The sequence below is a fragment of the Propithecus coquereli genome, unplaced genomic scaffold (assembly GCF_000956105.1).
Source record: "Propithecus coquereli isolate 6110/MARCELLA unplaced genomic scaffold, Pcoq_1.0 Scaffold197, whole genome shotgun sequence".
In the NCBI taxonomy this organism is placed as follows: Eukaryota; Metazoa; Chordata; class Mammalia; order Primates; family Indriidae; genus Propithecus; species Propithecus coquereli.
Window position 1 is genome coordinate 3293746 of NW_012144633.1, and position 69869 is coordinate 3363614.

General features: G+C 41.9%; 1 protein-coding gene and 1 pseudogene across 2 annotated transcripts; one reads left to right on the top strand and one right to left on the bottom strand.

The window, feature by feature from the left end:
• Positions 1 to 7843: 7843 nt before the first annotated feature.
• Positions 7844 to 29732, bottom strand: ACP6 (acid phosphatase 6, lysophosphatidic). Its single transcript, XM_012643470.1, has 10 exons — positions 29051 to 29732; positions 19466 to 19594; positions 19216 to 19346; positions 18778 to 18857; positions 15286 to 15373; positions 14325 to 14457; positions 12546 to 12646; positions 10306 to 10401; positions 8670 to 8835; positions 7844 to 8044 (listed from the first exon to the last, which is right to left on the bottom strand). The coding sequence occupies exons 1-10, from the start codon at positions 29267 to 29269 to the stop codon at positions 7901 to 7903; spliced, it is 1287 nt and encodes a 428-aa protein (XP_012498924.1). The 5' UTR covers positions 29270 to 29732; the 3' UTR covers positions 7844 to 7900.
• A 24446-nt stretch (positions 29733 to 54178) lies between these two features.
• On the top strand, positions 54179 to 56498 carry LOC105809632 (annotated as a pseudogene). The gene is made up of 2 exons (XR_001137452.1): positions 54179 to 54651; positions 55262 to 56498. The product of XR_001137452.1 is annotated as an ornithine decarboxylase-like (transcript).
• The last annotated feature ends 13371 nt before the right edge of the window (positions 56499 to 69869 follow it).

Sequence of the window (69869 nt, forward strand, 5' to 3'; positions counted from 1 at the left end):
TTTTTTGTTGCGTCCTTTCCTGGTTTTGGTATCAGGGTTATGTTGGCTTCATAAAATGTGTTGGGGAGGAATCCATCCTTCTCGATGCTGTGGAATAATTTCAATGCCTCACTTCTAAAACTGAAACACTAACATATTCAGCATTTTGACACTTTGACCTAGGGAGCAATCACACCTGAACCTCTCCCTTCTTGATTCTTTCCATCCTTCTCTCCAGGCCAGGTAAGCTGTGTCTACCTTTATGCAGCCAGCTTCAGTTACTAACAGCTCCAGAGACTGCTCTCTCATCTCCCAGAAGCCCTACTGGTTTGACCCCATCAAGTTCTACTTACCCAAGTGTTATACAACCCTCCCCTTAATTACACACTCAATCAGTTCCTCCTGAGCTCAGCAATTTGTGGTCTCTGGGCATCCCCCGGCTGCTTTTCCGGAGGTAGCTCCCAGGCTGGGCCTTGGCAAGCCTCCGAAGCACTGACTGGGTTTCTAAAGCCACAGTGCCTAGAGTTGAAAGCCTTGCTGCTATTTCACACTTTATTTCCTTCCAAATTAATTCTCTGATGAATACTGTCCTTTGCAGTGATTCAGTGCAGGCCATTTCCTTACATCTTTCCCTTACCTTTGAGACTTTTAATCTCTCTCGAATCCAGATTTTCCTCCGTGAAAAGCCTGCCTCAGAGAAAAATGCCCTGCTTTCCTACCAATATAAACAGCTCTACCAACACTGGCCCAGCCTCATGGCACGCCCCCCCTTGCTGGTTTACCTAGGCTGTACCTTTGATTTTCAAAGCACACACCTGCCTTCTCTAAAAATCTCTGCCCAACAAGGAATGACTCAAATTTCTGGACGTACAGTGAGCTGCTGAATTCTAGTTTCTTTAAGCCCCAAATACAAAAGGATACAGATTCAAAATTTGCATTTAAGCAGCTAGCATGGTCTAGACCCTTTCATATAGTTATTTTGCTTAATATCTACACACCTACACCACCCCCAGCAGATAGTGTAGTCATCCTCAAAATACAGATAAAGAGAGACTCTGCAATGTTCAAGGAGTTGCTCAAGGTCACAGGGCTCAGGAAAGTGGTAAAACTAGAATTCGAATCCCTGGTCCTCAAGTCCAAGGTAGGTGCTTCTTTCAGCTTCCCTCGTGTAGCTTACACACCCCTAGAACAGCTTAATCTTCAGTCACCAAGATCTTTCCACCCCATGGCGAGCCATCTAGGTCTGGGTACCCACTGCCCATAGCTGCCTGAGGAACACTTGGCAGGAGCCACAAAGAGGCTTATCTGCCAATAACATGAGCAATGTTTTACATCTCTATAACTTTTCATATTAAGAAGTGCTTTACATACCTAAGCTATGTGATTCCTAGGATTATTCTGTGAGGGAGACACTATATCAGAGTCCATATTACAAATGAAGATATACAGGTTTATTAATAGGAAGTTAATGGACTTCCCCAAAGTCACACAGCACATAGGACTTGAACTCAGAGCTCGTGACTCCAAGATCAGTGTTCTCTCAAGTTCTCAGATATTGGTTTGGACTTTTGCTTCAGAAGTGGTGATTGTGGGCCAACCCCCCCCCCCCCGCCTCATTTTTCCAGGAAAGGGTACAGTTCAAAAGCCAGATGGAGAGAAAGGATTCCTGAGATCCGGAGAAGACCAACTTTTATTGGGAAAGTGGTTTTCAGCTCTCTCTAGCCAGCCTTAGACAGGGACCAGGTTCTGAGAGGCGGGCAGGAAGGACTGGGCGGGTTGGGACTGCAAGGTCCCCTTGGCCACTAGAGGGCAGGCTCTGAACAGAGCACACGGCCGACTCCCCAAAGAATTTATCAGCCAGCCAAAGGGACTCATGCGTCATGCTTTACCTAGCAGCCCCAGGACACACATTGTAGCCCCAAAACTGACCTGAGATGTTGTAAACATAGTTGCCCTTAACCCCACCAACCACCTTTGCAGATAGATGGGGAGTGTTCTAGAGCAGCGGTCGCCAACCTTTTTGGCACCAGAGATGGGTTTCATGGAAGACAGGATACGGCAAGGATGGGTGGGGGCGGAGCTCAGGCAGTGATACGAGCGATGGGGAGCGGCTGTAAGTACAGGCGAAGCTTCGCTTGCTTACCCATTGCTCACCTCCTGTTGTGCAGCCTCCTGATTCCTAAATTTCACGGAAGACAAGTTTTCCACAGACCGGCGTGGGAGGGGGGTGGACTCTGAGGCCTGGTCCCTAATAGGCCACGGACCGGTACCAGTCCATTGCCTGGGGGTTGGGGACCACAGTTCTAGAGGATTCCAGAAAGGGCGCCAGGTGCCACGTATAAAAACCTGAGATTCCTACAATGAAGGCAAACAGGTCAGCATGCGAAGTCCCAGTGCTCTGAGGACTAGTGGTGGGGTGGGATGAGAACCCTCTCCTCCACCCTCTCCAGGTGGCCCTTCAGGTTTTCTGTCCCCTCGCTGTCCTTTTTAACTATCCCCGTGAAATTGTTAAAGGGAAATCAGCACACAGCAATGACTGGTCTTGTCTAATGACAGTCCTTTCATTCTCAAGCCTGTCAGAGACAAGAGCTCTGTAAGATAAGCCATGAGGCTCTTGGGAAGAGCTATCAGATGATTTATTAATGAAGTCAACCTACCCAGCAAAGACTGGCTATGTGGGTGAAGAGGAGTGACCACTGTCCTCTACCCTGAGGCCCTCCATGGTCACAGCCAAGGGCAGGTTAGGAGTTTATAAAGTGTTTTTCACATCCATCTTTCCCCTTGCATCCTCAGGACAAATTGTCAGGTAGGCAAACATTAATAGCCTTGTTTTATAGGTGGGAAAACGTAAGCTCAGAGAAGAGACTTGCCCACAGTCACACAACTGGTGGGTGAGTGAGGGAACCAGGGTTCTGACTCCAAATCCCCTGCGCACACAGGAACACTGCCCTAGGAAGGGCAGGCAGAGAGGAAGGCAGTTGGAAAAGAACATTCCCTAATGCTCCCTTTAGTGGAAGAAATCTATCACTATTAAGAACCTAGTAGAAAGAGGGAAGAAATAGAGAAAGGGGGGAAAAGAACATTTGAAGGCCCTTAAATTTCCTCAATTAATTCTCATAACAACTCTAATTAGTACATATGATTATCCCCATTTTACATGAGAGGAAAATCAGGCTCAGAAACGCCTGTCCAAGGGTCACAAAGAAACAAGCCGTCAGAATTTCAACCAAGGGAAAGACCTGGCGCTTCCCTTCGCTCTATGCTTCCCCCTAGTGGTGAGTGAGGGGAGTGTGCTAGAAGACCCCTTGGCGCCGGTTGAAAGGAGTAGAGAGTTAAGTCGAAGAGTTCTGAACTCATTCATTTATTCAGTAAATTTTCGCTGAGGTCCTCTTTATACCCGTCCCTGTACTTGCCTCTAGAAATACAATAACAGAGATAAGCAGGGATTAGACAGGTAAGGGGAGTGTGTGTCAGGGGTCAGGGGACGGAATCATGTACGCCAGGGTCAAGAGGCCAGAGAAATGGAATTTCCTTTTCTCAAAACAGAGTTCAGTTTGGCCAAGGAGGGCTGTGAGGCTGGAGAGGTGAGCAGGGGCCACGTCTCAGAGTGGGATGGAAACAGGAAAGGGTATAACCTACCAGGAAGCCACTACTGATCCCCGGGGTGGGGGATGTGTCGTGCAAACGTTCAAATGACTGTTTGGGCACTAGCATGCATTAGGCACCATGCTAAGTGCTGGGGACACATCAGTGAACAAGATGAAGTCTGACTTCATGGAGCTTACATCGTAGTCAGGGAGATAGTTACACAGATATGTAGTACCAAGCACTGATAAATACCATGGGGACAAAGTCGGGACAAGAGTTTGCTAGGGCTGCCCTAACACAACAGCACCACAGGCTGGGCATCGTAGACAACAGACATTTACTTCCTCACAGTGCTGGAAGCTGAAGTCCAAGATCAAGGTGTCATCAGGACTGGTTTCTTCTGAGCCCTCTCTCCTTGCCTTGTAGATGGCCATCTTCTCTCTGTGTCTTCACATGGTCTCCCTCTGTGCCTATGTCCTAACTTCCTCTTCCTATAAGGATACCACTCGTAATGAATTGGGGCCCACCCGCATGACCTCATTTACTTTAATTGCCTCTTTAATGGCCCTAACTCCAAATACAGTCACGACTGAGGTACAGCGTGTCCTCACTTAATCACAGCAATAGGTTCTTGGAAACCGCAGCTTTAAAGAAAATGGCATATAACGAAACCAAAATTTTTTTCTCATCAACGTTATAATAAAATGATGCTAGTGAAACGATGCTATTTGAAGACTTGCTGTATGTTGTTTTGCTTAAAGTCATGGTTTCCAAAAACCTATGTACAACATTAAGTTGAGGACTTGCTATGGAAGGGTTAGGACTTCTACATATGAAATTTGTGGGGGACACAATTCAGCCCATAACACAAGGGGACAGAGTGTAACTAAGGCTGGAGGTAGAGGGAGGGGGTGGGTCAGAAACGTTTTACATAGGATGATACAAGGAGGGCCTCTCTGACACGACAGTGAGCTGAGATGTGGATGAAGAGAGGGAGCGAACCATGCAAATGTCTAGAAGAACATCCCAGGAAAAGAGAGCAGCCTGTGCAAAGACCCTGAGGTGAGGACATGGCTCAGGGCTACTTGGCATACTCCATCTTCAGGACTAGTAAGAAGGGGGTGGGAGGATGGGGAAAGGGCAGATATTGGTCAAAGAGTACAAAGTCCCGGTTAGACAGGAAGAATATATTTTAATGATCTAGTGCAAAGCATAGTGACCAGATTTAATAATAATGTGCTGTTGTCTTAGTCTGTTTTGTGCTGCTATAACAGAATACCCACACTCTGGGTGATTTATAAAGAACAGAAACTTATTATTTCACAGTTCTGGAAGCTGAAAAGTCAGATCAAGGCACCAGCAGGTTAGGGCCCAGTCTCTCTGCTTCCAAGATAGTACCAGGGAGAAGAAACATTGTATCATCACATGGCAGAAAAGCAGGAGGAAGAACCCATTCCTGAAAGCACTTTTTATAGTAGTATTAATCCATTCATGAAGCTAGACCTCTCATTAAGACCCATACCCCAAAATCATTCATTGCCTTGGAGATGAAGTGTCAACATGAAATTTGGAGAGGACAAAAGTTTTTAAACCACAGCAACTATATTACTCAGAATGGCTGAAAAAATAAAATTTTAATGTTATCAACACAAAAAAATGGCAAGTGAGGTGATAGATATATTATTAGCCTGATTCAATCATTCCCTAATATGTACATATATCAAAACATCACTTTGTGCCCCATAAATGTATACATTTGTCAATTAAAAAGAAAATGAAAAGTTTCCATTAAGGAAAAAAGAATAGTAAGAAGGCAAACGTGGCTGGAGTGCAGCGAGATGTCACAGGGCTTTGAGGGACATTACGATGACTATCCCTTACATTGAGATGGGAAACCAGTGGAGAATTTTGAGCAGAATAGTGACATAATCTGACTTTGTTTTAAAAGCAACACTGTGTTGAGAATAGATTGGGAGAGAAGGGAAGGGCAGAAACAGGGAAACTAGTTAGAAGGCCTTTGTAATAATCCAAGTAAGAGATGATGCTGGACTAAGAAAGTAGCTATGGAAATTTTGAGAAGTGGTCAATTATGGATATAGTCTGAAGAGAAATACAACAGGACTTACTGGTGTATTATACGTAGGGCATGAGAAAAAGAGGAGTCAAGTCATTCCAAAGTACTTGGCTCAAGCAATTTGGGTGAATGGTGGTGCCACTCACCTAGATGGGAAGCCTGCAGAAGGAGCAGGTTTGAAAAGGCATAGGAATTGAGAGTTTATTGTGGACAATAAGAGTTTATTGAGAGTTTATTGTGGAAGTTTCATACCTATTACATATCTTAAATATGCAAATATAGATGCTGAGTAGATAGGTGCAAATGAGACTGGAATTCAGGGGGAAAGGTCTAGGTAAAGGTATAAATTTGGGAGACATTGTGTAAATATTTAAAATTATAGTACTGCTTAAGATCACCTAGGGAGTGGGTGTAAGAGAAAAGATCCAAGGACAAAGCCCTGGGACATGCCTACACTTATAGATTAGAAAAAGGTAGATCCAGTAAAAACAAAGAAGTTGAGAAACTGGAGGAGGACCACGAGAATATTTGTCATAGAAACAAAATGAAGGAAATATTCCAAGAATGCTGATGAGAAGCTGAATAAGAAGAATAAAAATTAGCTATTGGTTTTCCCACACAGAGGTCATTGATGATTTTGAAAAGGGCTGTTTCCATGGAGTGGTAGGGGTGAATACTCAATCACAGTTGGATCAAGAGAGAATTGGAAGGGAAGAATCGGAGATGGCACCTCTTTTGAGTTTTGCTGTAAAGGGAAGAAAAATAGCATAGTAGATCAAAGATGTGGAGAAAAAAATTAAGACAGGAGATTTTACAGCATATTTGCATGCTAATGGGAATAACTGATAGGAAGAGAAAATTGACAATGCAGAAAAAAGATAACTGTAGGAGTCAATGCAAAGCTAGAAGGTTGGCCTTGGATATGAGTAGGGATGGTGCATCCTTAGTAACAGGAAGGAAGGAAGGAAGGCCAAACGGGCACCAATGCAACTGGGTTAGCAGATTTGGTAGAGGGGGGAATATGAAAGTTTTCTTCTGATTTCTTTTACTTTCTCAGTGAAATAAGAAATACAGTAATCAGCAGAGTGAGAATAGGGAGGGGATATTGAAGATTCAGGATGGAGAGATGTGACTATATTCAATAAATAAACAGGAAATATGATAATACTTAACTGATTAGACGTAGGCAAATGTGAGATGAAGGAAAGAAGGGCAGATTTCTGGCTTAGCAACTGGGTGGATAGTGGAGGTGTCATTCATTCAGATAAGGAAGCCTATGGGAAGAGCAGGTCTGGGAGGAGAGAGGGGTTTGACTTTGTCATGAAAAGTTTTATGCCTATGAGACATCCAGGTAGACATTAGTGTCTGAAGCTTGGAGAAGGTTTGAAATAGATTCTGGGGAAAATGGCAACACTTACAAGGAAATAGGGGATCACTGGGCACCCTGGGGGCCCAGTTAAAGGTGGAGCTCTTCTGCGGAGTGGTTCCAACTCCACGACTGTGAAGCCCTGGAGACCCCGTTTGCTCCCGGAGCTTCAGCCATCAGAGGCTCAGTGTCCTTCCGGCTTCCTCCTGCTTGGCCTCCACAGCAGGGTTCCATCCCACCACCCAGCAAGGTCCCTGACCTCGAAGCCTTTTACCTACCCATAACCACCTTTCCTCCTTTCCTACCTGTTAACTCCTACTTGCCTTTCTCCACTCAGATCAGAACAAAACTTTCTCAGACGCCTTCCTCAACTGCTCCTGCAGCCCCTGCCAGGTAGAGCTAGAGGTTTCTTCTCTGTCTCCAAATAGCCCCCCGTGTACCTTATCACAGTGCTAAACATACCGCATTGTAATTACCGAGTTACTTATCTGCCTCTCCCACTGGACTGAAATAACTCGAGGGCAGAAATGTTCACCCTTGAATTGACCACTGCTTAGTAGGTGGCTCAATAAATGTCTATGAAATTAAGATAGAACTTTAGTCCAAAACCAACAAAATCCGACAGGGTCATGATGGCCCCAGCCCGTGTCACATGCAGGTGCTTCTGACCTTAGAACCAAGCCCCAAAATAGAGAACTAGCCCTTTGGTCTCACCATTATACCCCTTTTCCTTTCAGGAAGAGACCTTAATATACGTACAGGAAGGACATACCCTTACCTTATGTTAAAGTACATTAACCCTTGTCCTCCCTGCTCCCCAATCACACGAAGCTGGAGGCATTGTATAAAGGCATTTTATTTAAAAATCAACACATCCTGCTTGTATAAATCAGTCACTCTTCATTTCCAAGTTCCACTGCTTGTGCTTGGGAGCAGAGCGTGTGGTATTTTTCTGGGCTTAAGGTGTAAACTGACATGGCATTCAGGAACTTATCCAGCGGACAGAGCCCATCAGGGCAACCTCGTGGCACCTGCTCCTGCAGAAGAGACACAACTCAGCAGGTCCACTGAGGACATCATCTTTCTATTCTTTTCAGATGAACCCAGAGGCCTGAGAGGCTCTGACCCAAGTGGTATGTGTGTGCAAACATTAACAGCCAGGAAGGCCCCACTACCTGGTCATCTTCCATAATAAAAGCACTATGCCCTGCTTATAAAAGGGTTTAAGAAATGTTTGTTGAATTAACTGGGTAGACACAGTCAAGTTACAAGCTGGGAGAGCTAACAGCCTCTGTCCTGGACATCAGCCCTGATGAGCAGTCAAGGCACCAAGGGTGCTGACAGCACACATCACCTCCCAAAGACACCGTCATTAATTTTCAAAACCGGCCTCACAGTCAGGATGTTACATCCGGGCAGAGACACTCAGGAGAAGAGAAGGAGGATGGCCCTGTTCCTAGAAGGAATTTACAATGGAACTGGGATAAAACCCAAGTTCTGCCCTATACCTAGACAGCTGTGAGTCACCCTACAGGATTCAGAGAGCTGACTAGACCACCAGAGACTCCACTGGGCCTGAGGATGGAGACCTGATGCCAAACCAGGTGGGTGGGGTTGGAGGGAGGGTGCCTAGCCACCCCAGTCCCACCTCTGAGGTCTTACCTCCCCATGGTAATAGAGCTGCACAAACCACTCCTTAGATTCCTGGTGCTGGTAGAGCTCCATGGTCAGATCAACAGCAAACGGTGGCCATTTGTGGTCAAATATCCCCAGGGTGAGTAAGAGAGGCATGAGGGTCACATCATGAGCCGCATAGAGGTACAGCTTCCTGCAAGGAGGAAACAGTTCTCTACAATTCTTTGCTTCGGGACTCTGGAGGCCAGGACACTGCCTGCCTTCTTTGAGTGAGGAGGAACATCTGCCTCAGAAACCAGGTGATATCTAGAAATCAGTTGAGCCTGGTATAAAACTCCTTTGCAGTAGTTGGTATGGAGAACCCCTATTCCTACTCCTCATGTCTTCATGAGGAGGGTCCCCACTGGAGCAGCTCTCCTGGCCTCTTCCTTCCCACCCCCTCACTCCTCCCCTGGTGAGTTTCAATGTGTGGCTTAGGCCTCACCTCTCTTCTCTCTTCAGGTCCCACCAGCCTTTGGCAAATGCTTCTCCTACTTTCAGCCATGTGACAAGTTTAGTAGGGCAAGCTCTGTTCCTTGTTGGGGAAGCTTGCAGTTTGGGGGAATTAAGTTCATTCAAAAGACTATTAATAAGCCTGTTTGGCCCTGAAAACATTCTCCAAATGGCTTTAATCAGTAATAAAGGTGTCATTTTCATCTACATCTGCCTGACACCAGTATCTATCTCTTAGAAAGGATCAAATATTTAATGTGTTGACTCTAAACCTAGATGACAAGCATTGGATCCTGCAGTATTCTACAGACACAAGGCATAGCAAGAACTGTGAAGGGACTGTGGAGGAGAGGGAAGGACGTTCATATGATTTGCCATTATAAATCTTGGCCCCAAATTCCTGAATGTTCCTGTTTCAACTCACTGTCCACTATGCCTCCTCCAATACTCATTGTCAGTTTCTAGCTATGCGCAATCTCTCTCTCTCTCTCCCAAGAAGGCAGCCTTACAACAGTGCTTCTCTAACATTAGGGTGTATACAAATCACCTGGGGATGTTCTTAAAATGCAGATGCTGATTCAGTAGATCAGGCTGGGTCCTGAGAATCTAACAAGTTCTTGGGCGATGGTGAAGCTGTTCGTCTTCAGACCACATTTTGCTTAGCAAGTGCCTAGTCCTAGGACATATAACATTCCAAATCTGTGGTTCCAACCTGCGGTTCCAGGCCACAAAACTGGCAATGGAGGCTTATGAGCCACTTCCAACATTCTATGATGCCTAAAGGATATCACACCTCTGTACACTCCATGAAAGTGTTCAAACTAGACAATCTAGTAAGCAATTATCTTTGTTTTGGACTATTATAACATGAAATCAGTGTGATATCATGTTGGCTACACTGTTTGAAACACATTCAATTAGTTAAAAAATAGAAAAATTAATTTAGGATTCTTTTTTGCTAAAATAAAATTTTCAAAACATAGGAGGAGGGGAGCAGTAGGAAGAAGGGTAAAAAAGGTTGTGAACCTCTTTGGAATTCATGGCCTCTTAAAAATCTGCTTTCAGTCACTGATATACTGCATCTTGTCCCCCTAAGATTTGGGTTCCCTCCCTGTAGCCAGAAGTCCCCATGGCCTTCAGCTGCACATAGCAGAGTTGCTGTGCCAGGCACCTGGTCTTGCCGGGTGGAGTGGCAGGGTCCACAGCTTTCAGCAGGTTGCTTTCCAGGATGTGGAGGAATGGGCCTACTGCCATCTGAAGACTTTCCCTGTGAAGAGTGAACAACATTTAAGCACCCAGAGGGCACTCAGCACTCAGGGGACATAGCTGGTGATGCCCCCTAGGACCTCAGGAGCTCAATCAGACAGAGCGGAGAGAAAGACAAGTAATGCACAAGGGATAGTGATGGGCAGGAGGGAGAGAAATGGCCCTCGGTGAAGTCTGAGGGTTCTCTGTGAACAAAGACTTCCAACAGCAACAGCACCAGGATGTACAACTGAGATGGGAGGGGCTGGAGGAGTAGGAGAGGGGCAACCCACAAAAGTTATGAAGAACTAGGCCTTGAGAAATAAAAGAACAAAGCTGTGAAAGACAGGGGGTAATGATTTCCAGAAGTTCCAGAAGACCCTTAGAAAAATCATCAGAAGAAACAAGAACATCCTAAATTATGTGTCCTATGTGCCAGCCTTCCTTCTTTTGGAGTTTAGACCATAAACTTATTTCTTATTTATGTCTTATATATTTCACTTAACACGAAGTTCAGCGGTAGCGCCCCCAGGGTTGGCTCTGTGGCTCCATCACTTTCATTCTCAGGCACATCACCTCATGGTTACAAGGTGACTACTGCAACTCAAAGCGCATCCACTCACAGTAGTGAACAAAGCAGGAAGATAAGGGCTGGTGAGTGCAAAAAGGCTTTGTTTTTGTGACTCTCATTTTTATCAAAGAGAAAAAAAATACCTCTCCTAGAATTCCCAGAACCCAATCACTGACGAAAGGGAATAAGGTTGCCATGATTGGCTTAGACCGATCTTTATTCATGGTGATTGGGTAAATTGCAACCTTTATAAATCAAGGAATGTTGCAGCAATGGATGAAGAGTAGGCAACCAACATTGTATGCAACATATACTTTCTAGAAGACTGTGTACAGGCAGAGCCAAGTTGGATGGCCTTGTGAGGCTGTAACCATTTGTCCTTGAAGAAACAGCAGTTTTATAAAACCAGGGCTAATTCAAATAGATAGGACAGTGGATAAGGTCTTGTTTAAAATGATTTAAACCAGGAGAAAGGAAACTATAGCATGGGTCAAATCCAACCTGACTGCTTTTGTAAGTAGAGTTTTATTGGAACACAGCCTTGCATATTTGTTTGCATGTTGCCTATGGTTGCTTCATGTTACCAGGGCAGAGATGAGTAGCTGCAACAGAAATTGTATGGCCCACACACCCTAAAAGATTTACTAAATATGTGTGTTAATGGAAGGGAGGGCAGTGACCATTGAGGTCTGGTAAGGCCACTTTATGAACAAAAAAAGGAACCTGGCAAGTCCAAGGGAGTGGCAGTAAGCTGCATGGCTTGGCTAGAGCCTTCCGGATGCCCTAGGCCAGTGCACAAGTAGACATAAAAGGAATGAAGTCAGAGGCTCTTATTTTTATGCAATCAACTGTGAAAACTCGTAAAAAATGTTAGATGTCTTCCCCTGCCACTTGTCTTTCCCAGGACTATTCCTCCACTTCCCATCTATCTCCTCTACCACAGCACCTAGTGCAAGAGCAAGTTGAATGCTCTTAATCAGAAAAAGGTGTCTTCTGAAATTTGGTAAGAGAGAAACTTTCCACTCTGGTTCTCAGGAAACAGGCCTGATAGAAACAGAACCCTAAGTACTGGTAATATAGAGAAAACACAGGATTGGTAGTCAGAGGACCTGGGTCCAAGTCCTGGCTCTGCCACTTGCCAGCTGAGCCCAGACCAAGTAGCCAGCATCTCCCAACTCCAGTTTCTTTATCTATAAAGCCAGGCATAATGCCACCTAACTAACAGTGTGAACGTGAAAATGATTTATAAATTGTAAAGTATCGAATGAAGTGAGAAATGATTATTCTTTCTTCAGCTCCCCCTACCAAATCCTTTAAACATTAAAGCAAAAGGAAAAAGTGAATGACTGACAGAAAGTCAGAAGGGTGGCGTTTTCTCATTATGTATGACAGGGAATAGATCCACTAAGTCACCAGTCCCTGCTCCAGAATGTAAGGACCTAGGCCTGCTAGTAGGCTGAATGGGGTCGTTTTAGCCTCCTCGAGCACAGAGACACCAGCTGGCAGGTGTGAGTGGGCCTGATGAACTCCCCTTGCCCACACACTTGGAGGTCTGACCAAGCGTGACTTGATGCCAGCAGCCAGAGGCTCCTCACCTGTCTTCCCTTTGCAGGACGTACAAGGCTGTGTCCACAGCTCTCTGTTCAATCATCCATGCAAATCTCTTCAGCATGGGGCAGCTTGGGAGTCTATGCACCTGTAAGGGCCATATGTACAGTTTTAGAAAGAAATGCTTCTCCCTTACTGATCCTGGCAGCTGATCAGCTTCCATGGAGCCCGCAGGGGACTGTCTTCTCCTGGGGAACACCTTAACAGCCCAAGAAGCTATGTCCCCAAGGCTCTTCTGAAGCTATTACTAGAGATATGAAGGCCAAGAAAAATTATTTTTTTCTCCCCTTCTGATGGCTCCCCATTTGCTCTAAAATGAAAAACATTTGAATTTTTTAAACTTAAAATACACAAGCAAAAAATAAAAAACAATAAAATATAAACTTAAGCTACAAAGATGAATAAAATACAAGGCAAGGAATTCATAAATTTCCATGTAGCCTTCCTTTTCCCCAAAATGACTTCGAAAAAGTATGCCATACAAATCTTTATATGAACTCTTGCCTTATAACCTTAAACCTATGTTACACATAAGCACAAGCTACATTTCTGCCTTCAGGGCACACTGTCATTTTCACAAGAGAAGGAAGGAAAATCCTATACTGCCTTTGGGTATCCAATTTCTGAATCTAGAGAAACATTTCCCATTGTGTAGTATGCTTTATGCAGTTATTACATAAAAAAAGATTCTATGGCTAAATAAGTTTGAGGAAAACTAAAGATTAACAAGCTTTTGGCTGGGCACAGTGGTTCACACCTATAACCCCAGCACTTTGGGAGGCCCAGGTGGGAGGATTACTTGAGACCAGGAGTTCGAGATCAGCCTGGGCAACATAGCAAGACCCCATCTCAACAAAAAAATTAAAAAATTAGCTGGATGTTGTTGAACGTGCCTATGGTCCCAGCTACTTGGGAGGCTAAAGTAGGAGGATAACTTGAGCCTAGGAATTCGAGGTTACAGTGAGCTATGATCATTCCACTGCACTCCACTCCAGCCTGGGTGACAGAGTAAGACCCAGTCTCTAAAAAAAAATAAAAAAGGAGATTAACCAGCTTTCTTTTTTTTTTTCTTTTCCTTGAGACAGAGTCTTGCTCTGTCCCCCTGGCTAGAATGCAGTGGTATCATCATAAGCTCACTGCAACCTCAAACTCCTGTGCTCAGGAGATCCTCCTGCCTCAGCCTTCTGAGTAGCTGGGACTATAGGTACCCACCACCATGCATGGCTAATTTTTTTCTATTTTTAGTAGAGATAGTGTCTTGCTGTTGCTCAGTCCTGGTCTCGAAATCCTGAGCTCAAGCGATCCTCCCGCCTCAGCCTCCCAGAGTGCTAGGACTATAGGTGTGAGCGACCACACCTGGCCTAACCAGCTTTCTTTACCATAGGTTTCCAGATTTTTAAGATATGCTGATGTACATATAAACTCTCCAAAAAGTGATACAATAAATACGGATTCCAAAATTTTTAGACCCTACCTATCTCTTCCTACCCATCACGCACCCCACCCCTGCCTACCCAAACGTACACACTCACATATTGGGTATTCTGGGGAATCTGCTTCAGAAACTCTGATCTGGAGTTAAATGTGAGTGACTCCCTGCCCCTCAGTCCCCACAGCCATTCCATCTGGAGGTCCTAGCATAGTCGCCTCCAAACCAGGAGGGTCCCACCACTTCTCTCCACCCAGTTCTACCCCAGGAGCCGGTTCATCCAGGTGTCTGTCCCAGGCTCCCCAACCCCTGGGCCTAGGAAAGACAGTCACCCCACCTGCTCAGCAGCCATGTTGTCCAGGAGCATGAGGAAATCCACTTCGTCAGCATCGTCAATACCCATCCCCTCCTTCACCTTTTTCAAATCCTCTGAGATTCCTGGCTGCAAATGGGCAGTCTGCCTCCGGCCTCTGATAAAAAATAAAAAGTAATACCTTATATTGTATGGTGATTAACAGTTTATAAAGTGTGCTTCATTCAACATTTGGGATCTCATTTAATCTCCACAATGACCCACTGGAATTAGCTGGTATTATTCCAATTTTACAGATGAGTAAACTAAGGCTCCATGAGGTGAAATGACTTGTAAGTTAGCAAGTACCAGGGTTGGAATAAAAGGCTGGATTTTCCAAATTCCACTATAGTATTTCTATTATATTAAAAATGATGAAAGCATGGCCCAGGTCTGTCTGAAAACAGCATTGTCTTTCTTTTATGGAACACATATTACATAGTCTTAGTGCAGCCCAGAAATACCTGAGAACTGAAAACTGCCATCAGCCCAAACCAATCTATCCTACACGACAGCATGTTGGTAAGAGAAGGAAACTGTGTTTTCCTGTGTTTGTACACCTGGATTTGCAGATCGATGACAGGCTCAATCATCTTTTATTTAACCTGTTGGTTTCCTCATCCTCCCCACTTGAGAGCCCAGGGTTGTCAGGAAGATAATGCTTTGTAAACAGCAAAGGCCACTTGTGGCTATATGTGCCATCTGTCTGGCCCTGCGTGTGGCTTTCCCAGGCTTCCTGTACCTGCACTATGAGCCTGCCACTGTGAGCAAGAGCTTCTTCATTTCCTGGACAGCTGGTGTCAGACCTGAGTGTAGTTTGATCCCTTCTATCCCTTATCCACCAGTGGGGTGAGTCTGGGCAGGCCCTCAGTACAGGCAGAGTCCTGCCAGCAAAGGTGATAAAAGGCTGTTCCCCACAGGTGAGCAAGAATCTAAGGACAGTTACCTGGTCCTCTGCCTCAGGCTCCAGCAGTTTTGGTAGTTGGGGTACAAGACTTCAGAGCTTGCCTCGTCAGTGTGGATGATGATGGGGCCTGAAAGGAAGGTAGGAAGCACAGGCAGGAAGAGGCCTCAGTTTCTTCTTCCCAACATCTCCACCACTTCTTCCTCCCTTTGTCTACAGAGATGGAGCTGCTCCAAGAGGCAGATTATCCAAGTTACTCCTTAAGGACAGTGAATGCCTTCAACATGCCCTGGCCCTGCCAACAGGAGCTCTCCTATGGTCTGAGTAATGGAAAGAGCAAGTAGCAGCCTTGTTCCGTCTAGCACAAGCCCTCCTATTGGGCCACAAATAGACTAGAGCAGGTACAGACCAGACTGGTACTTCCCTGACCCCTTCTATAAAAATCTCTGCCTCAAAGCACCAGTAGCACTTGGGCATTCTAATAAAGAATGACTTTATCAGAACAAGGTTACTTTCTTGCTTCCCAAAGTCCAATCCTACAGGCCAGTATGGTGATTTGCCACATGACAAACTGAGAACGAATTGCTGGCAACCAAAGACTAGAGTACAAACAATGTTTCTTATATACCTCACAGCAGCTCACTGCTGCTCAGAGCTCCTAAGGACCCTTATTCCCTCCTGTCAATGCCCAAAGAATGCCACGCTTTGCTCTGTGCCAAGTGCCTATGGCAAGGTTCTCTTTCCACACTACTCAGGCCTAATGGCAAAAGCAGCAGCTCTCATCAGCAGCAATTGGAATTCACTGAGGTCAATTCACAGAGTGATTAGGTGAATCTAACTCCCAAAGAGCTATTTATAGGTGAATCTAAGTCCCAAAGAGCTATTTATTCCACCCAAAATTATAGAGTCAGAACCCCAGGACTTTAAAAGTAGCCTATAGTAATTTTACTAGAATATCAGAATTCAGACACACTTCATTGGTCTGGACAGAAGAAGGAAATCAGACTAAATGTCAGAAGAGTTTAGTCCTCAATCAAAATTTTAGACCCTAAAATATAACCAGCAGGGTCACCTTGGGAATTCACTGCCATTCTCTAGGACTCATTTGAAAATCAAAGGGATGGGACTATACCAGTAATTTTCAATTGTTTCTAAAGCAGTGGAACCTCCCCCCTCACCATTATGTAGAGTAATGAAAGAAAAGGGGCTGATGGCTGCAAGGTGAGGGTCCAAAGCATAGAACACTTGCATGTCCCATCCTCCCCCTTTCCTGTAGTTTCAGAGACCCCTATGAAGAATCCTAGGGTTTTGCAGGACATGTTGTGAAAAGAACAGACCAAATGGTCACAGGCCCTCTCCAGATACACTGTCCTCAGAGAAACAGTCAAGCATAAAAGTGAAGAGTATGGACCCTGAAACCAGACTGCCAGAGTCTGAATCCCAGTTCCAACATTTACCAGCTCTGTGTCCCCGGGCAAATCATTTAGCCTCTCTGTGTCTTAGTTCTCTTACCTGTAAAAGGGAATAATGGTACCTACCTCATAGGGTTATTACAAGAATTAAACAAATTAATACATGCAAAGTTCTTAGAACAATCAATGTTTGGTGGATTCAGTTGGCCCTCCATATCCTTGGATTACACATCCACGAATGCAACCAATTGTGGATCAGAAATATTCAAGAAAAAAACAATAAAAAATTACAATACAACAATAAAAATACAAATTTTAAAAATACAGTATAACAGCTATTTGCATAGCATTTGCATTGTATTAGGTATTATTGTATAAGTAATCTAGAGATGATTTAAAGTATACAGGAGGATGTGTGCAAGTTATGTGCAAATACTACACCATTTTATATGGGGGACTTGAGTATCCGAAGATTTTGGCATCCATGTGGGGAGGAGTCCTAGAACCAACCTCCCGAGGATACCAGGGATAACTGTACTAAGTCCTTTAAGTATTAGAATAACAATAATTGTTATCTGAACCTCTAATGTAACACTAACAACACTATAAACCTCTAATATTTCCATCTGGAGTCTGATATTGATGTCTAGATATTAGACCTACAGTTTATGATAAATAGGTACACTTGGGTAGAAACTCAGATGTGTGTTGAATGAATGACTGACCAAATGGGGAAGATCAACAATCTCCAGCTTCCCCCACAGCCTGATTCTCTGTAGCTTTACCCAGAAGCCTCTAGGGTTCTCTAGGGTTCTCTACTCCTAAAACAGTATCCCGAAGTTGCACCACGTCCATTAATGGTGGCATCTTCTGGGATTCTTTGGTCTATTCAAGTCCCTTAATAATGGGAAAGGCATGGAAGTAGCTGTGACAGAAGTCAAATTGGAGTCCCAATACCTCTGGGTCCAGTGCAAGGAGCTGCGACCCAGACAGCCACACCTGAGACTGGAGATGATACCATTTCCTTCCCTGCTGGAAACCCAGGGCATCCTCAGTCTAGGATCCGCCTGCGGATAAGGCTGCCTTCAGGAAACTTCTTTCCTTCTCAGTCATTCTTTTGGTGTTTCTAAGAAGAGGACATTGCCTTTTAGAAGCGGAGCAAGTGAGAGCTTTCAGAAGATCAGGCATTGTGGATTACTCCTGAATTCAAGGGCTCCCAAGAAGTAAGGGGAGCCTGTCTTGTTTGTTGTATGTTACCTAGACATATACTGTTTGTGTGCAGCAGCCAACTTCAGCCAGAATTAGCAGCAGTACCCAGCCCATCTGGGGGTGAGACCAGCCTCCTCTTTCCTGAAGGTTCTATCATCTTACATATTTCTTAAAGGTTTGACAGAAATTTTGTTTCTATTTGAGATACCGCCAAAGAAGCTAAACAAAATAACAAAAACCTTTGCCTTACGGCACCATTTTAGTGAGGGCATGGTGATCTGTAATTCAGACCAATGATTAAATGTAAATTTGAATCAATTTATGGCCAAAGGCCCTCAATATATGGGATCTGCAAGGGAGAACAATTATTGCAGTCCTTGGGGGTGAAAAGGTTGGGAACCACTGACTGCAATCATTCACTGGCTGGATATGCCAAAACCCAAACTCAATAGACTTTCTCAATGCTGAAATGCTGGACAGAATACTGTTAATACCATCTGGGTCATGCTGCAGATTGTTGCCAAGATCAAAACAGTAGCAGCAGGCTCAGGTCCCACCTAAGTGTCCCTCCTGCCCTCCTTCCTTGCTAGCAGTGTCTCACCTAAGCCAAAAGCCCCCTGTATTGTTCACCAGATCTGGTTAGGACTGCCGTGTGCAGCTTGGGTAGAGGCTCGACAGGAGAAGGCAGGAACAGAGGCATATCACAGCAGCCGCTGATGTCAAGGGAAGGCTGGTAAGGACAGAACTTAAGGCCAGACAGGAAAGGACCCACCAGAATCAGTGCACCATGGAAGTCACAGGTACAGGAGAAAAGAGACCAAGTGAATAGGCACCAAAAGAGGGAGAGGAGCTTTGGAAGTGAGAAGAGCAAGTGCCTGGGACAGGGGCTGACTTCTAGACTGCAAACACAAACCTTCTTTCTGACGCTGGAAAAGCCCTGCCAGCAAACAACGGGTAGACTCCAGATTCCGATATATGTTAGTGGAACGAACACTGAAAAAAATGAAAAGGTAGAGACACTTACGAAAGAAACATTTAGTTATATACACTCTACCTTATTCCACAGAGCAGCTGGGAGTCTTTCAAAACTGCATAAGGGGAGCTATGGGGCTAGGAAGAATACTTTACCTCCCTGTGGGATGGAGGCCCCTGAGAGACTCGAAGGCCAATGAATATGACCTCCATTGACCACTTGTTCACGGGATCCTGTGACATAAGGGTAACTGCATCATGACAAGTTGTCCCCAAAACTACCTTGGGTGAGAGTAGGAACCATGTAGGAGGTTAGGACAGGTTTCCTCATGCTCAAGACCTTAAACTGTATACAACATCCCTTTTTCAAATGACTCACAAGACCTCCTGTGGGTTGAATGTTGGTGAGAGAAAGGGGATGTTCTCGACATAGTTCTTCCTCAGTCTCTCTCCCAGTGCAAACATCTGCTGCATGCCCACCTTGGTCAGCTGCCCAGCAAACATGCCCCCCTAAAGTGGGGAAGAAAGAGAGAGAAGACTGAAAACACCTAACAGCCTGCTGAATGCAGCTCCAAGAAAATCATGGAAGCTTTGCAATGAGCTCCCCAGAGCAAGGAGGCATTGCTCACCTTCAGGGTGATCCCATGGTATTGAGAGTCGAAAGGAGAATGTGGTTTCGGGCCACCAGCTAGATTGGTGACTGTGTAATCAAACTGAGTTTGGGGTGGGACCTCTAATAGCTGGGGATTCCACTCTACCTGTTGTGACCATAAAAAACAACACATGGTTAAAAATGGTTCTTGAAGCTTGCAGCATTAACATCCAGTAGCACTCAGAACACATCTCTCTGACACGAGACCCATAACCTTCCCATAGGAAGGAAGGAAAGGAACTTTAACTTCAGTTCCAATTAAGGGAAGAAAAGATGATGAGTTATTATTGCAGGTGTCCTTAGCCCAAGTCCTGTTATTGCTACACAAGCAATCACTGTTAAGGGGCTGCTCTGGCACTAAGCCCTCCATGAAGTAAAGGGGAGAAGTGGCCAGAATGGCTGGCACACAAATTCATTCATTCATTGGTAAATGCATGAAATATGATCTCAGTGACCATATTTGTAAGATCGATCTGTAGGTTTCCATGCCCTATTCCTCCCTTAAGGATTCTACTTAATGTTCCTTGTAACTACTACATATTTCCCCTCCTTTCACACAATTTTGAAAACAACCAGCTGCCATCTAAGAAGACTGCTTCTTCACGATCTTCCTTTATTCCTTGCAATCTGGCTCCTTCCCCAATTGTACTGTAATGGTTTTCAAAACATCAAAGTGGCCACAGGTTTTAGAGCTCCAACTGCCCAATCTCTCCCGATGTTACCTCAGTTCTTCTAGGCTCCAAAATTCAACTGCCTGGCTCCCTGCTGCCCCACCATCCCCACACCAAGCCCTGTTGATCACTGGCTAGAAAAAAAGTTATCCCAATGGCCCTTCCATTATCTTACTGTCAGAGTATAAACCTTATCACTGCGGGCAAAAACCTGCAATAGACTCCACCCTTCCACCCCCACAATCCATATATACATAACCCCCTAATTAATATTTTTGGAAAAATTATTTTTCATTACATTAAAAATGTATTTTATTTTATTTTTAATTAAAAATAGTAATTTTAAATACCTATGAGGTACAATGTGATGTTTTGATATATGTTTACATCGTGGAATGATTAACTAATGTAAACTAATTAACAAATCCATCACCTTGCATACTTATTTTTATGTGGCAAAAACATTTAAAATCTAGTTTTTAGTAATATAGGCATACATCATTTTATCACACTTTGCAGATATTGCATTTTTTATAAATCGAAGGTTTGTGGCAAGTGCCATTTTCCCAAAAGCATGTGCTCGCTTCTTGTCCCTGTGTCACATTTTGATAATTCTCACAATATTTCAAATTTTTTCATTATTATTACATCTCTTATGGTGATCTGTGATCAATGATCTTTGATGTTACTATTGTAATTGTTTTGGGGCACCATGAACTGTGCCCAAATAAGACAGTAAACTTAATCAATAAATATTCTACGTGTTCTGACTGCTCCTCCAATCAGCCATTGCCTCCTTGCTCTCCCTCTCCTCAGGTCTCCCTATTCCATGAGACACACAATATAGAAATTAGGCCAATTAATAATTCTACAATGGCCTCTAAGCATTCAAGTAAAAGGAAGAGTTACACATTTCTCGCTTTAATTCAAAGGCTACAAATGATAAAGCTTAGTTGAGGAAGGTGTGTTGAAAGCCGAGACAGTCTGAACACTAAGCTTTTTGTGCCAGAGTTAGCCAAGTTGTGAACGCGACTGAAAAGTTTTCGAAGGAAATTAAAAATGCTACTCTGCTCTGGACTGAGGCTCTTACTGACTGGTAGTTCCTTGAAAAAAGGCAGCTCTTAGTCACAAGCCTCCCTGGCTAAAATAAAGAGATCCATCCATCTGAGCTCTGGAAGAGAAAGAATGGGGCCTACGGGCTGACGCAAGGTTCAAGCCGCGCTGTTAGGCTGTTGAACCAGGTCGAGAGTTCTGCAGGTGGCATAGACCCGAGCCTGCAGCGGCCTCTCTGAACCAGCTTCAGGCGTGCACAGGAATGACAACCAAGGAAATGGAAAAATAAGGGAGCGGCAGTGGAAATGACTGAGCCAGAAAGCAACCGTCCTGGACCTGGGATCGGATGCCTGACTCCTGGGGTCCCTCAGGACTTGGACGCTACAGCATCTCTGTGATCCCTTCCAGATGATAAGTCCTAAGTTTTTTGAAAGTAGAAACATGGATTTTATTTCTTTGTATTCCCTATCATATTGGGACAGTTTCTCCAGGGCTGGAAAGTAGGTGTTTGTTGTTAAACTGGTAAGTACTCCGTGTTTTTTGTAAGATTGGTGAAAGCAATGAGAGCTGAGGCATCTGTCAGACTCACTATCTGCAAACCACCTTCTCAACGTTTTACCATTCTAGCTCCCAGAAACTCTTATTCAAGCTAGACTTTTGGAAGTAAGGTGTGCATTAAAGTAATTTACCAAAAGTCAAAAAAATAAAAGTGCTACTCCAGAGAAAACACCAAATGATAAGAAAGTGAAACAGCCTTATTGCCTAACATAGTGAAAGTTTTAGTGGTCTGAATAGAAGATCAAACCAGCCACAACACTTCCTTAAACCAAGCCTTATGCAGAGCAAGGCCCTCTCTTCCACTCTATAAAGTCTGAGAGAGGTGAGAAAGCTGCAGAAGAAAAGTTGGAAGCCAGCAGAGGTTGGTTCATGAAATTTAAGGAACAAACTCATCTCTGTAACATAAAAGTACAAGATGAAGCAGCAAGTACTGATGTAGAAGCTGCAGCAAATTATCCAAAGAGTTAGCTAAGACCATTGATGAAGGTAGTTACCCTAAACAACAGATTTTCAATTTAGATGCAACAGCTTATATTGGAAGAAGATGTGATCTGGGACTTTCAAAGCTAGAGAGGAGGAATCAATGCTTGATTTCAAAGCTTCAAAGGACAGGTTGACTCTCTTGTCAGGGGCTAATACAGCTGGTGACTTTAAGTTGATGCAAATGCTCATTTAACATTCTAAAATCCTAGGGCCATTAAGAATGTACTCTACCTGTGCCCTATAAATGTAATAACAAAGCTTGGATGACAGCACATCTGTTTACAGTATGGTTTACTATTTTAAGCCCAATGTTGAGACCTGCTGCTCAAAAAACATAAAAAAGATTCCTTTCAAAATATTACTGCTCATTGACAATGCTCCTAGTCATCAGAGAGCTCTGATGGAGACGTACAAGGAGATTTATGTTGTTTTCATGCCCCGTAACACAACATCCATTCTGCAGCCCATGGATTAAGGAGTCATTTTGACTTTCAAGTCTTATTATGTAAGAAATATACTTTGTAAGCCTATAGCTGCCACAGATAGTGATTCCGCTGATGGATCTGGGCAAAGTAAATTGAAAACATTCTGGAAAGGATTCACCATTCTAGACGCCATTAAGAACATTTATGATTCATGAGAGGGGGTCAAAACTATCAACCTTAACAGGAGTTTAGAAGAAGTCAATTCCAACTCTCATGGATGACTTTGAGGAGTTCAAGACTTCACTGGAGGAAGTAAGTGCAGACGTTGTGGAAAGAGCATGAGAATGAAAATTAGAACTGGAGCCTAAAGATGTGGCTGAATTGCTACAACCTCATGATAAAACTTGAATGGATAAGGAGTTGCTTCTTATGAATGAGCAAGGAAAGTGGTTTCTTGAGATGGAATCTACTCCTGGTGATGATGCTGTGAACATTGTTGAAGTGACAACAAAAGCTTTAGAATAGTACATAAACTTAGTTGATAAAGCAGTGGCCGGATTTGAGAGGATTGACTCCAATTCTGAAAGAAGTTCTACTGTGGGCAAAATGCTATCAAACAGCCTCACATGCTAAAGAGATATCTTTCATGAAAGGAAGAGTCAATTGATACAGCAAACTTCACTGCCATCTTATTAAGAAATTGCTACAACTACCCCAACCTTCAGCAGCCACCACCCTACCCTGATCAGTCAGCAGCCATCAACATCAAGGCAAGACCCTCCACCAGCAAAAAGATTATGACCTGCTGAAGGCTCAGATGATCATTAGCATTTTTAGCAATAATACATTTTTAATTAAGGTATATATATTGTTCTTTTAGACATAATGGTATTGCACAAATAGACTACAATATAGTGTAAACATAACTTTTATGTGCTCTGGGAAACCAAAACATTTGTGTGACTTGCTTTATTGCAATATTCACTTTATTGCAGTGGTCTAGAACCAAACCAGCAATATCCCCTTAGGTATGCCTGTATGTGTGGAATCTTAAAAAGTCAAACTCATAGAAATAGAGAGTAGAATGGTGGTTATTAGAGGTTGGCAGAGAAGGGTTGGTGGGGAAAAAGGAGAGGTTGATCTCCTTTTTCAGTACAAAATTTCAGTTAGGAGAAATAAGCTTTAGCGATCTATTGCACAGAATGGTAAGTACAATAAATAAGAATGCATTGTGTATTTCAAAATCACTTAATTAATCTTGCTGAGCCATTTTTATCATATCAATAACTTTTTCCTAATGTCTCAGAAGTAGGCATCTGGCCTTCAGGGACTTTTACATCTCGGCCCATCTCCTGTACCCAGCTGTGCTGCTCCTCTTATTCCCTGCAACCCAGTCCCTGCCCACTGCTTCCTCTGCATCTTCTTTCAGCTTGCTTCCCTTGCCTGTAGAGATTGCTCTTCCTATGTGCCCGTCCATCTGCTCTTCAATGTTCAAGCATAGCTCAAGTCTTACTTCCCAACCAGTGACCACTCCAGCTTTCAGTGGTTCTTCTTAATCTGAATTCTTACAGCACAAAATCAAAAGAACAATATTTAACTCAATTTTTTTACTTCTTTGCTTTGTTTCAAAACTAGCATATGAAAACCTACTTTGTCATGTATCACTGGATTTATCTTTGCCCCTCCCAGAACTATCCCAGCAGAGTGTCACTGGGAGTCTCAGATTCTCTTTGCACAGAAGAGGCCCTCCATTCTTCCAAAAGGCATTGTCTCAGTCCCACCTGCACCCATTCTCCAGCACTTGAGCCTTCCCCCTAACTGGTGCTGCCTTAGCTGACATCAGAAGGCTGGGTGTTCACAGAGAGACCTCTTCCCTCTTTCAATGGTTACATTGCTCGCTCTTTCTGATCCTCTAATTCCCCTGCATAAAGTTCTTCAAGAGCTGTCTGCTGTATGCTGGACCCGCCTCCTCTCAAGCATCCCCTCTGTTCTTCCCTGCCCTACACACTTACTCTCTAGCCACACAACTTTGTTTTCTACCACCATTCTCATATACCTTGGCCATTGAATATCATGTTTCTTCTGACTGGAATTTTCTTTTTCCTTCATCTTAAATTCTTATGGAATGAACAAGAATGAAAGACTCTTGTTCATGCCATAAGACTCAACTTAAAGGTTCCCAGAAGCCTTGACCATGGCCCTGTGCTTTCACAACAGCCTTGGTGGCTCTCTTCAGTATCCCTTCCCAAAGTGTGTTAGGAGAGCTCCTTTACTGGTCTGCCCTATTCAGCAGACTTAGTTTCTTAAGAACAGAGACTGGGTCATCTATTGACCTCTGCATTCTGGATGCCCAGCCAAGGGCCTAGCACACAGGAGGTACAATTAATAGCTCCAACAATTTGTCAGATACTGTGGAAAGATACCAAACTTGAGATAACTTGACCCTGCCTTTCATGGGTTTTCAGGTTAGCAGAGAAAGCAAGCTATGACTGTAAATGAGAGAAATATCATAATAGAAACTGAAAGGTATAGCAAGAAACTATATGAAGGCCATAGTAATTCAAAGGCAAAACAGACCTTTTCTGGCTGGGGGATTCAGGAAGTTTCATGGAAGGAACAGCATTTGAAATAGTATTTAGACAAAGATCTGGACTTGTGAGTAAGTGGTAGGCAGGAAGAGAGGGTGGCATTCAGAATTCCAAGAATAGCTAGAAAGCTTGAGCAAAGCAGAGATGGTGAAGAGTGTGTACAGCAAAAGTGGTTTGGTTTGCTTCAACCTGGGAATGGTCTGCATTCTGCACCATCTCAGTTTGGAGGGTGGTTTTTCTACACCATCCTGGGATTTTCCTGAAACAGCACAGGGCCTGACACACAGGTCCATAGGGCCGTTCAGCCTCACTAGGAAATCTCCTCCTATTAGGCGCAGTCACCAGTAGAGGACCTTTGGTGTTTCCCAGGAGACAACTCTTGAAGTCCAGGTCATGTCAAGTCTAGAGCACGTTTTCAGATTTTCAAAAATGGATGATACATCAGTTTCATATATGGTGTCCATTCCACATACACACTCTCATTCTTGTTCCTGCTATTCAGCTCTGAGTCAGTAGCAAAGACTAACTTGATAATTCTACTTATTTTGTTTATACTCCACCTTTAAGTAGTAACAAAGTATATGATAACATAACCAAAAATATACTAAGACAACCAATTCAAAGTAGGCAAGAAAGACAAAAGCAAACAAACGCAGGGACAAAAAAATGGATGCAGTAATAAGACTACCAAAAAATGCACACCATTGACTTATAGGTGGACCATAGATTTGGCACTAAGCTTTCTGGCTTTTATATAAAAAAAGAAACTTGATCAGCTATACAAGTTTAAAGACAAAAGCAAGCCAACTGTTCAGGAGAAGCGTACTATTTCTAACACTAACGGATAAATTCCTCCCAAGGGTCCTCATAAAGAGGATAGAGTAATATAATGAACATCTTTTCAGTAGTCACAGCAATGAGTTCTGTGAGATTGTTTCCCCTAGTTCTCTCAACATAGAATAATAGCATCTTACCAAAGCACATTTCAGGCAATGCTATACTGGGATCAATATGCTACATTCCAGTAAAAGAAAAAAGTCTATGTAAAAGTAAACAAAAAACCTTCCAGGTGTAGATTTTAGAATAAAGCAATAGTTTTAAACCTTGGGGCATCACTAGGAAATTTTTCAAAAGTTACTGATACCTGAGCCCCATCCTGGGCTAATCACATCTGGATCTTTCTTGTGTGGGGCCTTCACTTTCTAAATGCTATCCAATCCAGATCATTCCAAAGCTTCACCAGAGAAGTTTTTATAATGTCTGGATGTCCTGGGTCAATTAAATCAGAAACTCTCAGAGGGAGACCCAGGCACCAGTATTTTTTAAATCTTCCCAGTTGAGTTCAGTGTTCCACCAAGGTTAAGAACCATTGACCAGAAGAATGGATGGACTGACTGACACGTCCTTCATGCAATGTTTCCTGAATACCGCTTATCTCAGATGAGCTTTGGAGAGGCATTAAGCAACAACGATAGTGGTATTATGCTTCCCAGATTGTCTATATTATTAAATAAATAAGGATCCAAATGCCTTAATCAACAGTGAAGCTGGGGCAGGTTGGACTTTATTTTATAAAAATTAAAGAACCTGCCCAGGTGGGGACCATCTACCTTGCCACCGTCTGGGGAGGAGCTGAGGGAAACCTGAAAGCAAGGCCAAATCTCTTCTATTCAAAGTGCACTTGGATCTACTCTAATGTTCAGAAACAATGGCCAATCAAGTTCTATAATTTTATTTCCAAAGCACAGATACCATCTTTTAGCAAGACAGGTTAAATCAACAGCCATTCAAGCCATAAGAAAACAATAATACATCTAGTTTTAAGCAATGCTACTTTCTGAGGATTCGTGAGATAACTGAAAGAAATGACTTGCCACATATGTTTATCTATAAACCAATCAGAAATTAGGAAACATGTACCAAAAGCAATTTTAATTTTAGAACTGTTGCCAGGCAGTGCCTCTGGCTACAATTAATAGCAGAACCTGGAAGATTAGAAAATCCCAATAACAACCTCTATCAAATGGGACCTTGAAAAGAAAACCTGAGACAGAATATCCAGAAACAAATTATAAGAGGCTGATGACATTTGCTCATAGCCTAAATTGAAAGAGAGTTGGTCCCACCCCTGGCTTTTATGCATGAGACTTTATACTGGATAACCCAAGATGTTTAAAGCATCTGCCTAAAGTCTGGAGAATATGAGCAGGCAGGAGAGGTAATGTGCCTTCTCTATTGCAAAGCCAGGCCATGGACTCAAGTGCTCCATATTTTGTGGCCACACAGATGAATGAAGCTGGCATTCTAAGCTCCAATAGTCCCTTCCACCATAAAGGCAAAAGATACCCATCACACACCCTCCGGCTCAGGAGAAAGCCCTAAAAGAATATTTTTCCAGAGCCTTCAGGGAATATATATACTGTAAGTACCAGGTCTAGGCCTAGACATTCAAAGTTTTATTCTCCACTACCACTGATAACTTTGTCTTTAACAGGAATATATGTATATTCCTATATATTACTTCCCAGCCCTCTGTAATAAGAATAGAGAAGAATAGGGGAGGGGGTATACATGAGAGATGGGCTATGTGAGTACAAAATCATAAGGAAAATTTAATGATCTAATATAAAAAGCCAAAGTAAGGGACTGAAAAAACATTAAAGCATCAAGAGATAAAAATTCCAGTATTAGAAAGTAGTATAGCCGTAGAAAGGCTAACTAGAAACCCGGTAATAGAATTAAGTGCCTGCCAAACATATTTATTTGTATGGGAAGTGCTTTAGATGTTTGATTTCATGTGTGGCCAGCCTTTAAAAACGGGTTTTTAGTTGTACAATGTGAAGACATACCCCTGAGAGTTTCTGGAAAGAAACTGTGATGATGAAGAGTATATCTAACATCAAGTTTGGACAACCTGTTCCACCTACTGCAGCATCAACCTGGAAGACCAACCATACAAAGGCACTCCACAGGTAAATGTGACACTAGGGGCCTAGGGATTTCAGGTTGTCTATTCCTCTTCATTAGGCCTTCCTGATATGGAAGGTCACATCCAGGAAGGGCAATCATTTGAAAAAACTAATTATTTGTTTATTGCTTTAGTAATAATTATCCTAAACAAACCAGAAAGATTTTAAGACATAACCACAGACTAGCCCATTTTTAATTTTTTTCCTATCTCAAATTTCTTCCACTACAGGTTTAGAAACCTGAAATGGAAAAGGAGAACCTGGAGATACAGCATACGTTACCAAAAAGCCTTTAAGAGATCTCAAATGGTCTCCAGCAAACCCTGAGAAAAAGCTGTTGTAAAATTTGTTTCCAAAGGCATTGACCTGTGATCCCAGTTAAGGTGGTTCTTGTCACAAAGGTCCCTGCAACTCCAACAAACAACCTTCAAAATGGTCACATAAAAGGGCACTGCACCCTTGTACTCAAGTTCATCCAGGCACTTGTTAGAAATGCTGACTCTCTGGCCCCACCCCACACCTGCCGAATCAGAATCTGCATTTTAACAAGATTCCCAAGCATCTTAAGAAGCGCGAAGCACTACTGGTTGAGTCATCCGGGCTAATCTGGAAGTTCCCGGGCGGTCCTGCACTCGGAAGGCGGGGACGGCTGGGGGCGCCAAGGCAGCCCCTTTGCTCAAGCTGTTACTTGAACTACTAGCTACTGCTGTTTTCCGTGTCCGCGCGGGTAAAACTCCGAAGGCGTGTGTTCCGGCGAGGCGCCTGGCCTGGAACACGGTCCTAGCCCCACCAGCCCCGGCCCGCCAACCCCTCACCTGCTCCTCTTGCGGGAGCGGCTTGAGAGGACTCCGCGCCCCGTGCCGAAACACGACCTGCACCATTTTCAGCTCCAGCAGGCTGCGGTCCACGAGACGCTGGCCGTCCGCCTCCCGCAGCTCGGCCAGGCCCACCCGCCTCTGGTGGAGGCAGTACGCGAGCGAGGTCAGGACGCCCACCGGGGCCCACACGCGCATACTGAAGATCCGGGTGATCATGGTGGTAGCCCCTCGGTTGCCCTCTGGGTTGCGGCTGCAGGAGGCCCACACGAGCCCTTGGCAGGCGCGGTGTCAGCGGCCGCCCTCAAGTTCGCGGGAACTGTCGGGCGCGTCCATCCAGCGCCCCAACAAGCGGAGACCACTGCGACTCCCGGCCCTGAGGGAGACCCCGAGTGGGAACGTGAGACAAGAAGCGGAGGTGGGAGCAGCGAATACCCGCTGGAAGTTTTAACCCGGGTCAGGGCTGGTCCTGCTGCTGACTGGGCTGGCGGGGAACTCAGCTGCTTATCTTTCGCTCTCTAGGGAACCTTAAACTTGCATTTCAAGTTTGGCCTCCAACATTCTTGAAGGGACAGGAACTAGCCCTGAGTTCCTCGGCGGCAGCGGCTCCACTGACACAGACGACTCGATTCCACTTTTCTGTAAAGCAAGTTCCCACTCACCTCCTTACCCACCCTGGGACCTGTCCCAAGTGGACCCGAGCAGAGGAGCACGGGAAGACGAGTCCTGCGGTGACGCCTCCTCCGGAGACTCAGAGTTGTGAGAACTACAACTCCCACAAGACTGCGCGCAACGGGGCGCCCTGGGAGGGGCTGGCCCCGCCCCCGCCCCCGCCCCTCGGAGCGGGCCTCGACTCAGGTCCCGCCAGCCGGTGTCCAGCTTGCCTGGGCCGCTGTTGGGTTGAGGTGAATTTGTGCGGCCAGAGAATTTGCTAGGCAGGGATAGGGCGGAAGTGCGAGGACAGGGGTGGCGGTGGGGAGTAATTCGAGTCTAGTTTTGAATATAGAAGACTTCCTTCAAGTCCTGGAAGCGCGATTGCTGGATTAAGAGCCCAGACGCCTACTGAACGATTACTCTTGGAAAGCACGGCACTAAGTACTTTATATTTAGTCTTCATTTACTATCCACCTTTTATATTTACAAAAATTCTCAGGCGTAAATCGTCGCAATCATGTAGAACTTTAAGCTTACTGATGTGTTTACTTACATCCAGAATATTTCTTGGGGAAAAATCCAAGCCTTGCCTGCGGGTGTCCCAGTAATGAAGAACCTTAGTTTACCCAGAAAAATGCCAGCCTTATCAGCTGGTCTGGTTTCTATTCAATGGACAGCTATCCCAAACCTGTGTTCCCAGATCTTTGCAACAGGACTCAAATTAGAACCTTACATGTCTATCTCAAGGTAAAGGCCAAGTTGAGAGGACAGGCATTCCTGAGGAAAGTCTAACCATTTCTTAAATCATTGTAGATTCTATCCTTGAATCAAACTGGGCCAGATGTAAAGACACATACCAACGGAGCATGGCTCCTGACTTAAGTCTAAATTCTGTTCATCAAGCTCTGCAGTCCCCAACCCCTAGGCATATGAGGGACAGGGCCGCTGCGGTCCGCTGTGCCTCCCCACACCCCTACCCTGTCTGTGGAAAAGGAGGGGCCGCCCTCCCCTCGCCCCCCACACACAGCAGGAGGTGAGCGGCAGCAAGCCAAGTTTTATCTGTATTTACAGCTGCTCCCCATTGCTGCCGTCACCGCCTGAGTTCTGCCTCCCCCTGTCCCCCATCCCCCTACCAACCATCACCACCCCTACCTCCCCACCCCCTCACCTCCCTTCCCTGTCAGTGGAAAAATTGTCTTCTGTGAAACCCCTCAAAAAGGTAAGGGACTGCTATCAAGCTGGAATGTTCTGATTGTTCCCTGGTGGGGGGAGGGTCACGTTGGAGCACTGCACATTGTCACACTTTTCTCCCTCGCCCAGCCCATGAACTCAATTTTTGGAGTCTTATTGTGTGTACTGATGTGATTAAAAACTGAATACTGTTTGCTATAGCCTCAGTTGCCCCTCCTCCCCTCTTTCACATTTTGAAGCCCTAACCCCCAATGTGACTGTATTTGGAGATAGGGCTTTTACGGGGTGATTAAGGTTAAATAAGGTCATAAGTGTCCAAATGCTATAGGATTGGTAGCTTTATAAAAAGAGGGAGAGCTCTCCCTCCACACCCATGCACTGAGGAAAAGCCATGTGAGCACACAGCAAGAAGGTGACATCTGCAAGCCAGGAAGAGAGGCTTCACCAGAACCTGACCATGTTGGCACCCTGATCTCAGACTTCCAGCTTCCAGATTGTGGGAAAATAAATTTCTGTTGTATAGGACACCCAGTCTGTGGTATTGAGGAAAGAAAAAGAATGTTTAACTGAGGAATGTGAGCTCTTTCAAATTATTAGTCCCAGAGAGGCATTAAAATGAGACAGCAATGACAGCCTACTTCCCCTCTTTTAAGCTATGAATTCATCAATTGCCACTAGCAGCTGTGAATTAACTGAATAATGCCTCACTGGACACTGTATCCCACACCCTATAGTTTAACAATGCATAGCCAATCACTAATCAATATTATTTCTATAAACCAATGAGAATTCCTGACAGAATTTTGTATCAGTCCCCTCCCTGTCCCCTCATTTTTTTTTTTTTTTTTGCCTTTAAAAACTTGCCTGTGACAAAGGCCAGAGGAGCTCATATCCAAGATTACTTGGGTCTGGGTCTGCATCTTCCCAGCAGTTGTCCTTATTTTGACTCAAGTAAACTCTTTAAATCACATTTTGTGCTTCAGGGTCTTCCTTTTAGGTCAACAGTGTTTTGTTACGTTAGCCCAAGCAGACAAAGAGACTATGTTCCTATAGTCTCCGTAAGACATTGGAGCACCAGACGACACTGCTTGGGAACCTGTGTAATGAAATGTAACCTCAACGGTTAGAGATCGCTGTTCTCAACAGTTCAGCGAAAACATGGTACAGCTTCAATGCAAAAGGGCTCTTCAGCAGCCCTAGTAGTTTTAGCACAACATAGCAGCTTCAAGGCAATGTAATGTTGGCATCTGGGTGCCAATACCTTCTGCAGTAATGGACAAAGCAACCCTAGTCCACACGTTGCACTCTGGCAGCCTTGACACAGACTTGGCAGTCATCCCAAGCAGTACCTTTGACCTGTATGAGTGATAGCAGTGGTCCTATCCTGGCTCATGTGTTGCTGGGGGAGACGTGGGGGATGTCTTAGCAGCAGATCTCTGAAGGAAGCCAGAGCAGGTAAGGTTGGAAAATGATAGATTCCACGTGGTAGTTGAAAGCATTGTCAGCACATGTGAGACAGTCCTTGGGGAGTCCTATATTTCATGTGTGCTATATGGTGCGGTGGTGGTGTTAGTGAGCTGCAGTTTAAAAGAGAAGCTAGAAGTTCTGAAATCATGCTCTGGGGACAGACCGGGGTGGGCGGGAGTGGGAAGTAATGCGAGGGCACTGAGTGGCTGTTATATTAACCCTGGTTTTACCACCAGGCAGGGATAGCTTGGGAAACAAGACCTCCCCTCACCAGTTGTATACAGAGGGTTGTATTTAATATTATGCAAAAATTTGGTTTCAATCATGAAATTAGATAAGAAACAACCACATTCACTGTTTTATCTCCAGTGGTGTGTACAGTGCCTGGCTCATGGTAGGTACTTCATAAATGCTAACTGAATGAAATTATAGGATATATCATAGGAATGTTGAGGACGTTGTTCATTACGTCACTTATTTCTTCCCGTATAAATCTCCTCCAGAGAAATTTGGTTTAGAGCAAAGCATTAGCATTAGAACAAGCATTAAGAAGTATGAAGATTACTTTCCCTTTATTTTTGCCTTGGTTGCCAGGAAGCTTGGAGCACAATTTTAAATTTTTAACTATAGCAATATTTAGAACCTAACGCCCAGTATAACTGTGACCTTTCCCTCCAGGGTATCATTCTGGATTGGAAGGGAGCAAAACTGGAAAAAGGGCAGTTAGAAGGCTGTTGTAGCAATCCAGGTATGAAACATTTAGGAAATAGTTAACAATAGGTAAGAGGGTGTTCTGGCATTCAGGTTTTGGAAAAGAAGGGAAAACAAAGAAAAAAAAAGAGTAAGAGGGAGGAAGGAGTCAAGGATGATGTTAACAACAGAAAGTAAGAGAGAGGAAGGAGGGAGGATGATGCCTAAATTTCTGACTTGGGCAACTTGCAGATAATGACATTCATCTGGGAAAGAGGTTAAGCAGAAACTAGCAAGCTAATTTTGAATATGTAGATTATGAGGTACTTGTGAGGCATCTAAGTAGAAATGTCCTTTAGACAGTTGATTATGCAGTTGGAGCTCAGAATATGCTTAGACTAGGAATATTTATGGAGGACTCCTCTGCTCATGGTTAATAATTGAAATAACAGGAGTAGATAAGATTCCCAGATTGAATGGGAAGTGGGGGCCTAGGACAGGACCTTGAGGAACCCCACCATTTAAAGTAAGAGCAAAGAAAGAGAAACCTGAGAAGGACAGTGAGAAGGAGTGGCAGAGAGGTAGAATATAAAGACTTATTCAAAGAAGCCAAGAGAAGAAAGATTTTAAGAAGAAGGAATGGGCTGACCGGACACACCAGCTGCCAGAGTGCCTCAGTAAGAAGTAGAAGTTTTAGATGAATGAGAAAAAAATGAACAGACAGACAGACATGGATCGGATGTGGGTCTGAAGACCCTCAGGAGACTCCATGGGAAGAAGTTGCAGTGCAGAACAAGAAGTAGCAAGGTATCATCAAAGATCAACCCGAGAGGCTTGGAGTCCAGCGAGAAGGTTAGGTGGAGCAATTTGCTTCTCCCTCCCCTGCATCTCTGACAGCTGGTGGATTCCCAAGTTGCTGAAGAGACTTTCTGCCCACACGAGCCCAGAGGCTGCTGCCACCAGTGAGCTGGGAACCGCTTATGGACAGGGCACCAGGCTCCCAGCCCCCCTGGGGCACTTCCTGCCTTCACAGGCCCGAGCTGAGCCTGCACGTGCCATATTGTTTCTCTACCCACTGTGCACCTGTGTTCTCCCCCAGGGAGTCTCAACTCCTCAGGTTTCATCCCGCTCATTCCTACACAGACGTTTCCCAACTCCAACCCAGACTACAGGAGCCACAGGGGTTCAGTGGGTCCAGAGTAATTTACGTGACTCCAGATCCTGGACATTCTGGGCAGATTACCTAACGGAGAGAGGGTTGGAGATGACCAGAGTGCTAGCACTCCTCCATACAGACTCTTTTCCTCCCATTCCCCTCCCCCACACACAGCTGCCAAGAGAGACAATTGAGCTACCACACAGAGGCTTCCACAGGGTGTGGGACTCAGGCCTTTCCTCTTGGGGTCCTGTAGCAAACCAAGAGGTGCTCAGACTGTGAGCTCCTTGCTTGCCAGCCCTCCCTGGTGCTGCTTGCCTGGAGGCTCTATCAGAGCAGGACATCTCCCAACACAGAGGGACATTGATCCTGCTTGGGCACCCCATGGGGGGTGACTTAGGACAGGCGTGCTTCTCCCTGGCATGGTCAGGGATTGACCTTCTTGGTCTAGGGAGGCGAGAGAGCCTGCGTGGGCAGATCAGCAGGGAGAGTGGAGTGTGAGACCTAGCTGCTATGTGCTCACCAGGCACCTCTTCCTCCGTGGGAGGGCCGCACTCTCAGCTCAGGCCAGGATCCTGGGTAGGGGGCTTTGCAGCCCACTGAAGACTACCAGTTTAGGAGTCTCAGATGGACATGCCTCCACAAATAGACTTTCTGTTTGGGTGGGGCCCCTTCAGCCTCTCCCTGGTAGCTCTGCCCAGAAGCTGGGAGCAGACCTTTGATCCCTTCCAAAATAGCTACCTTGCCAGCTTTTGTGGAGCCTGAGGACAAGCTCAGCCCTGCCTGGCCACACTCTCCCACCTGCCTCTGCTGGCATAGATTAAGGACTCACCTGGAAGTTCCAGGGCCCCACTTACAACTTGAGGCATTTGAGTGCTTTTCCTGCGGGACTAGAGCTGATCACAGGGCCCACAAACAACACTGTAGCTTGTTCCTTCCAGCAAGTGCCACCTACTGAGAGGGAGGTCAATTTGCATGCCCTTTACAGCATTTACTGACCTAATCTTATAGGGCATGTGGGGGTCCAAGAAGTGGCCATTTGGGGGAGTGCCTGACCCTCCCCACAGAAAAACTGTGATACTGGATTAGGGTGGAAAAAAACCCAGCCCCAGCCCTTAGCATACAAGTGTTTAGCCTCCTCCCTTGTGAACAGCCCTCCCAGTTTGGATAGATTGTCCTGACCCTCCTCCGAGAGTGGTCGGAAAAGCAACTTCTGCACCCTGCCAAGGCTGCAAAGCCTTTCAGGCTCACACAACCTAGCCATGAGCTGCCTTACTCCTTCCCCCACCTAGGTGGTCATGGAGATCAAGAAACCCCCTGGGAGCTACAGGGTCCTTCCTAAAGCTTGGGGCACTCAAGTACTCTACCTGGCAGGGCAGAGTCTACCACAAACACAAAAGAACATCTTGGCAGCTGGCTCTATCACACAAACATCAACTAATGATAGGGAGAACAATGAAATAGCCCATCATAGTGTCTTCCAACTCAAGAAAACAGGGTGTGCTGATTCACACTCACAAGTACCACCCACCATCAATGAGAGTAAGCTGGGGGACCTAACTCACTACACATTGTTGGGAAGAGGTGAAGACAGCAGGTCAGAGGTAACCTGAGAGGTACACCAAACCTGCTAGAACACCCATAGGCAACTCAGAACCAGCACTCTCCTTCCTGGCATGCTCAGGGATCAATCCTCAGGGACTCAGAGACAGGCCCATAAGCCAGGCCTAGCACTCTGAGGTCTTGACCAAGAGGCCAGGTGAGAAGGAATCAGTGAAAAAACTCTGGAAATGTGAAATATCAGAGCAAAAGGACATCCCCAAAAGAAAACAACTCCCTACCAATGGATACCAACCAAAATGAAAAGATTGAAATGACAGATGAATTTTGAATATGGGTTTTAAGGAAGCTCAATGAAATACGAGAGAAAACAGAAACCCAGCACAAAGAAACCACAAAAACAATGCAGGAAATGAATGAAAAATTTACTAAGGAAATTGAATTATTAAAAAAAATCAAACAGAACTTATGGAAATGAAAACTTCATTCAAGGAAATACCAAACACAGTAGAAAGCCTTAAGAACAGGCTAGATCAGGCAGAAGAAAGAATCTCAGACCTTGAAGATGACACCTTCAAGTTAAATAAGTCAGTAAAAGAGAAAGACCTGAGAAACAAGAGGAACAAACAAAACCTACAAGAAATATGAGACTATGTAAAGAGGCCTAACATAAGAATCATAGGCATCCCTGAGGGAGAAGAAGAAAATATACAAGGGTTGGAAAACCCATTTGAGGGAATAATCAAAGAAAAATTCCCTGGCCTTGTTGGAAATCTAGATATCCAGGTTCAAGAAGCTCAAAGGACCCCCGAGGAGATTCATCACAAACAGGCAGTCACCACGACACATAGTCATTAGACTGGCCAAAGTAAACATGAAAGAGGCACTCCTATGAGCCATAAGGCAAAAGCAGCAGTTAACTTACAAAGGAAAATTCATCAGACTAACTGCAGACTTCTCAACTAAGACCTTACAAGCCAGAAGGGATTGGGGCCTTCTCAGTCTTCTCAAACAGAGTAATGCCCAGCCTAGAATTTCGTATCCTACAAAACTAAGTTTCTTACATGAGGGAGAAATAAAGACTTTTCCAGACAGGCAAACACTGAGGGAATTTGTCAAGACCAAACCTGCCATGCAGGAAGTACTCAGAACTGCATTATACGTGGATCAATACAATAGACACCCACCAGTGTCTAAAAGCTAAAGGACAGAGCCCAGAGACCACAATGGCTCAAGAGGCAAAACAAAGCAATGGAGTTCTATTCAACAGTATGAACAGAAATCCACCCCACTTGTCACTTTTTTTCAATAAATGTGAATGGCTCAAATGCCCCACTCAAGAGACATAGGCTGGCTAAATGGATAAAAATATACAAGCCAAGTATCTGCTTTCTCCAGGAAATACATCTAACCCACAAGGACTCATTCAGACTCAAGGCGAAGGGATGGAAAACAATATTCCATGGAAATGGAAACCAAAAGAAAGCTGGTGTAGCCATTCTCATATTATATAACATAGACTTCAAATCAACAAAAGTGAAGAAAGATAAAGGTGATCATTATGGTGAAGGGAACAATTCAATAAGAAGACATAACAATCCTAAATATTTATTCATCTAACACAGGTACACCCAGATTCATAAAGCAAACCCTACTTGATCTAAACAAAATGATAAACAGCAGCATAAACAGCAGCATCATAATAGCCAGGAACTTCAATACCCCACTGACAGAACTGGACAGACCCTGCAAGCAGAAAATAAGCAAAGAAACTATGGACTTAAATGGAACTCTAGAACAAATGAACTTAACAGACATTTACAGAATATTCTACCTCAAAACAACTGAATATACATTCTTCTCATCAGCTCATGGAACATTCTCTAAGACTGATCACATCCTAGGCCACAAAACATGCCTCAGAAAATTTTAAAAAATACAAATTATATCATGTGTCTTCCCAGACCACAGTGGAATAAAATTAGAAATCAATCCCAACAGAAACACTCAACCCTACCCAAAGTCATGGAAATTAAACAACCTACTGCTGAACGATTATTGGGTCAAGGAGGAAATTAATAGGGAAATCAAAAGATTTTTTGAACTAAATGACAAATGGGACACAAGTTGTCAAAATCTGTGGGATTCAGCAAAAGCAGTCAGAAGAGGAAAATTCATAACCATAAATTCCTACACCTAAAAGACAGAAAGATCACAAATCAACAATCTAATGAATTATCTCAAGGTGTTTGAAAAGGAAGAGCAAGCCAATCCCAAACCTAGCAGAAGGAGTGACTGCTAATGAGTCAGGATGATGAAAGTCTTTCCAAAGTAGATAGTGGTGATGGTTGCACAAATGTGAGTATACTAAAAACCATTGAAATGTACACTTTAAATTGGTCAATTGTATGGTATGTGAATTATATATCAGTAGAGCTGTTAAAAAACTCAAATGAAGGATCAGTGTGAAGCTATAATAAGATCAAAATGATAATTGATATTGGTATGTACTATAATCAGTTTATAAGATACTGAACACCTGCTGTATGCAAACTATGATCAATAAAATTAGGAAGAAAATTCACAGTGCATAACAATAAAATAATTCATTCTATGAAAAAAAAAAGAAGGAATGGACAACAGTGTCAAATGGAAATGAGAAGTCAAGTAATGTAAGGCCTAAGTGTCCACTGGATTTAACAACAAAGTAATCTTCCACTACTTTAATGAGGACAGTCTCAGTGAGATAGTGGGGTGGAAATTAAATAGAAGTGGAGAGTGAATGGGAAGTAAGTGTAGACATCTTCAAGAAGTTTAGCTGAGAAAAAGTGAATAAGTGCAGGAGCTGGAGGTGTTTGATTCATGAAATTAAGGGAGGATTATCTTCTGAAGATTAGACAAACTTGAGATATGTTTAAGTGTAGATAGAAATAAGGCTGCAGGTAGGGAGACAGAAAAATCGATCCAGTGAAATGTTTAGGAGGGTAGGAGAAGACGAGAAATGAACTTAGATGTCATAATTAGCCTCAGAAGGGGAAAGCAAATATTTTTCATGTTGACAGGAGGAAAAGAAGAAAGAATAGGCATGAGTGGAATACATTTATAGTGCAGAGATTCAGAGGTCTTTTTTTCTTTTATGGTTTTTTGGTCTACAAAATCAGAGTGTGTGTTGGGGGGATGGTGATTAATGCTCTTGATTTGAAGAATGTGGGAAAATGAAATACTCATAGTATTTACAAGAGAGAAGGTAGATAGCCAGAAGCTTGCCAAGTATCATGAAGAGCCCCATAGAGAACAGTTTTCTCTAACTTCATAATACATCAGAATCACCTGGGCTAATTGTTAGACTGCAGGTACAAGAGCACCAATGTGTCTCACTAGATGTGAGTGGAGTCCAGGACTTTTCCTTTTAAACAAGCACCCAGGTGATTCTGATATAGGAGCTCTTTACACTTTGAAAACTACTGATGGAGAGACAAGGAGGGGGTTATTTTAGTATGGAAGTTTTTTTATAAAATGGAGGGCAATTGCCAGTGGAGAGGAAACAATTAAGAAGACAAAAAGAATAACTGATAGAGCAAAATTCCTAAGGAGTTGGGGAGAAGATGTGATATAGAAGAAAGGAGGAGAGATCAGCCTGGAACATGGGAAAGGTTACACCTTTAATTAAAGGTCATCTCTTCCATGAGGATGGTAGAGAAGGAGGTAAAGACAGATGTCGAGGCAGGTAACATTGATAGTTTTACCTCCAACAAATTACTTCCCCCAGTGATGTCTGCAGTAAGCTTGGAAAAGGGAAAAAACATTAATAACAACAATAATATAATGGAATGTTGAGTGCACCATATACCTGGAATTATGCAATGGGCCATTTAATCCTTATAGTAACTCAAGTGGTAGGTCCTATCCTATCACCATTTCATAGAGAAAGAAGCTGAAGTTAGAGAACAGAAAAGTTAAGTAACTTGCCCAAGAATGCACAAATCTTAAGTGGCAGAGCCTGAGTCATCTAAATTTGAACCCATATTTGTCTGACATCTAAGCCCACACTATGAGCCACAGATATTATACTCCTAAACTTATATTGAGGAGGGGATGGTAATTTGTATTTAGCATAGATAATATTCCTCTAACATGAGAGATAGAAACTTTGTTTTTCCTTCATGACTTCTCTCCAGTGAGTCTCTTTCATTCTGCCATCACCTCAATCCTGATGGTTGGCTTCCTGCTTTTTTCTTGAATATCATTTATGACTCTTTCTGTTGCAAGTGGCAGAAAACCTGACTCAAGCTGCTTTAACAAGAAAAAAGACAAAATAATTGATTAGCCCACATAATTGAAAACTTCAGAAGAACAGCCTTGTGGCTTAGCAGGATAGAAGCTCAGATAATATTGCTTTCTGATTTCTTTTGTAGCCTCTAGCTCCATCTCCCACTCTGTTGCCTTTGTCCTCAAACTTTTTCTGGTGACTCAGAGCTCCCCACTGCATCATCACACAATGGCTCTAGCAGTTTTACTCTCTTTACTACTCAGTCTAAATGGAAATAAAGAGCTTTTCCCCCCATGCAAGCAGAAATCCTGAGCCTCAGAGGAATCATTTGCCAGATTTGGGGCACATGCTTAATTCTTGAACCAATCATTTCTGACCATCCTTGGAGTTGAAGGGGAAGTCAAACCTACCCAAACCACATGAACCATGAGGGGTTTAGGCAATTCTTCAAAGGAAATTCAGAGAGCTGTTTTTACTAAAAAAGGGTGAATGGATGAAGAGAGGAAAACAACAGATGTCTTCCATGCTGTTCTCTCATCTCTCCTTCCCTCATTAATCAACTTCCTATGTGCATTGTCAGTGACTCACGCTGAAGTTGCTGACCTTCTGGCAGAAATGAGGTGGCCTTGATACTCTCCACAACTCTTACAACTCTAACAGAGTATGTCTGTATTTATACATCTTTGTAATTTCTTTCTTTAAACATCTTTATTGGCTCCCCATTGCGTACAGAAGAGTGATTTACAATATCAGTTTAAATGTTCCACTACTTGGATATTCCACGCTGTTTTAAAGTACTGAAATACTGGCATTTCAGTTGTTGTGATACCGTTATTTTGGAGTTTAAAAAGATCTGAAATCTGAATCATTTATGTCCAGGGACATACTAGAAGAATGTTTCGTTAAAATTTGGAATCAAATATAGGTGGACTTGTTAAGAAAGCTGTCTTTTGCACTTTCATAATCCTCAAGAAATAAAAGAAAACAACAACTAACAAAGTAAAGCTTCCAATGCAAGAATAATTCTTATCTATTACAAAGGTTTCCAAAGAATGGAATATGAACAGAATACCATTGGTATTAATATAGCATCTGCACTAGAATCTCCATTTATGTGAGATGGGAAAATGAAGACAAATCAGGAATAGTTTCTCTAAAGCAAAAAAAAAAAAAAAAAAAAAAAGAAAGAAAGAAAAAATACCATTTGTTATTGTCTTAGTCCATTCAGGCTGCTGTACAAAATGCTTTAGATTGGGTAATTTATAAATAATATAAATTTATTTTTCACAGTTCTGGAATCTGGGAAGTCCAAGATCAAGATACCAGCAGATTTGGTGTCTGGTGAAATCTTGCCTTCTTCTCTGTAGATGGCCCTTGTTGCTGTGTGCTCACATGGCTGAAGGGCAGAAGTGCCACAAAAGGGCAAAAGAGGAGAACTCGCTCACTCAAGCCCCCTTTTAAGGGCATTAACCCTATCCATGAAAGTGAAGCCCTCAGGGCCTAATCACCTCCTAAAGGTACTACTTCTTAATACTGTTGCATTGGAGATTAAGTTTCAATATGAATTTTTGAGGGACACAAACATTTAAACTGTAACAGCAATTTAAAAAATTATCTCTACAAAGAAAGGAAAAAATGCCCCCCCAAAATCTCAAAGTTATCAACCAAGAGATAAGACTGTTTGCAGATAAAGGATGTCTTATTTGTTTTGTGCTGCTGCAACAGAGTACCTGAGACTGGGTAATTTATAATGAACAGAAATTTATTGGCTCACAAGTCTGGAGGCTGGGAAGTCCAAGACTGAGGGGCTGGCATCTGACAAGGGCCTTCTTTTTGCACTATCGCATGGTGGAAGGCATGAGGACAAGAGAGGATAAGAAAGCAAGAGGGGGCCAAACTTGTCTTTTTATAAGGAACCCACTCCCACAATAATGTTATTAATCCATTCATGAGCGTGTTGCCTTAATGGCCTAATCACTTTTTAAAGGTTCCACTTCCTAACACTGTTGCATTGGGGATTAAGTTTCCAACACATAAACTTTGGGGGACACATTCAACTCATAGAAGTGGGCTAAAGAAAAATATTTAAGAGCAACTTAGCTGGGCACAGTAGTTCATGCCTGTAATCCTAACACTCTGGAAGGCTGAGGTGGGAGGATTGTTTGAGGTCAGGAGTTCAAGACCAGCCTGAGCAAGAGCGAGACCCCGTCTCTACTAAAAATAGAAAAAATTAGCTGAGTGTGGTGGTGCACATCTGTAGTCCCAGCTACTTGGGAGGCTGAGGCAGGAGGATTGCTTGAGCCCAAGAGTTCGAGGTTGCTGTGAGCTAGGCTGACACCACGGCACTCTAGCCCAGGCAACAGAGAAAGACTCTTGTCTCGGGGGGAAAAAAAGCAGCTTATAACTATCTCCTTATCTTTTCCTTAATCAGCATACATTCAGAAAGAAGTTTTTAGCAACTGGAAAGTTTTTCACAACTCAATGATGACATCATTAATGGACTAAGTACACTTTTAAAAAATCACAATCCTATTTTATTTTTAACCTCAATTAAACTTTATTTTATGTAGTATGTAAGCAATATTTTATTTTTATATTACAATAAATTATGTTTAAAATATGTCCAAGTATATTTACATCTTATGCTTATGAATTTTTGTATTTGAAAAGTATTAAATGTCTTCATCAGCAAGATGGCAGAATAGGACTTTCCAGCACCAGTCTCCCTGCAGAAACATCAATTTGAAAAACTATTCATACACACAAATACCTTTACAAGAGCTAAGAAAACCAGGTGAGAGATTACAGCACCTAGGTGTAGCACAGCAATAAGAAAAGACACATAGAAGAGGATAGGAAGGAGAATTTTATACCACCCATGTCACCCCTCCCCGAATCCCAGGCAACACAGTGTGAAGAAAGACAACATACCCTCCATTTGGGGGAAGATAAGGGATGTGAGAGCACCAGACTTCCACCACAGTAAAACCCAGCACTTTCAGGCTCTCACAGCCCCTGACTCCAGGCCAGTACCTCCCACCTATGGACTGAACTTCTAGGCTCACCCTGGAACCAGGTTAGATCCTACTGCCCCAGGCTCCAGGTTTTCCCAGCAGGCTTGATCTCCAGGCCAACCCAAGCATTCCTAGGGTCCAGACCGGTCCCAGTGCCTCGCCAGTCCCTCTGGCTCCAGGCTTTGGGCCCACTCCACTGCCAGGCCAGCCCTGACAAATTCAGGCTCCAGCCCTACCCTGCAAACTCAGGCTCCAGAGCTGCTCCAGGTTTAAGACCAACCTAAAACCAGGTTGGCTGATACAGCTCCCAGGCTTTAGGCCCACCCCAGTGCCAGGTCAGCACCCCTGACCTCAGGCACAAGGCTGACACAGCAGACACAGGCTCTAGGCCCACCAAGTGACAAGCTGATCCCTGTGGCCCCACACTCCATACTGGCCCCTGCAGCCCCATGCTCTAGCAGACCTAGAGTCCAGGCTTACTCCAGCAGAGTAAGGTCCAGGTTTATCTCAGTAGAACCTAGTGCTGGGCTGGTCACCATGGACCTAAGCTGCAGGACTGCCCCTATGGACCCAGATTCCAGGCCAATCACCATGACCCCAGAACCAAGGTCAGCCCTAGCAGATGTAGCCTCCAGGTCAGCCCCCACAGATCCAGGCTCCAGACAGCTCCCTGTGGCTCCAGGCACCAGGACAGCATCTGCTATCCCAGGATCCACAGCAGCCCTTGTGGACCCAGGCTCCATGCCTGACCCAGTATGAGGTTGGCCCCAGGTTCCAGCAAACTCAGGACCAAGACCTGCTCAAACAGACCTAGAGCCCAGGTCCACCCAAGTATATACCAGTATCAGGCTGGCCTCCATGGACTGAGGCTCCAGGCCCACCTTGCAGACCATGTTCTAGGCCAGCCCCCATGGACCCAGGACCAACTCCATGGTCTCAGGATCCAGGCCCATAACAGCATCAGGGCAACCCCCATGGAATAATCAGGGAAACATGTCACCACCAATGAAACAAAATAAAGCACTGGTAACTGACCCTAAATAAATAGAGGTATATGAATTGCCTGACAAATTATTTAAAATATTAGTTTTAAGGAAGCCCATTGAACTTCAAGAAAATACAGAGAATTCAATGACACCAAGAAAACAATCAATGACCAGAACAAGAAATTTAATAGATTGAAATTATAAAAAAATTGAAATTCTGGGGATGAAAAATGCAATAAGTGAAATAAAAATGTGATAGCACCAACAGCAGATCTGATCAAGCAGAAGAAAGAATCTGTGAACCCAAAGACAGGTTATATGAAAATACGTAGTCAGAGGAGAAAAAGGAAAAAATGAAAAGGAATGAAGAAAGCTTATGGGATTTATGGAACAACATTAAAGGAAAATGTTTGAGTTATAGGAGTTAAAGGAGGAGAAGAGAGACAAAAAACAAGAACGATTATTTAAAGAATAATAGCAGAAGACTTTTTAAATCTTAGGAAAGATATAAATATCCAGGTATAGGAAGGTCAAAGGACTCCAATCAGATTCAATGCAAACAAGTCTATACCAAACATATTATAATCAAACTGTCAAAAATCAAAGAGAAAGAGAGGATCCTGAGAGTAGCAAGAGAAAAGAAACAAGTCACATATAAGGAAATTCCTAAAAAGCTATTAGTGGATTTCTCAGCAGAAACCTTACAGGCCGGGAGAGAGTAGGATAATATATTCAAAGTGCTGAAGGGAAAAAAAACCTGCCAGCCAAGAATACTGTACCCAGCAGATCTGTCCTTCAGAAATGAAGGAGAGGTAAAGACTTGCTCAGACAAACAAAAGCTGAGACAGTTCATCACAAGATCTGTTTTACAAGAAATGCTAAAGGGAGATCTTCATGCAGAAAGAAAAGAACACTACCTGGTAACATAACAACATATAAAAGTATAAAACTTAATGGTAAAACTAAGTGCACAAATTCATAATACTCTAATATTGTATTAGTGGTACATAAATCACTTACATCTTTAGTTTGAAGGTTAAAAGACAAAACTATTAAAAATAATAGGTACGATAATTTATTGAGAGATAAATATAAAAAGATGTAAACTGTGACATCAAAAACATATTATGTGGGGGGGTGTGGAGTAAAAGTGTAGGGTTATCAGCTTAAATAGCCTATTATAAGTTGTTTTATGTAAGCCTCATGGTAACCACAAAGCAAAAATCTCACATAGGAAGACAAAAGATAAAAAGTGAGGAATAAAAGCAGATCACTAGAGAAAATCATCTAATCACAGAAGAAGACAGCAAAAGAGGAAAAAAGGAACAAAGGATCTATGAAACAATCAGAAAACAATTAGCAAAATAGCAGTAGTACTTTATTATCTATCAATAATTACCTTGAATGTAAATGGAGTAAATTCTTTAATCAAAAGACAGAGAGTGGCTAAATGAATAAGGCTGAGTTTCTTATACATGTTCTCTGTAAGAAATTCACTTTACTTTTAAGGAAACATATTCCATGAAATGGAAACCAAAAGAGAACAGAGGTAGCTATACTTATTTCATATAAAATAGACTTTAAGTCAAAAACTGTAAAATGAGACAAAGAAGGTCATTATATAATGATATAGAGATCAATTCATGAAGAAGATAATAACAATTGTAAATATATATGCTCTAACATCAGAGCACCTAAATATATAAAGCAAATATTAATAGATCTGAAGAGAGAGATAGACTGAAATATAATAACAGTTGGGGACTTCAATATCCTACTTTCAACAATGGATAGATCATTGAGACAGAAAACCAATTAGGAAACATTGGGTTTGAACTATACTTTGGATTAAATTGACCTAATAGACTATATAGAACATTCCATACAATAGCAGCAAACACATTCTTCTCAAGTGCCAATGGAACAGTCTCTAGGATGGATCATATGTTAGGCTATAAAACAAGTCTTAACAAATTTAAGAAGATTGAAATCATATCTTTTCTGATCACAATGGTATAAAACTAGAAATCAATAATGGGAGAAACTTCAGAAAATTCATAAATGTGTGGAAATTAAACAACATGCTCCTGAACAGTCAATGGGTCAAAAAAGAAAAGGGAAATTGAAAAATATCTTGAGCCAAATGAAAATGGGAACATAACATACCAAAACTGATTGGATGCAGTAAAGCAGTTCTAAGAGAGAAATTTATGGCAATAAATGCTTATATCAAAAAAGAAGAAATAACCTAATATTACACCTCAAGGAACAAGAAAAAGAAGAAAAAACTAAGCCCAAATTTAGTAGAAGGAAGGAAATGAATATATCAGAAATAATAAAAATCACATCAGAAATAAATGAAATAGAGACTAGAAAACAATAGTAAAGATCAACAAAACAAAGAGCTGATTTTTTGAAACAAAAAAATCAACAAACCATTAGCTAGACTAGCTAAGAAAGAAAGAGAGAAGACTAAAATAAATAAAATTAGTAATAAAAGAGGAGGCTTACAATTGATACTACAGAAATACAAAGGATCATAAGAGACTACTATGTACAATTATATGCCAACAAATTGGATAACCCAGAAGAAAGGAATAAATTCATAGACATACACAACCTACCAAGACTAAATCTTGAAGAGATAGAAAATCTCAGCGGAATAATAATGAGTAAGGAGATTGAATCAGTAATAAAATGTCTCCCATCAAAGAAAAGCCCAGGACTTGATGGCTTTGCTGCTGAATTCTACCAAATATTCAAAGAATAACTAATACCAATGCTTCTCAAACTCTTCCAAAAAATTGAAGGGGAAGGTGCTATGGTATGAATGTTGGTGTTCCCCCAAAATTCTTATGTTGAAACTTAATTCCCAGTGTGGGGCCTTTGGGAAATGATTAAGTCATGAGGGCTCAGTCCTTGTGAATGGAAGTAGTGCCCTTATAAAAGAGATTGAAGGGAGCATGTTTCCCATTTCCACCATGTGAGGATGCAACAAAAAGACATCATCTTTGAAGCAAAGTAATCTCTTACCAGATACCATATTTGCTGGCACCTTGATCTTAAACTTTCCAGCCTTTAGAACTGTAAGCAATAAATTCTATTGTTTATAAACTATCTAGTCTAAGGTATTTTTTAATAGCAGCCTGAACAGACTAAGACAGATAGAAAACTTTCGAACTCATTTTATGAGGCCAGCATTACCCTAATACCAAAGCCAGACAAGGACACTAGAAGAAAAGAAAATTATAGGCCAAATATCCCTGATGAAAATAGATGCAAAAGTCTTCAATAAAATACTAGCAAAATGAATTCAACAGCACATTAAAAGGATCATTCACTATGATCAAGTGGGACTTATCCCAGGGATGCAAGGATGGTTTGACATACATAAATCAATAAATGTGATACACCACATTAACAGAATGAAAGACAAAAATCATATGATGATCTCAATAGATTCAGAAAAGGCATTCAACAAAATTCAATATCCTTGTATGATAAAAACTCTCAACAAATTAGGTATAGAAGGAATGTACCTCAACCCAATAAAGGACATATACAACAAGCCCATAGATAATAACATCATATTCAACAGTGAAAAGCTGAAAGCTTTTCCTGAAGATCACGAATAAGACAAGGATTCCCATTCTTACCATTTCTATTCAATACAGTATATTGGAAGTCCTAGCCAGAGCAATTAGGCAAGAAAAAGAAATAAAATGTATCCAAATCAGAAAGGAAGATGTTAAATTGTCTCTATCTGCAGATGACACGATCTTATATATAGAAATATCTATATACTCTACCAAAAAACTATTAAAACTAATAAATTCCATAAAGTTGCAGGATGCAAAAATCAACATACAAAAATCAAAAGTGTTTCTATACATTACCAACAAGCCATTTGAAAAATAAATCAAGAAAACAATCCCATTTACAACAGCTAGAAAAAAATAAAATACTTAGGAATAATTTTAACTAAGGAAGTGAAATAGCTATACACTGAAAACTATAAAACATTGATGAAAGAAATAGAAAAATATACAAATAATGGAAAGATATCCTGTGTTCATGGATTGGAAGAATTAATATTACTAAAATATCCATACTACCCAAAGCACTCCACAGATTCTATATAATCTTTATCAAAATTTCTATGACATTTTCACAGAAATAGAAAAAACCCTAAAATTTATATAGAACCACAAAAGACCCCAAATAGCCAAACCAATCTAAAGCAAAAAGAACAAAGCAAGGGGCATCACACTACTTGACTTGAAAACCTACTACATAACTATAGTAATCAAAAAAGCATGGTATTAGAATAAGAACAGACACATAGACCAATGGAACAGAATAGAGAGCCCATAAATAAATTCATGCATTAATAGTCAATTGATTTTGAACAAAGATGCCAAGAACATAAAGTGGAGAAAGGACACCCTCTTCAATAAATGGTGTTGGGAAAACTGGATATCCACATTCAGAAGAATGAAATTAGATTCTCATATCACACCATATACAAAAATTAACTCAAATGAATTAAAAACTTAAATGTAAAACTTGACACTGTAAAATTATTAGAAAAAAACATAGGAGAAAATATTCATGGTATTGGTCTGGGCAAAGATTTTTTTGTATATGACCCCAAAAAACAAAGGCAATAAACTTAAAAGTAAACAAATTGGATTACAGCAAACTAAAAACCTCTTCACAGTACAGAAAACAATCAACAGAGTAAAGAGACAGCCTATGGAATGGGAGATTATATTTGTAAACCATACATCTGATAAAGTGTTAATATACAAAATATATAAGGAACTCAAACAACTCAACAGCAAGAAAACAAATAACCCAATTTAAAAAATGGGCAAGGGGTCTGAATAGACATTTCTCAGAAGAAGGCATTTCTCAAAAGAAGACATATAAATGACCAACAGATATATGAAAAAATGCTCAGTGTCACCAATCTTCAGGGAAAGTAAATCAAAACCACAATGAGATGTCACTTCACTCCAGTTAGAATGGCTACTATAAAAAAGATGAAAGTTAATTGTTGTTAAGGATGTGAAGAAAAGGGAATCCTTGTACACTGTTGGTGGGAATGTAAATTAGTACAGCTATTATGGCAAACAGTACAGAGGCTCTTCAAAAAATTAAAACTAGAACTACAGCACCATATGATCCAACAATTCCACTGCTGGGTCTATATCCAAAGGTAATGGATATGTTAATTATTTTGATTTATCAATTTCACAATGTATAAACATGTCAAAACATCATGTAGTTGTGCATCATAAATATAGGCAATTTTTACTCACCAATTAAATAAATAAAAAGTATTAAATACTTAGTTTTAATGATCTCGAGTACCTAAAACATATTATCTAAGATAAATACCAAAATATACTGAAATTATACTCCACTATTTAAATGACTCTTTAATTTGGTACTGGAAGCCTGTCCAATTGCTTTCACGTCTATGTTTTTAGCATCCCTCTCACTATCTGCATCCCAGAGGTAGAATTTGTCTATGTGTCCTTTTCGAAATAGACCTTGGATCTGGCTACCTCTATTCCTTTGCTCAGGGCTCCTTCTCCTATTTCTACCTGTAATGTTTATATTGAACAAGCACAACTGGTAGAACTGATTCTTAAAGCAAATTCATTTTTGATTTCCACTGTCTCTTTAAATCTCCACCAAAGGGCTATTTCTTCCTTGTCCCTAGAAAAAACAGAGATTGTCCCTCAGAAGTAATGAAAGTACTCAATCACTTTTTAAGTCATAAAACAAAGTGGCAATCAGGAATTAACATGGCAGTCCTAGGTAAGAATTATAACTTCAACCTTAATTTAAAGTTGAAATTTCTCTTTTCCTCCATCCTGGACTGGCCACCTTCTAGAAGTCTGAAATTTGAAAGTAGTGAGTAAGGGGTTCTTGCTTTCTTCTGTCTTACCTCCTCTTATGAGTTTTTTCTTTTCCCATCTTTCTAAAGCTGCTTCTAACCCCTACAGGATCTGAAGCTTGGGGAGGGAGACCAGTGAAGGCGTATTAGCAAAGATCTTAATTGACTGGTACTGGGGAGGTGATCAGGCTGGTGCTCTCTGGCCTTTGCAGATATTTAAAGCCAATTTCTCTCTTCAGAGAATTTCATGGATTGTTCTGAGGCCTTCCATTTCCCTACCTTTTTCAGCTCTAGGTATCCAGCAGCAGTTCATCTCCAGCTTTCTTCTATTGAGGCATTTCACTCCTTCAGGGGGTCATTTTGATCAGGGGCTAAGCAACACCACACCAATTCTCTTTTCCTCGTGGACCACATCTGGTCGATAGGAAACATGTTTGCCCAAGTAATCTCTGGAATTGCAGCTCTTTCCCCACATCTCAACCCTCTGGATTTAGATGTCTCAAGTGTGACCCAATCAGCATTCCCTGTGTCCCTCAAACTGTAGGAGATACACACGAAGCTCTGCAGATGGTTCCATCAAAGGCCTGTCCTTTGGTTTGATTTAAGAAGTGGATATCCCTTCACCTCCTTTCTTCTCCTTTCCTCTCCTTCTCCTCCTCCCTCTCCCCCATCCCAGTTAAGGAGGGTAAAATTCTTCAAAACTAATAATTTTCTCCAAAGAAATCCTATCTGATCTCCAATTCAACATCACTTTGTGCCATCAGTGTGCGTGACAATTTAAGAGTTATCTACCCCTCCACCCCTTTTTACCACTTTTTGCCTTTTTACCAGCTTTTAAAGTGTTTTCATTTTGGTCCAACACAATAGCTCTGGAATGTGCCTCAGCTGAATCTTTCATTTTAAAACCTGGTTACATCCCTAAAGCTCACTTTCATGCCACTACCTCTACCAAATCTTCCCCATCACCCCCAAGGTAGTAACTTTTACTTCTTTGAACTATGCGGTGTGGATCATTATGCCATTCACATGACATTTATTTTCTGCTTTATATTGTAGGTATGTAAGTAAACTTATTTTCACCAAAAATGTGTAAGTTCCTCAATGGTAGAGACTATGCCTCTTTCATTTTTATATCATCAAAGTCTTATACACAGTATATACATAATATTTATTATATTAAAATGGATTGCTCAATATTACTACAGATTGTAAAGTCGTAGAAAATAATCTCTTCAATTCAACATGTATTTATTCAGTATATTCTGAGTTTCAAGCACTGTGCCTAGTTGAGGATACAGAGATAGACAAGACATAGTCCTGCCTCAGAAGAGCTCACAATATTCAGAGGTGGCTGGTGTGTTACAAAAAAATTATGTCTAAGTCCACAATGAAAGTGTGATCTAAAGGTTGTGCACAGGAGGGAGTGGTTAATTCTAACCAGGAGGTTCAGGGAAGTCTTCATAAAGTTTGAACTATCTGAATTGTTTTATTTTTTTAATGGAGCTATAATTGATATAGTATAAAATTCACCCATTTAGAGTATACAATTCAGTTTTAGTATGCCCACAAAATTCTTCAGTCATCACCACTGTCTAATTCTAGAATGTATTTATTATCCCTAAAAGAAACCCCAACCCTATTTGTAGTCACTCTCCATTCCTCCCTCCCCTAAACCTCTGGCAACCTATTTTCTGTCTGTGGATTTCCCAACTCTAGGCATTTCATATAAATGGAATTGTACAATATGTAGCATTTTGTGTCTGACTTCTTTCACTTAATACAATGTCTTAAAAGTTTATCCATGTTGTACCATAAATCACTACTTCATTTTTATGGTTGAATAATATTCCATTGTAAGGATATACACTTTATCCATTTATCATTGATAAACATTTCAGTTGTCTCCACTTCTTGGCTATTATGAAGAATGTTGCTGTGAATATTGATGTAAAAATCTTAATGAACATGTTTTCTGTTCTCTTGGATATATATCTAGAAGTAGAATTGCCAAGTCCTGTGATACTGAATTGTTTTTTGAGGGATCCATAGCTTACTAGTAACTAGACTAATAAGAGAAAAGGGAATTCTGGACCATTATTGCATCAAGATTCTCAGACTCTCAGTTCAAGTGCTACTAAGTTCAGGAGTCTGCTCTACCTTCCTGTCAGACAACCTCTAGTGTTGTTTTAGTACCTTACGGTTTTCAATCCTTGAAATCACCCTACCTCTTTGGTAGCAATTATGGCTGCTTCCTTAATGAAATATACTTTTTGCAACTATGGCCCATTTTAGATGAGATGTGGTAATTTTGAGGATCAAATCCACAGTTATTCATCCAACCTCATAGTCACTGCCTTATGGACAAGTCTGGAGCTTCTGGCAGAATAAACCAATGAGACATTGGTCTTTGAAAGGCTGGACTTCCCTGAATCCTAGAAACAGCTGTTATAGGTATGTGCTCAGCATCCCCTAAATCACCTAGAAAGCAATTCATCTCCCTCTTCCAGCTGCAGAGCTTAGTTGATTAAATTGTTTTTCAAATAATTGCTGAAAGAATGGCCTTGCTAATAAACTATCTAACAGAGAGAAAAATAAACTATCTAACAGAAAAAAGAGAGAAAGATCACAGCACACAACAGCCCCTTGTTTGTTTAACCCCCTGTGGAGTTCTGTTTTAATAGCCTTGAAGAGCCCTAAGCAGACAGCAGGGGTGCGAGCAACCCCCCTCCCAGCCCCCTCCAGTTCCCACCAGACTAGATTCCAAAGAGACTGATAAGCCAGCCTCACAGAGAAGAGAAAAAAAGGGAAGAAGAGATGCAGCCACTTCACAGCTGCTCTTTTGCTATCAGCTGGCAGCAATCACTTTCTTTTCCCTTTACTCCCCCCCCCCCAAAACCCCCAATCCCTTATCCTCCTGTCCAGCACTGCTTTCTTTCTCTTGTGTCGCACCCTTCTCACCTTTGGGCTGTAAAATAAACTATCTTTCTTTAGGACTATTCTAATCTTTGTGTCAAGAATTCTTTCTCAGCCCCACACTACAAGTTCCCACCCTAACAATTACAAGTGTCATACTTTGATGTGATGATTTTTTTTTTTTTTCGAGACAGAGTCTCACTCTGTTGCCTGGGCTAGAGTGCCGTGGCGTCAGCCTAGCTCGCAGCAACCTCAAACTCCTGGCTCAAGTGATCCTTCTGCCTCAGCCTCCCAAGTAGCTGGGACTACAGGCATGCGCCACCATGCCCGGCTAATTTTTTCTATATATTTTTAGTTGTCCGATTAATTTCTTTGTATTTTTAGTAGAGATGGGGTCTCGCTCTTGCTCAGGCTGGTTTCAAACTCCTGAGCTGAAACAATCCACCCGCCTCAGCCTCCCAGAGTGCTAGGATTACAGGCGTGAGCCACCATGCCCGGCTGATGTGATGATTTTTGAATTAACATTATATTATTTGTTATAAGAGAAGATTTTTTTTCTGAAGGAGTAAGCATAGGGAGTGGTTAAAGTTGGTGAAAAAACCAAAGTAGAATTATACCTTCCCCACTTCCAAAGGCTAATTTATGTAGGGATGCTGGAGGGGCTCGCTCTCCTGCTATCCTAGGTAGTCTTTTCCTAGGCAATGTTTGTGTGCGCATACTCATTTTCAAGAGCCAATTCAAATGCCAGCTCTGCCCAGAAATGCCTTCCCTGGTTCCACAGACAGAGTGGCAGGCCTCCATTTCTACATTAATTCTTTGGGTACTCTCTTAGTCTGTTTTGTGTTGCCATAATAGTATACGACGGACTGGTTAATTTATAAGGAAAGAAAATTTATTTCTCACAGGTTTTTTGTAGGCTGGGAAGTCCAGTATCAAGGTGCTGCCATCTGACAAGGGTCTTTTATGACGTCATCTCATGGCAGAAGGCTGAAGGCCAAGTGAGCATGTGAGAGAGCAAGAAAGGAAGGGGGCCGAGCTCATCCTTTGTATCAGGAACCCACTCCTGCGATAATGGCATTAATCTATTCATGATGGCAGAGCCCTTATGACTTAATCACCTCTTAAAGGTCCCACCTCTCGGTCAGTCCTTGCAGCCGCCGCCGCCCCTCTGCCAGCTGCTCCAGCGCCACCTCGGGTGGCGTCTCAGGCGGGCGGGAGCCAGGCGCTGACGGGGGCGGGACGGCTTCTCCACGGGGCTGGCCCGGGGCGCCCGGACTCTCTGAGAATGTTTCCGCTGTTGCTCCACGGGCGCTATTCCTGGAGAATTGCCTTTCTGAGAAGCTGGAAATATTTCTTTAAATTCCATCTCTTAGTTTTCCAATTTGTTGCATTTTAGAGGAACATTGAGAAACCATGAACAACTTTAGTAACGAAGAGTTCGACTGCCACTTCCTTGATGAAGGTTTTACTGCCAAGGACATTCTGGACCAAAAAATTAATGAAGTTTCTACTTCTGGTGATAAGGATGCCTTCTATGTCGCAGACCTTGGAGACATTCTGAAGAAACACCGAAGATGGCTAAAAGCTCTTCCTCGTGTCACCCACTTTTATGCAGTCAAATGTAATGACAGCAGAGCCATTGTGAAGACCCTCGCTGCCATCGGGACAGGATTTGACTGCGCTACAAGACCGAAATACAATTGGTGCAGAGTCTCGGGTGCCTCCAGAGAGGATCATCTATGCAAATCTTTGTAAACAAGTGTCTCAAATTAAGAATGCTGCCAACAATGGAGTCCAGATGATGACTTTTTTTTTCTTTTTTTTTTTTTATTTCAGCATATTATGGGGGTACAGATGTTTAGGTTACGTATGTTGCCCTTGCCCCCCCCCAAGTCCAAGTGTCAAATATGTCCATCCTTCGGGTGGTGCGCATTGCACTCTTTGTATATGCAAATGCCCGTCCCCTCCTCCCTCCTCTCCCCCTCCCCCCTCCCCCTCTGCCCAACATCCAATAGATGTTGTTCTTATATGTGCATTTATGTGTTGATCAGTTAATACCAATTTGATGGTGAGTACATGTGGTGCTTGTCTTTCCATTCTTGGGATACCTCACTTAATAGAATGCATTCCAGCTCTATCCAGGAATATATAAGAGGTGCTATATCACTATTGTTTCTTAAAGCTGAATAGTACTCCATGGTATACATATACCACATTTTGTTAATCCACTCATGTACTGATGGACACTTGGGTTGTTTCCACATCTTTGCAGTTGTGAATTGTGCTGCTGTAAACATTCAGGTGCAGGTGTCTTTCTTATACAGTATCATTTGGTCTTTTGGGTAGATGCCCAGTAATGGGATTGCTGGATCGAATGGTACTTCTATTTGTATGTCTTTAAGATACAGATGATGACTTTTGATAGTGAAGTTGAGCTGATGAAAGTTGCCAGAGCACATCCAAAGGCAAAGTTGGTTTTGCGAATTGCCACTGATGATTCCAAAGCAGTCTGTCGACTTGGTGTTAAATTCGGTGCCACACTGAAAACCAGCAGGATTCTTTTGGAACGGGCCAAAGAGCTAAATATTGATGTCATCGGTGTCAGCTTCCACGTAGGAAGTGGCCATAAGGATCCTGAGACCTTCGTGCAGGCAATCTCTGATGCCTGCTGTGTCTTTGACATGGGAGCTAAGTTTGGTTTCAGCATGTATCTGCATGATTATTGGTGGTGCCTTTCCTGGATCTGAGGATGTGAAGCTTAAATTTGAAGAGATCACCAGTGTAATCAACCCAGCATTGGATAAGTATTTTCCATCAGACTCTGGAGTGAGAATCATAGCTGAGCCAGGCAGATATTATGTTGTGTCAGCTTTCACACTCGCAGTTAATATCATTGCCAAAAAAATCGTATTAAAGGAACAGATAGGCTCTGATCATGAAGATGAGTCCAACAAACACACCTTTATGTATTACATGAATGATGGAGTATATGGATCATTTAATTGCATCCTTTATGATCATGCGCACGTAAAGCCCCTTCTGCAAAAGAGACCTAAAGCAGATGAGAAATATTATTCATCCAGCATATGGGGACCAACATGTGATGGCCTTGACCGGATTTTTGAGCACTGTGACCTGCCCGAAATGCATGTGGGTGACTGGATGCTCTTTGAAAACATGAGCACTTACACTGTAGCTGCTGCTTCTACTTTCAATGGATTCCAGAGGCCCACTATCTACTATGTGATGTCAGGACCGACATGGCAACTCATGCAGCCAATCCAGAACCCCCACTTCCCACCTGAAGTAGAAGAGCAGGACGTCGGCACTCTGCCTGTGTCTTGTGCTTGGGAAAGTGGAATGAAACATCACCCAGCAACTTGTGCTTCAGCTAGTATTAATGTGTAGATACCATTCTTGTAGCTGTTAACTGCAAGTTTAGCTTGAATTAAGGGATTTGGGGGGACCATTTAACTTAATTACTGCTAGTTTTGACATGTCTTGTAAGAGTAGGGTTGCACATATGCAGCAATATGGAAGACTAGGAGATGGGGTCACACTTATCTGTGTTCCTATGGAAACTATTTGAATATTTGTTTTATATGGATTTTTATTCACTTTTCAGACATGCTACGAAAGAGGGCCCCTCAGCTGCTGAGCAAGCATTTGTAGCTTGTACAATGGCTGAACGGGCCAAAAGGTTAGTGTCGTGACCTGTTTTAAAAATAAAATATCTTGAAATAAAAAAAAGAAAAAAAGGTCCCACCTCTCAACACAGTTGCTTTGAGGATTAAGTTTCCAACAACGTGAACTTTGGGGGACACATTCAAACCATAGTAGTAATCATCTCTAATAATCTTTATCGTGTTTTGATTGCATTTGTCTGCTTGTGTTCCCTACTGTTCTTTTCACCAGTGCTTTGTACATAGTAGGCACTAAACAAGTGTTTGATTTAATTAGCCTGAAGTGATACCCCTATACTGGTAGAACTTTAGTCTGCCTGCACATCATGCCAGTCTCAGCTTCATGAAGGAGGGAACTCACTACAAGGGCAGCACAAAGCTTTCCTGGGTTTATACTCAGAGCTTGCACAATGGGAGTCAGACACAAATTCCCAATTTTGTGTTCTCATGACTCTTTCCATGCATCCAACAAAATTCGTTGGGTACTTACCATGTTCTGGGTGGGATTTAAAGATGAATAGGACAGAGTACAATGTACCAGGCTGCTACATAATTATTACATTTACTTCCTCCAATAACCAAGCAAGGTAAGTGCATTAGTGAGGACTTTTCTGGTTTCAAGGAATGGAAAAGACAGTTCAATGATGTAAACAAAAAATCAAATGTATTCATTCATGTAACCAAAAAGTACAAATGTAGACTTCAAGTGCTGCTGGGTCCAGAGACTAGATAATCCTACCTTGATGCAATCTCACTCTCCATCTCTTGGCTCTGTTTTTCCTTTGTCTTCTTATTCTCTGGTAGACTTTCCCCTCATAGTCACAAATGGCTGCCAACAGCTCCACAATTGCCTTCTATCTTGTTGGCAGCCCTTGTCAAAAGAGAAAAATTCTTTCAAGCCGCTGCAGCAAAATCTTAGGATTAGCTCTGTTGAGCTTCCTTGGATCTCAAGCCCATTCCTAAACCAATTGCCTTGCTGAGAGGGAGGGGATTTACTGCTTGAACAGACCCAGGTCATATGCCCACCCCAAAGTATAGGTCAGTGGTGGGGAACCCACAGCCTTAAGGCCACATATGGCCTTCTAGGTTGTTATCTGCAGCCTTTTGACTGAATCCAAATTTTACAGAACAAATACTTTTAGTTTTATTAATACATTTTTGTTCATCTTTTATATTTTTATTTTATTTTTTAAAAGAACATATTTAAAATACCAAAGAATAAAATAAATTTCAACAAAATAATCCTCCCAGATTCACTGGCACAATTAGAATATTAGTAAGCCATAAGGGCTAAACTGATGACTGCTGTGCTCACGATTTAGTTCTAATTTCCCCTGCCTGACTGACACCACTACCTCATGAGGCTGGTTGGTCAGAGTTTATGGGGGTTGAGCATGCCAGTCTGTTATCACCTTTTGACAGCAGTGTGCTGCATTTTTGTTTGAAGTGAAATTTGTGAATAGTTACATAGCTCGACAGTATTTTTTAATTCTGTCTGCTTAACAGTCCATCATGTCAAAGAAGACCAAGAGAACACTGAAGGAAGAAAATTGATTTTTTAATGATAATTGGGAATTGCAATATTATCTTGTTTCTGCTACAGATAAGATGATTTGCTTGCTTTGTGATACTGCAATATCAACATTAAAGAAATTCAATGCTCATCAGCATTATAACACTCGTAGTACCAAATATTTTAAATTAGAGGGAGAGGCATGAAAGGTTGTATTGCAGAAGTTAAAAGATGGGGCTGGGCACAGTGGCTCATTCCTGTAATCCTAGCACTCTGAGAGGCTGAGACGGGAGGATCACTTGAGGTCAGGAGTTCGAGAGCAGCCTGAGCAAGAGCGAGACCCCATCTCTACTAAAAATAGAAATATTAGCCAGGCATAGTGCTTCATGCCTGTAGTCCTAGCTACTTGGGAGGCTGAAGCAGGAGGATTGCTTGAGCCCAGGAGTTCGAGGTTGCCGTGAGCTAGGCTGATGCCACGGCACTCTACCCAGGGCAACATAGTGAGACTTGGTCTCAAAAAAAAAAAAAAAGAAAGAAAGAAAGAAAGAAATTAAAAGATGAAAAGCAAAAGCAAAGATAATTCTTTCAGGCAGCAATAAGACCTGGAAATAATGCCACTGAAGCAACTTATAAAATAGCTTATATACTTGGGGGAAAAAGAGAAGCCATTCAGTGATGCAGAAATTGTGAAAGAATGCATTGTCAAAGTTGTAGGATGCTTAGACCCCAATAATATTTCAAAGTACAAACAACTGCCTCTTTCAAGGAGAACCATAACTGATTGGCAGCATGACTTAGGCTTCAACTTAACAGAACACTTCATGCAATACTTCAAAAGGAAAATACATATTATTTAATCATTTTGGATGAATCAACTGATACTACTGACTTGGTGCACGTTGTATACTTCATTCGGGTCATAACACAAGATTTTCTTTGCTATGAAGAGTTACTCACTTCGGGCACTCTTACCAACAGAACACGGGGAATAGATATCTTCAACAACTTTCAAGATAAATGTGAAGTTGGACTGAATTTGGCAAATTTAGTGAGTGTATGCACAGATGGTGTACCTTCCATGACAGGAAAACATGAAGGGTTTATTGCACAGATAAAAAAAGTATTAACAGATCCAGATGCTGTCTTTTTTTTCATTGTATCTTGCATCAGCAAAATCTCTGTGTTAAAGCTACTATTTTAAATGATACTTTACAACAAGTTATAAGTATTATTAGCTATATCCCTGCAAATGCAACATGGCATGTTCAGTTTCGTAACATGCTAAAGTTGAACGATGAGGTATTTGGTGTGGATTTGCCATATCATTCTAAAGTGCGTTGGCTATCGCAGGGACAGGTGTTAGCCAAAATTTTACCTCTGCAAGAACAGATAGTTAAATTTCATGAAGAACAGAATCAGCAAAGTGAATTATCAAAAGAAGATTTCTATAGGAATACAGCATTTCTGTTAAATAGAATATCAAATCCAAACAACTTGAATATTTCTTTGCAAGGTAAAACTAAGTCTATATATGATATATGGCCAAAAAAAAAAAAAAAATCCAAGCATTTAGAAAAAAAGCTATCTTTTTTTAAAACACTTTTTCAAAAGAAAATTTCAGATGAACATTTTCCCCAGTTAGCAAAGGTCATTGTTAAGCAAGATGATACATGTGAATCATTTGAAGAATATGCAGCTATTATAGACCTATTCATTGGAGGATACAATGAGAGGTTCACTGACTTTGAGAATCATGACATCACACTCAAATTAGCATTTCAGCCTCACCTGGTTGATATCCCTAAGGCACCGAAAGAAGTACAGATGGAATTGATTGAGCTCTCAGTAGATGACATTTTAAAGTCATTGTATGATGCTAAGAAAGATCCAATTGAAATATGGAAAAATGCAGTAGAATATCCATGCCTTTGGCAACATGTCTGAAAAATTCTTTCTTGCTTGTCAACCACTTATTGCTGTGAATCTCCATTCTCCTACCTACCCCAAATCAAGATGCCCTTAAGGTTAAAATGATTGATACTCATCTAGAGGATCAACTGACACTGCAGACCTCCATGCTGCAACCAAACATTCAAAAGCTTTCCGACAAAAAGCAGGCATCATAAAGTCATTAAAAGGTTAGTTGGCTTTAAAATTAACAAATAGTTTTCATTTTTTGAAACTGAGTACATAGTAGTTAGATTTTTATAAAATAATGTACATTTTTAAGTATATCTAATTGAAGTTTCTTAAATGCGGCCTTATTTGATCACAGGTAAATTAATGTGGCCTTCCAACATGAAAAGGTTCCCTACCCCTGGTCTAGGGAGTAGACTCAGCCATCCAACCCTTATGGGCTAAGGGTGGAGAAGAAGTGGTTCCCTAGGGAAATTTGGCATCCTCTTATGTGAAGGGGAAATGGATACTGGATAGACAAAATCCATTACAGTAGATATAATTAACTCCATTTTAGAGACAAGGAAATTATGACTTGGGAAGATGGCATATTCTGCTCAAGGCCTCATTGGTAATGTTTATCAGTAGAGCAAGGACTAGAACTCATGTCTGTCTAATTTCAAATTCTAGGTTTTACACCATGTAGCCCATGCTTCCAGAGAGCTTATACTCCTTGGCCTTTATAGCCTTGCCAGCCAGTGGGAGTCTCTCTCTCTCTTTTTTTTTATTGTTGTAAAATATACATAACAAAAAATTTACCATTTTAACCATTTTTGAGTTTAAAGTTTGGTTACATTAAATACATTCACAGTATTGTGTAACCGTCACCACTATCCATCTCTAGAAATTTCTCATCATTCCAAAGTGATACTCTGTAGCCATTAAACAATAACTCTCCCTTCCTCCCTCCCAGACCCTGGAAACCACCTTTCTACTATCTGTCTCTATGAATTTGACTATTCTAGGTACATGATATAACTGGAATCATACAATAATTGTCCTATTGTTTTTGGTTTATTTCATGTAGCATAATGTCTTAAAGTTTCATCCATGTTGTAGTATGTATCAGAATTTCTTTCCTTTTTAAGGCCGAATGATATTTCATTATATATTAAATATATATCATATTTTGTTTAGCTAGTTATCCATTGATGGACATTTAGGTTATTTCCACCTTTGGCTATCGTGAATAATGCTGCTATGAACATAGATGTACAAATGTCTGTATCAGTCCCTGCTTTCAATTCTTTTGGGTATATATCCAGAAGTGGAGTTACTGGGTCATCTGGTAATTTTATGTTTAACTTTTGAGGAACCACCATAATGTTTTCCACAGTAGCTGCACCATTTTACATTCCTACCAACAATGTACAAGGGTTCCAATTATTTTACACTCTTATCAACATTTGTTATTTTTTGGTTTTTTTTTATAATAATGTGTAAAATTGTATCTCATAGGTATTGATTTGCAATTTTTTTAATGATTAGTGATGTTGAATGTGTTTTCATGTGCTTTTTGGCCATTTGTACATCTTCTTTGGAACAATGCCTATTCAAGTCTTTTGCCTAATTTTGAGTTGTATTTTGTTGTTGAGTTGTAGGAGTTCTTTATATATTCTAAATATCAATCCCTTATCAAGTATATGATTTACAAATATTTTCTCCCATTCCGTGGGTTGCCTTTCCACTCTGTTGGTAATGTCCTTTGATACACAAAAGTTTTTAATTTTGATGACATCCAATTTATCTATTTATTTCTTTTGTTGCCTGCACTTTTGGTGTTATATTCAGGGATCACTTGTGAAATGCAAAGCATGTTTGGAAGAATAGCTCCTTGTCATTAGCCATAGAAAATGTATGCATAAATATGTATTAGTCATTTTCTAACTTCAGCTAGTTGAAGTTTTAGACGCATAAAAGAGAGAGGGAGCTACCTAAAGAGGGGTTTGGTGTAGGATCTTACAATGAGTGAAGGACTTTTACCAATATTAGAACAATAGTTATCTGATAAGGAAAAGAAGAGTTGCTAGGAGGGGGAGAGTGATGTGTCGAGAAGAGGAAGCACAAATGTAAACTTTTTCACAATTTTAACTACTCTTAAATGAAATGGTCCTACTGAAGTATGGTGAAAGCAGATGTCACAAAAAAATCTGTGCAGTGCTTTTTAAAAAATATCCCTCAGAGTCTTCCCCTTGGTTCAGTACTATGAATTAGGGAAGCATGCCATATGTGAAAGCATTATAGAAGTGCTATATAATATTATATTATCATTGCTAATGTGTTTGTTCAATAAATAAGCACATGAAATTGGAGCATAAGAATGTAGACTTAGTAGGGAAGTAGTAGATATGGAAAGGCACCACTGAGATCTTTCCAGGAAAGACTTGCTGCCCAGCTATGGGGAGTGTAATCAGCAGACAGCTTCCTGTAGCTATTTCAGATTCAGCCTCAGCACAAAAAGCTACTTCATCTGAGCTCATGCCCTTTTGCATGCAGGTTGCTTTTGGGGACTGAGCAAGGTGAGAGTATAAAGGTCAGGCCATTCGGACCCAATGTGGCACCCTCTTGTGGGCAATACCTGCTCTCGAGCTCTCTAGTGGAGTGGCTAATGCTTCCTTTGGTCTGTACTGCAGCTTAACTTCTGCTGCTGCTTAATCCTTCTTCCTTTCCTAGGTGTTGATCCCGAATAAACATCTTACACCCAAATTCTGACTCAACATCTGCTTCCAAACAACCCAACCCGTGACAAGTGATTTTAGAGATTACCTAATCCAAACTCTATCTTCTTAAAATAGTAAAGCTTATTTTTTCAAAATTCAAAATTATTCTCACTTCTTATATAATGAGGAGAATATTCAAATAGAAAGAAAAAGATCACTCACAATGTTGGCAGCCATTCTTGAAGACCTTTTGTGACAATTTAAGTAACCGTTCCAGTCTTTGTGTGTATCATAATATATTAATAGTTATTCCTTGAACAATTGTTTTTTCTAGTCTTTTTTTCCCAGTTTTTCACTAGTATAAATGATGCTATGATAAACATCTTTATGCATTAAGTTTTTTATGTATTCTAAATTATTTTCTTAGGATAGATTTGCAGGTGCAAGTTTATAAGGTATGCTGTTTTAAAGGCTCTTGATGGATAGTTTTTCAAAGGGTTCCATCAGTTTTTACTATCAACAGAGTACAACAGGGCAACAGGGTAACAGGGTGCCCATTCTAGTACATTTTCTCTATCATTTTATCGATAAGATAATTATTGGTTAAATGCTAATTTGTGACAGCGCCGAGTCTCTTGTATCTTAGGTTAGATTAATTCCCTTCAGCCCAAATGTGTATAAAACCTGAAAGTGTGAAGCAGCCCTTCTCATCAGCTTACCAGTATTTTTCAGTCTCAGGCTTGGAATGCCAACTCTCAGGCAATGCTTTTCTGAGGAAAAAGTGAGCAGATGGTGATGGTAAAGATGCAGAGATTCCTCCCTGGAGAGCAATAGACATCATGGAGGGAGTGGTCTTGCAGAGAACCAGCAGGAGTGGATAGGGCCCCATGTACTAGGTGAGTCCACGGGTTTCCAACATGGTGCCATGTGTATGTGGTAGTGATGGACCCAAACACCACAGAAAACTTGGGACACCCACACAATGGTGTTATTTCATTTTACAAAACAGTGACATTCTATAACATTGTTCCATAACCTTCTTTTTTTGTTTTACTTAATATATCAAATTTTCTGTGCTACTAAACGTGCCTATGCATGATTTAAATGGTTACATTATTTTAAATAAAATATATAGATTCTAAGATAGGTACTAATATTTCCATTTTAAAGATGAGGAAATTGATGTGCAGAAGTTTTAAAAACTTCTACAGATCCCTCAACTAGTTAGTGGAGGAGCTCATATTTAAATCCAGTTGAGTCTGACTCCAAAAGCCAAGATTTCCCCATTACACTATGTTGACCCTCAGGGCATGAAAAATTAAGTCCAGCAGCAACCCTCTTCTTTTGATGTCTGGCAAAACCTCTGGGGAGCAGGATGTTTGTATGGAAAAAGCAGAATGGTTGAAATATGGCCCCAACCACCATCCCCTGAAATTTTTCTAATTTTTTTGCAGTTAACAAGCTTATAGCAATTTGCATTCAGTTCGGGTATTTAAATATTAGGCACTGGGAACACAAAGATAAACAAGGATGCCAGTTTAAACAGCTGCATCTGCTTCAACACATTTCAAAAGCAGGAGCAAGGGGGAGAGCACATAGAGGTCTGGCACTCTGTGTGCCGGGGTCAGATTCCTAGAGCTCGCCAGTGGACCCCAACACAAACGCACACCCAACTCAGGGATCACTGCTGGCCCCTCCCATGTGTGCTGCTTCTGCCAGAGAAATGTGGCTTAACTAGAATGGCGCACCATACATTAGATTCCTCTTGATACAGAAGGCAGCCTTTCTGGTTTGTAGGGATGAAGACACCAATTGCCTATATTTGGGGGGCGGGCATCATTTGCTAAGCTCCTCTGAGTACCCAATTCAGGCAGGACGTGAGAATTTGCCTCACGGAGAGGGTACCTCTGGCTCCCACTAGAGGGCACTTGCTGCCGGTTCTGGGCTAAGTGCCATTTCGAGGGTGGGATGGGGTGATGAAGTCCTGCTTCTGTGATCAGCCAGCTGTCAGATTCACAAAAAGCTCTGGGTGCTTGGTTGGTTCGTTCTAGAGAAACGGCTGGAGAGCGTTTCCTTGATCAGCTGGGAGGGGAGGAGGGGGAGGAGTGGGAAGACTCCCTGCCTACCTCGCTCTCCCCACAGCCCGTCCGTCCCCCCTCCTCCCTTCCCTCCAGACTGATCCTTGGAGCAGCAGGCCCTCTAGAGGGTGGAGACAGAAGGTGTCACCTGCCTTCAGGAGCAGTAATCAAGCACAATGCCACCTGGAGCCTGCGATGTTTGGAGGAGTAGATTAACCGTGGAGGGGTCGTGAGAACTCCTAGTTCAGAACACAAAAGAGGAAAGAACAGAACACTGAGATGCAAAGATTTATGAGGAAGAAAGACTCGTGTAAGAAAAGGAAATTAGAAATCAAGCAAGCATAATATTCCAACGACAACCACATACCACGCATAATAATGAAGTTTCCATGGCTCCCTTTGGCTCAAGCCAGTCTCCTTAATTTATATGGCAACCCTCCCTCCCTCTGCAAACAGGTGGTGGGGGGGATGCTTTGCAAATGTTTTCTTATTGCTCCCTTCACTCTCTCCAAAAGGAAGGTCGGGTTGTCCAGAGGATTTCCCTTGGGTACCCAGATGGAGCAACAGGCTCCACATGCCTGCCATTTACATAAGGTAACAGCAAAACAATGGCAGTTCTGGGACTGGTAGGAAGATTCCTCATTAGTGCCATATAGAAAGTGCTGATATCCCTCAGGCACCTCAGAGGGTGGATCAGGGCTGAGGAGTGTAGGCAAATGTCAGTAGATGAGTGGACTTTGAAACCCACATGCTGGGTTTCTTGGGAAAATGATGCTACAGAGATCCCTCTCTGGTTGGGTCTTGTCCTGTTGATTTGTGGAAGAAGGGATGAACGCGGCATGATTTGCTCCATTCCAGCGCCCTAGGCCAGGTGCATTCCTCTCCATCCCTGGGCTTGCAGCAGTTTTCCCTGGCTTCACCCTTTCCTTTCCACTTTGGACTGTGCACACTGCTGACAGAAGCATCTTCCCAAAACACTGCTTCTACCTTGTCTCTCCACAGATAGAAAACCTTCTAGAGTAGAAGTGGAAGTCACAAACAAGTCATAGTTCTGTAGATATACTTTGTTTGACTTACGTGATGTTTTAAAAAATATTTTGAATTTCTTTCCAACATTGAAAAAAGGAAGATTTTAGATAAAAATCTGAATTTCTAGCTTTTTTGGAATAATTAGAATACTTGCAACTGTAAGCTTGCATGTCCACATGGCAATTGACCGTAGTAAAGTAGCAACTGCTGCCTTCGGACAGGGCACTAATGATGTTGAGTATCTTTTCATGCATTTATTGGCATTCATATATCTTCTTTAGTGAACTATCTATTCAAATCTTTTGCCCGTTTAAAAAAATAAGTTGTTTGTCTTCTTGTCATTGAGTTGTCAGAGCTCTTCTTTACTTTTTACTATACAATTCCCTATGCTAATTCCCTGTTATAGTTGATAATTCTTTATATTAAACTTTCCATGCTAAGGTTACTGTATGCTATCTCTCTTTATTGGATTATGATTTATACAGCTGGCTACTAATATTTATTCTATGATAAGCTGGCAGGAAATACCCAAAACTTAAATAAGAAAGAGAACGCTTTGGAGCTAGACAGATTTGCATTTGGATCCCAGTTTTACCACTTCCATGTGACCTTAGACAAGGCATTTAAACTTTCTGAACTTGTGTGTTATCATCCGTAAAATAGGAAAATAATGGCCACCTCACAGGATTTTTCTTAAAGATCAGAGATAATATATATAAATAGCTTATCACAGAGACAGGCAGTTAGTAACAACTCAATACATGATAGCCAACAATAGCAGCAGCAAGTGACCAAGAGCTGCAAATAAGTCTTCAGGTGTTCTACAGACAAGAGTGCTATTCAGTCAAGCTACATTTGATGAAAAGGTCCTTGTTGTTATTTAGTTAAAAGTACCCTTGCCTGGTACCTGTGTGCTGCTATTGCTAAAGGGATGTCAGAGAGAGAGAGAGAGAGAGAGAGAGAGAGAGAGAGGAGCTAGATGACGATGATGGCTCAGGAAGATCTTCATGTGTTGGCTGCACTTTGGGAGTTCATCATGAATAGGGGTCTGGTCTTCAGCTTCAGAAGGTCCATTTTATCAATACCCCAGGAGTGTCCAAGCTTTAGAAGGCTGACTTGTGTCAACTAAACTCACACAGTTATTTTAGTCTTTAAGATAACTGGAGTGACTCACTCTTTCAGGAATTGATTTATTACTCAGCTGCTGACTATTATGAAGGTTAAAAAATGATTTACTTATTCTCATATTTAACCCGACCATATATACACAACCTTAAACTAAAATGATAAAATTTCTGTTGAAAAAACATAAATGGCAAAATATCGCAGACACCACTGCAATGCTATGACAATAATTATTTAGCTTATCAGCTGCTTTGAGCATTTTCGTATATTCAAGTTTTGTGTGTAAGACTTTTTGCTGCCTTGAAAGATGTTAGAACCAGCATCAAAAATACATACAATGAAGGAGTCATAAAGGAGTAACTAATAGGTCGCCAAGTACAGGGTAGATCTCAGCATGGATGGAGTTGGAAAACCATCAACTGGGGGTCTGTAAGCAGTTTCTGCACTCTTGGGTGGGGCAGCAGGAGTGTGTTTGAGAAGACCTTTCTCTTGTTCTGAGAAGGTCTTCTTAGTGATCTCTTTGGTCAGGCAGATGTAAGGTAAGTTTTCACTCATTGTAGTGGGGGAAGTCTGCTTCAGACACATTAAGTATTTTATTTGGATCTGTTATCTGGAGTGTGACCTTACTACCTGCAGAATTAGGACTTCTTTTTTTTCTGTATCCAGATTTGAGCTGTGGTATTTTCAAAATTGTGTGTGCGTGAAAGGCACAGGGTTTTTGCTTAAGCATTTGCACACTGAGAGCAAAAGGCCAGGTGATGGCAGGTGTGATTGTCGACCTGGTTGTCTCTTTACTGCACACCAGAGAACAGACTGGAGAGGCGTGGACTACGTGGTTGATATACCGCACGGTTTTATTTAGTTTAAAGCAGGCCATTTTTGTCACAAAATCGAGGCTACAATGTATCCTATAAGATGATGGAAGACAGTAGATGTTCCCATCTATAGAGGCAGAGAAAGGACGTGGACTCTGGACTGAAAAAAGGGGAGACCTCTGGGTCTGGTGGAAGTGGGGCCTAGATTCTGGGCATGGAGATATACTGGCATTTGTCAGCTACTCTCTGTCATATGTCGCTTGTTCCAAGGGCACTTATGACACACTTGGACTAGTGTTAGCCATGTTTGGGGAGTCAAGGAATGTGAGTATGGGCACACTTAAGGCACAGCGTGTGGAAGGAGCTGCTATTCCTGGAGAATCAAGTTACAAGATGACAAGAAGTGAAAGCAGGAGCATGGCACCTCAATGTTCTGGAGCAAGGGCTCCGACTGAAATGACATGTGACAAACAGGATTTATGATACAGGTGAGCTTTTCTCAGTGACTGCTGGAGGTACTTGAGAAATCTGATAAAAGGCTGGACATCCTGCAGCCATAGAGGATAGGGGCTCAAGCTATTGCTATTTGAGTATAAAAGGCCAGAGAATTTGAGCATTTCCAGGCTATATAAATATACATATTTTAACATTATATGTATAACAAGATCACTAAAACTATCAGAAGCAGAAGGTCAATGCTAGGATAATATTAATGAACTAGCATTTCCAAATCATTCTTAATTATGAGTAAAAATGACATTTTTCCCTCTTTATTTCCCCCCTTTTCTCCCGCTACACTGGAAGTCTGGGTAGGGATCAAACAGTCCCTGCTCGTGGTTCAGACAGCACTCTGCTCCTCCTAACCTCATACCTTGCTTCACGGCTCCTGCAGTTTACCGGGTCTGATGCTCTGCTCCGATTTGGTTTTCTCGATGTTTGTTTTGCTCCGCATTATTCATTACCCTGTGCTTATGAAGAATTGGCCATCCTTTCTGACTTAGCACTTCTTAGGTCTCTTGGATTTTTAGTAGTCTCTGACCCTCCTTCTTACCTGTTCCTTTCTTTCTTCTTTCCTCCCTCTCTTCCCTATTCTAGAAAAAGATTTAAGATGCTTATAGCAATACAGTTGATCAAGATTAAATTAAAAGTAGATGAATAAAAGAAAGGAAAAACAAAAATGAGGAATAAGGGGGATACAAAAAATGCACCCCTAAGTATCCCAACTCTTCGTTACTGGTGGGCCACCAATTGTTGCCAAGCTCACTGGAGATTGGGTAAGAGGAGGAGCGCTCATTAACTACCCAAGTCACAGGGGTCATGAGGTAAAAACCATCATTACAACCTGTTCCTGATACTAAAACCAAAAAGAATTCTCTTAAAGCATGTCATAAGATGATTTCACACAATGCAATGCAGAGGACCCTCAACAACAATTCTTAGGGTAGGCACTGGGATGGAGTTCATTAGGGGTGACCACAGCAATGCTCTGTTCAATAAAAGCAGTTCTCCAGGGGCCAGTTACTATAATCTCTTGGTCTACATTTTAATCAATGCTGGATGGTGATTAGTTTAAGGCTCTTCTCCCTGACAGGTCCTGGATCTAGCTGTTCTGTTTCCTCGTAAGTGCAGGACCCACTGCATTGTGGGTAGAGTGATTTTTTGACTTTGTTCCCCAAGCCCTGCCAACCCAGTTTTCCACTACTGTGGCCTGGTACTGTGGCCCTGGGGATTCCTACTCTCAGCCTGGGTTGCTCTGGCCTCTGCTTCCTGTCAATCTTTAAAATTCATCTATTCTCATTGAAAGTGCCCTCTCCTCCCTTACCATCTGTATGATGTGGGGTAAGTTCCTTGTCCTTTCAAAGCCTTATTTTCCCCAAATATAAAAGGAGTCCGTATCTATGTCATGGTGTTGATGTGAAGAGTAAACGACAAATTTTAGATAAATCCTCTAGCGCCACGGTGCCTGGCAAATAGGAAGCAACTATAAATCTTAGTTCTCCTCCATCTCTCTCTCTTCCCTGTCCTTTTAACATGATATGGCATTTTATATTTATAGATTTATTAAACCTGGCACTCTACTTATTTCATGTATGATTTTTATTTCTTTTCTTTCTTTCTTTCTTTTCTTTTCTTTTTTTTTTTTTTTTTTTT

What these genes read in the sequence shown, in the direction of transcription:
- ACP6 (XM_012643470.1), bottom strand. Translation starts at nt 29,269, where the DNA reads ATGATCACCCGGATCTTCAGTATGCGCGTGTGGGCCCCGGTGGGCGTC. An exon ending in CGCTCCCGCAAGAGGAGCAG is followed by an intron (nt 19,595 to 29,050) that starts GTGAGGGGTTGG and finishes TGGTCACAACAG; the next exon opens with GTAGAGTGGAATCCCCAGCT. An exon ending in GTCCTGCAAAGGGAAGACAG is followed by an intron (nt 10,402 to 12,545) that starts GTGAGGAGCCTC and finishes CACTCTTCACAG; the next exon opens with GGAAAGTCTTCAGATGGCAG.